At 46.7% G+C, this 71500-nt stretch overlaps 2 protein-coding genes across 6 annotated transcripts; both read right to left on the minus strand.

Annotated features, from left to right (window-relative positions):
• Window positions 1-3019: 3019 nt before the first annotated feature.
• LOC126644791 (potassium voltage-gated channel subfamily A member 5-like) lies at window positions 3020-26697 on the minus strand. The gene is given in 4 exon segments (XM_050324556.1): window positions 3020-3699; window positions 6120-6251; window positions 23302-26394; window positions 26397-26697. Coding segments are annotated over 2 exon segments (1911 nt in total). The 3' UTR covers window positions 3020-3699; window positions 6120-6251; window positions 23302-24784.
• A 1053-nt stretch (window positions 26698-27750) lies between these two features.
• Window positions 27751-55783, minus strand: LOC126644808 (elongation of very long chain fatty acids protein 4-like). 5 transcript variants are annotated; one of them, XM_050324584.1, is made up of 8 exons: window positions 41921-55783; window positions 40641-40706; window positions 39129-39316; window positions 38026-38151; window positions 37260-37319; window positions 36709-36823; window positions 35977-36104; window positions 27751-34669 (listed from the first exon to the last, which is right to left on the minus strand). In XM_050324584.1, exons 2-8 carry the CDS (start codon window positions 40699-40701, stop codon window positions 34499-34501), a joined length of 849 nt encoding a protein of 282 aa, XP_050180541.1. In that variant the 5' UTR covers window positions 40702-40706; window positions 41921-55783; the 3' UTR covers window positions 27751-34498. The 5 variants fall into 5 exon arrangements, with proteins under 5 accessions (XP_050180541.1, XP_050180539.1, XP_050180542.1 ...); XM_050324582.1 differs by having other exon boundaries at window positions 41002-55783; XM_050324585.1 differs by having other exon boundaries at window positions 37260-37316; window positions 40641-55782.
• Window positions 55784-71500: the final 15717 nt, after the last annotated feature.

Below are 71500 nucleotides of genomic sequence, written 5' to 3' on the forward strand. Positions count from 1 at the left end.
AATGCCGGAGCTCTGGGGGCAGAGGATTCCACGTGCCTTATGTAGCGCAGCGTGTGCCTGCAGCTGCCCTCCCCTAGTCCCATCTGTCGGGGACTGATGTTGATTTTGCTCATCTTGCCTCCCAAAAACCCAGCAAAAATAATAATGATGAATGAGCTCAGTGTTCAGGGGAGTGCTGGCAGCCCATTCAGCTGTGGGCACATTGCAGGCACACGCTCTGCAAGGGTTTGGAACTGGATCCTGTGGTGAAGTGTCCTGCAGACAGGTCTTTGCATTTCAGTCTCTCACCTTTCTTATTGTTGGATTTTTCTGTCCTGACTTGGATTTTTTTTTTCCCCCCCATGATTAAAGGCACAAAGCCCAAGCGCAGGGCTAGGAGCTGCTTAGGGACAGAGTCAACTTCTAAGAAAACTCCCCTTTTCAGCTTGAAGACATTTTCATCCAAATTTAATTTTTACTGTAAACTGCAAGCTGGTATGCAGAATCAGTGTGATTTGATTAGCCCAGTCTGAAACTCAGGCTTTTTAAACCATGAGCATGTTTGCTGGTTTAGCTTTTCCATCCCAGCCTGAAGTGCAAATCCTCCTCAGAAGCTCCCAGTTCTCCAAGAATGAGCAAATCCAGTTGAGCTATCTATGTGCTCTGATCCTGGCACACAACTTTGCAGGCTTTCAAATCCACCCTGCCGTGGAAATACTGATCCATCTAGATGTAGAACTCTTACTGGAGCAGCCCACACAGCTAAGACTGTAATTCTTCACATTGTTGTCATTTTTGTTGATATCCTTTGCCCCCGAACCCCCTCACCAGTTTGGTTTTTTTTTCCCTTGAACAAGAGGGTCTGTACTGGAGCACCCCAAAATCTATTCATCCTGTGGCAGGTGCTTCAGAAGGAATGTTAGAAGCAGAATTGTATCCTCCTGGACCAAGTCAGTCAATTTTAGGGGACTTTCTGAAGTGAGGGCTCAGAAGAACGGAGGAAGAAAGGGAATAGAGAGAAAGGCCATTCGCCACACGTAATAAAAGCAATTTGTGAAAACAAACAAGTTTCTCCAGGAGGTAAAAACTTGCTTCCTGCCCTCTAATAACGGCAAGAAGGAGCTAGAAAGAAATTAATGAACATGCCTTTGGCAAAGCAGCAGTAGCAGTTCACCTAAATGAAAGAAGATGTCTATAAATAGAAGCCCTCATTACAAGGCAGCCCCAGCTGTTTGTTTGCAGGACTGTATCTTGTTTGTGATTGGAGATGTCTGTATGTGAGTACTATACCTCCAACACGTAAGAGCAGTCAGAAGCTGTCATTTTAGGGCACATGAGAAAATATAACTGCAGTCAATAGTTGAGTGATGAAGGCAAGCCTTGGTGTAGGTAAGTCAGACTGTCATCATGACCACTGGCCTCTCTCACAACCCTCAGACATCTCCTTGCAGGTCCCACTGCCCTTCCCCCGTGGAAAATATCCCACAGAGAAGCAGACTGAATTGGTTCAGACTTCATTGTATCTAAACTTTGCAATTTATAAGATTTAAAATCCTGAACAGAGGCTTGGCAAGCAGTCCTTAAAGGGAGAAGGACAAGAAATGTCTTCCCCTCTTCGACTGCTTTGTAGCTAACTGTATTTGATGGAGTCTTACTTGCAGCAAGGAAACGTTCCTGAGCGTGACAGAAAATTTCCCACTGACTTCACTAAACTTTTGAGACCCAAAGCAATATTACAGCAGTAAAAAGCTAGCACTGTACAATGGCCTCAAGTTTCTCCTGGCAGTGAACGTCTCCTACCAAACACGCCAAAAAAAGCTGAGTCTCCCCAAAGCAGGAGAGACACTGAGTGGTTTCATGTCCTTGCTCTGAGGGACTGTGATGTCCATGAATGCTCGGAGCACTCAGGATTTTGAGAAGTTCAGTCTGAGATCAAAGCCTGTGCCCAGAGACTCAAAAATCTCCTCATTAAAGCCTCGGTCCCACATCCATCTGTGCATCTGTACACATCATCTAGAACTGTCCTTCAGCATAGAAATGAGCATCTCACTAGGTCTGTCCAGCAAAGGACAAGCACAGGAAACCAAGGGAGTTGTAAAGAACCACATGACAAGGATGAAGATCCTCCAGTTAAGGGCCTAAGACTTGCATCAGTCCACAGGTTCCCCAGGTCGTGATACTCTTTTCCTTAGCAGAGAGGATTTAAAGGAATAAAAAAATCCCTTTAAAAAAGTTGTGCTTGGTATAAGCAAGTTTCATTTAAATGCAGCTAAGCTCTCGGGTTCTCAGTGGGTAAAAATCAGAAGAGCTGAACTAATGTCAAGGAAAATAAGGCAGTTCATGCCAGCTGAGAATCTGCCTTAAAGACTTTAGGAAGGCAGAGCCAGGTCAAAGAGCATTAAGTTCAAAGAGTGGCACAGGACAGTACTGTCCTCACACAAACTTCTCAGAGCCTTTTCTCTGTTGTTCTGACTCCAAATGGTGCAGCAGAACAACCTCCATCCCTTAGACCTGCTGCCTTGGTGCTCACCTGGCTCATCCTGGAGCACCTTCCTTTTGAATCACATAATGACTGAGAGCTCTGAAAGGTCACTCCAGCACTCCTGAGAAATTTGCATGTTCTATGACAAAGGACTTCTTGCAGTCATTTGTTTATCCCTGAGCTGTGGGGACATAAAAGACACGTGCAGCCTGATGGAATGGGTTGACTCATTTCACTGAACCCTCCATTGACTCACGTAGTACCAGCTCTAAACTTAACCACGGTGAGAGCTGAAATAAAGAACATAAACCTTTAGGGAACAGGAAAATCTACTTTTCAAGCCCAAATACCTTGAGAAGAATTATTTCAGAGCTGAGCTTACCACTCCCTGGTAATATTTCACTCATCTCAAATCCCACATCAGAAAAATTTCAGGCTGTGACAGATAGATAGAGATTATATAGAGAGACAAATATAGATAAAAACATATAGATTAACACATTTACAATTATCAGTCATTATTATTCAAAAACTGTTGTCACTGTTACGCACATGTGATACGGTTCTGCAGAATGGGGGCATTATTTTATTGAGTTATAGATGGGGAAAAGGCATAAAGAATACAGGTAATGCACATATTTGAAATAGCAATATAAACAGAAACAGAAAAATGTTCAAGTCAAAGTCACATGAAAACTCAGACTAATCTTCAGATGCATTCTAGACTTGTATGTACAGCATTTTTACGCTAAAAGTAGAAATACAAACTCCAGAGATGAAGCACATCTCAAGAATACAAAATAAATAAACAAAGATGAATGCCAAGAAAAAAAAGAGAACAAACACTTGAATCTTCTTCCAGAATGATGAGAAATTCTGATATGTAAGAAGCATGGTAGAAGATGCCCAACCTATGACAAGAACCCATTTATTTCCAAACAGAATCTCAAATAATAAAGTCTTGTGCCTGGGAGCGAATGCAAAGCATTTTAACTCCTATCACTCCTTTTGTGGAGCTGATACAATTCCTCTACAAGAGAAACCTCCAAGCAGGGCAGTGTTTCAACAGTCCCAGTGAGGAAACCCAACTCACTGAGAGCGTGTGCTTGGTGGGAACATCACAGTTATTCCTCCAGAAGGAAAGCTGTCTGCAACTTGTAACCCAAGGTTTCTTGAGAACAAGGAACAGGTGGGTTTGGTCTCAGACTCTGCAGCAGTGTCTTCCTAATGGTCAGGATCTGCAGGAGGAAAGCAACCAGACTGTCATGCAAAAAGCTGGAGTAAATGCCAAGGGAAAAGCGTTCAGCTCCACACTGGATACAAAATTATGGATTACAGCTGAACAGTGGAATACATAACCTTTAAGGTTCCCTTCCAACCCAGGGCATTCTACAGTTCTATGATTCTATGAAAGATGCACCCTTATTTCCCTTCCTTTTCAACAGCATTGCTATTACTTGAATGACACCAAGGACCATCAGTAGTTTTGTTTTTGTTTTTTTCCCTGCTGGAAATTTCTCCTTCATCAATTTGTTTGCATAACCAAATATCCTAGAGAAAAAAACACAAAAAACGAGCATTGTTTCCACTCCTACAGTCCTTGCAAATTAGATTTTTCTGGTAGATTTTTTTTTTTTCTCTCCAGAAAAAATAGGTCAGTTCCCCCGCAGTAACACACACACAACCCGAGGCCCACGTTTGTGCTCGGAATGAGCACGTGGAAATGCAACTGCCCCTTCCAGCTGGGCATCTGCACAGGGCACCGACCACCTCAACTGGCCAAATGGCTACTTGCAAGGGCACAGATTTCCCCCCTGACCTCAGAGCTGAAGTGAGGCCTAAATACTTAAGCCTTTTTTTTTTTTTTTCTACGTCCAATCTCCCTCTCTGAAAATATGGACCATAAATATCCTCTCCCAGGAGATTAGTCCTGGAACCTTACTGGGCTTAAAGTTACGTTCAAACAATGTCCTAATAAAAACAGTGGCTATTGAATAGTAAATAAAGCGTGTTCCAAGGACAGCAAATCATGATTACAATGACTTCCATTTTTGTAGAACTTCAAAACTAAGTGCTCCTTTCTTTACGTATTGGAAAATAAAAAGGCTTGGTATACAAGAATAAGTTAAATAGATGGAAATATAAATGTAAAAAATAACAGAAGATTGCTTAAGAACAGCAGTTAAAAACAGAAAAGTTATTCCCAGGCAGCCTCCGTAAGACAAAATAGAAAAGAAAGGAGGAGGAAAAAAAGGGATTTTTCAAAGTAGCTTAAACTTATTGGGATCAAAGAAATTGGTTTCAACAGGGTCTGAAAGGGAATAAGGAGTATTCTGAGCCCAACTGCACACCCAAACACCTGCCTTACATCAAGTCACCTTAAACTGATCACGATTGAACAGCGTCTTTTTTTTTCAGAACAAAGTGTGAAAATCCTTCACTCCCTAAGGCAGCTCTGAGAGGGAGACAGAGCCCTGCAAATATTGGGCATTCACAGTCTGAGTCCTGCAGAGTGGGAACCACACAGCCACCTCACTTCTGGTCCCAGGTCGCCCTGTCATTTTCTTTGCACCTGCCCCAACTTTGCAAAGTTTTCCACGGTCTTGACAAAGCCTGAAGGTGACTTAATGAAAAAAGAAAAGGAAAAAAAAGATTTTGAACTGAATCTGTGTGAAATGAAATAAAATAAACATTTCTCCCCAGTCTGAAATTAAAAAAAGGCACAGTCTCCATCAAAAGAGCTCCCTATGTGTTAATCTGCAGCGAAGCCTCAGTGCCAGAGCTGGCACCCTTTGAAGTTAAGGGAAAAGCTCCTGCCGTCTTTATGATGCCCAGATTCCTGACTGAGCTGAAAAATAACACAGTAATAGGCTCTCTAAGCTCCCAGGAGCTCTCTGAAGATCACTGCCTCGCTCCAGTGATCGCAGGAGGTGCCAAGGGGACTGGGTTATGTCCCTCACACTGGCTGAGCTGACAACCAGAGCTCCCTAGAAGGGCTCCTGAGTTTGTTGTGAGTGATCTCAGAATGAACCTCAGTGGCAGATTTGAGTAGAAGAATAGAGATCCACGTCTCAAAATAAAATACTTGGCTTTTCTTTTGATGTCACCAATTCCACTTTTCCTACTTTTTTTTTTTCCCTACTGATCCATGTTAGCTAGAATCAAAATCAAATTTTATGGCAGTTTTCCATGGTATTTTAATACATTTCTTCTTTCTTTTCTCCTCCTGAAGGAAGGAGGAGAGAAAAAAAAATTGGAAAAAGAAGGAGACTTTATTAGAGATATAAATTAAAGTTTGAATCAATAATTTTTTTCACTTGATGTTAAATTAACAGAATTTCGTTGTTTTCATATAAAATATAAAAAACATGAATGTAGCATTTCGATACTCTTTGATCACGTATTTTCTACTGCAGGAACTTCTTGATTAAGAATTTTCAGCCAACTTAAAGGCACAAGTATTAGAAGGCCCTGCAATCTGGCATCCTGAGCCATAATCTTTCGGAGCAGCAGAGAGAGATCTGTTTTGAGCAGCAGAGCATCCACGGTATAACATAGGAGTGTGTGTAATACAAGCTAGGATAACACAGGGTAAGAGATTAATATTCTGCATCATACTGCGCTCTGTTATTTTTATCCTGCTGTTTCTTTCACTCACCATCTCATGACTCACACCCTCCCCACGCTGGAATCTCTGTCTCAGTCTCGTGGCTCACTGGTGTGCTGCGGAAGACGATGCCGTGGAAGAGCCATCTGGAGAACACCGCTACTGCCAGGGCTCCAGGCCGCTCTGAAAAACAGACAGACACAACAGGGCTTACTGATTCACCACAGAACTCCTCTGAATACTGCAGTGCCTTTAGCAAACTGCCTTCAGCAGCTGTGGGGGCTGCAGTTCTCCCTACAGCCTCAGTGATGGTGCTGGATACACGTCCCAGCCACCGCGGCACGGAGAGCTGGCACTGCACAAGCCTTTAGAAAAAATTACAGGACTCATCCTGTGAGGTGATGAAGGGTTCTTGTGAGGCAGGGAAACGTAACTCAACATCTGTGAAGGAGCTGGTCCTTGCACATTTCTCAGTTAACTTTATCACCTCGGGGATACGGTCCCCGATGCCCCACCAGACAGACCTTCCGTGAGTGCTTCCTGAGGCCAAGCCACAGTTCCTTGATGTGTGCTGGGAAGGCCAGTCACAGGAGGAATTAGATGTTCAAATCCTTCCTAATTGCACATACAGCTACTGCCATCCAAAATGTAGAACATCTAAATCCCAGTTCAGTCTGCTGATGTAGAATCCTGCACTCGTGCTTCCTAATGGACTCGGTTTCCCAAGTGCCTAAAGTTTGGCTTCTGCTAAAATCCAGAGATAACATCATTAGTTATGGACCTAAATTCTACCACATCCCAGAAATCAGGGTGATCAGATGAAGCCCCTGCTCAAGAATTGCAATTCCCTCCTTTATGTGTATCTGAGCTTTCATCTCCACCTTCCTGAGGGCTATTTCTAGTCAGCCACGAGCCAAGATCACAGAAGGTTCACTCTTTATATAAACAAGCAAATATTCCCTAGGCTAGAGGGGGAGTACTTCAAATCAGCATTCGGACACCATATCATCCTTCACAAAAAATATTCCTACCAGAAAATAACTAGTCAATCTCAGGCTAGAAAGTCACGTTCTCTCCTTTTTTTGCCCTGACACTTTGAAAAATGAACCTCAAAGAAGCCTTGTCCACAGAATATCTGCACCTTGCCAAAACAAGGCATTTATGTGGGAAAAAGGGATTAAAATCCTAATTCAGGCACGAGAGTTCCACTCAGTAGCAAGATTCCTCTCATGTAGATAGTGAAGCAATGAGCTCTCCAAAGACCTTAGTGTGTATCCAGCCAAAGCAACCTGCCTTTTTGCTGAGATAGCAGATGGGAGCCAGCTTGGTGTTGGAGCAAGTTTAGCAGAAGGATCAGTCATGCTCCACTGTGCCATTCCAGCTTTCACAAGAAAACGTACCAAAGGATGCCAACCAGCCCTTCACCACAAGCTTTCAGATCCACTGGGCTCCCGCTTTGCTGCTCTGTCAAACCTGGCTCTACAGGTGACACTGGAAAACATAAAGCCTGTTTTATTCCCATGAAGGTTTTGTTCTTCAGACTTGCCTTGGGGCAGACTTCCCACCCTGTCACCTCACCTCGAGTCCTTCAGCGTGGATTTCTGATGGTGACTCAGGGCACTCCACGAGTCTTTTGTCGGTGGAAAAGCCCAATCCAGCAGAGACACTTTGTCTCTCTGACACCAGCTCAAGTCACCCGTCACATCCTCTGCCCTCTCCTCCTGTCCCTTCCCAACATAACTGGCTGCCTGCAGGGGGGCAGATGTGCATGACAGGGAAGGAAGGCCCAAGGCTTGTACATCCCTGCCACATTCAAATGTCAGGTCTTCCCTGAATCCAAAGGGCAGAAGCTTCCCTCAGTCCACCCTCGATCCAGAAATGTGCCCTCAGCACAGCAGCTGTGTCCTTCCTCTCAGACAGTCCCCCCAGCTGGAGGATGATCAATGCAAGGGCCCGAGGAGAGCCTGGGCAGGATGTGATTAGTGACCTGAAACGAAGCCTCTGCAAACTAAAGTAGAAGCTTCCACTAAAATCTCTTCCACTGGAGTCAGCACCTCAGGACAACAAACGCTGCTGCAGTTCGAAAGACGATTACCACAGAAAAAAAAAAATTAGGAAAAAAAAAAAAAAGCTATAGGGAATTGGAGCAGCCAGAGAAAATCTTGTTAATGCAGCAGCGTCCTGCTGTGAGCTTTCTGTTCAACACACAGGCTCCTTGGTACTACTGAGTTAAACAAGTTTTTGCTGTCTAACCATCAGCAGTCCCTTGGAGTGATGTTTGCCCTGAGCTGCAGCCTCTTGTCCCGAACCTGTCTGGGTCTGCAGCTGTTCTAAGTGGGCTGTAAAAATTAAGTGGAACTCTTAGAATATTTTACTTTTCAGCTCTGTCTTATCACCTGAGAGGCATAAAAAGTCAGGAAAAGACATACAGTGTCTCTGAGGAAGGTGCCAAGGGGATGGTGCCCTCTGTTCAGTGATGCCCAGGGACAGGATGAGGAGCAGTGACCATGAACTAACACACAAGAATTTCCACCTCAACATAAGAACTTCTTTTCACTGAAGGTGGTAGAGCACTGGAACAGCTGCCCAGGGAGGGCATGGGGTCTCTCTCTCTCTCTGGAGACATTCCAAACCCACCTGCGCACGTTCCTGTGTCACCTGCTCCAGGTGGCCCTGCCTTGGCAGGGAGATTGGACTCAATCATCTCCAGAGGTCCTTTCCAACCCTGAAAATTTAGTGATCCTGTGAAAGCAGTTGCTCAGAACAGTCAGGAAACCACTTGTAAAGAGCAGCTTTCCATTCACAGGAGGTTGGTCCCTGAAGCTCTACAACTGCTGGTGTGTGTCAATCCCATCATTTTAAACAAGATTTTTAATATGGATTCTAAAAAAAAAAAAAAAAAAAAATTCAGTATAATTTTCTATTAGTGATTCAGAAGAATAGGTTGGGACCAAGAAGGTAAACTGAATAATATAATATAATATATATAATCACCACATTTTCCATTGATCAAATCATGTAACATCTCCACACTGCATTGCTTGGAACTGCATCTTCATGGCAAATGAGTGTCTACCGTTGGATATAAATACCATCTGGCACCGAAAACAACAGAGAAGGATGTCAGTTCCTCGCTCAGTGCATCACTGGAAAGCATTTAAAATTACTGATGCAAGATTAAAGCCTTAAAAATAAAACTGCATCATTCGAGAGTAAGAATTGTGCCTTGAACATGAAGTGTCACCAGCTTTAAGACTGGTACTATATTTGGAGCAAGAATTAATAGGAAAGGAATCTTTGCAAATGCAAAACCCAAACAATCACTACTTGAAATTTCTGTGTGTCAGATATTTCTCCACCTTACAAATAATTTCTGTCCTAAGATGAAAGGTTCACAGTTTGCTTTTTCAAGACATAACAAGTTTTGTACTTTCTAGTATTAACTGATTTATGCAACTTTTACACTTCTTCTGCCCATGAATTAATTAGTTGCCAGTCTCACTGTGTTTTAAGTAAGATCAGCACCAGATGGAGACCAGACTTGCTTGTTAAGGGGTTTTATCAAAAAAAGTGATTCAGCAAATATAAGTCTGAAATCCAGTATTGACACTTGAAAAGTCTGACAAACTTTTCTAAGAAACTTTTACCTAATGCTGTGCTACCTGGGTTCATTTTTAAGTTTCTGACAGAGTTCAGTATCCTCCCCTTGAACTGTGCTGGCTAAAATGTCTAAACCGAGCACTGAGCTCAGTTCTGACCCCCGTGAAGTCAGGGACACAACGCCAAGTGTCTTCCACTGCCTCAGGACTCTGACTATTGTTTTTAAGACCAGCACTTGGCAACTACCTAAACTGCACCCTCTGACTGCCAGGGCCTGGATTAGCTCTTTCATCTCCCTGCATTCAGGCTAATCAGATCAGCCCTGACACTTTCAGCGCTATGAGAGCAATCACGAGGCATCTTCTTCCCTCCCTTCCTGCCCTACACAGGCTCTGTGAGCGCAGACTTTTCCCCTGTGAACTGGGAGGGTGGACCAGGAGCACCTTCACATCAGAAAAATACAGGTTTTACTGAAACAATACCAACTCCCTTAACATAGCGTGGTGTCAGGTCAGGGTTGCCTGTCAGCAAAGGCAAATTGAGGCTGGCAAGTCAGTGTTGAGTCTGACAGTGTGTGACTTCCACAGGTGCTGTTAAGAGCCTGTGGGAGGTGTTGCTCTGACTCATGGAGGCTGTCAGAACTAACAGGACAGCTTGATAAGACAGTCTTGCTAAAAACTCTGGTGGTTGTACAGAGAACCAGGCCATTCACAAATTGAAAGGGAGCAAAAGATGTTTCAGTCGAGTCCCACCACCAAGGTGCACGGTTTTACCTTCACTGCAACAGCTGAACATCTCAGAAACAAGATCACTGCACTCAGAATGAGTAATGGGCACAGTCAGTGCCCAGTGGAGTCCTAAAGGAAAGGACCTGAAAGATCATCCAGTTCCAACCCCCTGCCATGGGCAGGGACACCTTCCACCAGCCCAGGTTGCTCAGAGCCCCATCCAACCTGGCCTTGGACACTGCCAGGGATGGGGCAGCCACAGCTTCTCTGGGCAACCTGTGCCAGGGCCTGCCCACCCAACAACACAGAGCAAACTGGCCAGTAAAACTTGCAGCTGCTTAATTTGTGAGAAAAAAATCCTCACGTGTGTTACAGCGACCTAAATGTCTGCCTATGTTTTGAAAAAGGGCTTGAGCACCTATGGGTATTTATAGATATGCTGTTTAGAAAGAAGCTATCCCAAATTTAAATCTGAATCAGCCTGACACTTAGCACAGTGAATATTCAAGAGGCCTGGCTGCCCCCACTTCGGGTCAATGCTCTGCTTCTCGCTGTGAAAAATCACCAGTGTAGTCTCATTACCTGCAAAGTGCAGGCTTTGTGTCCCCCGTGCCAGGTGCAGTCAAAGCTACAAAGGTGACAGGGTGAATGTGGAGAAGAGAGTGAAGCTGAAAATGTCATGTCATCTTTAATCAGTGCATCAGCCCATGCTGGGAACCAGCTTCAGGTCCTCAAGCTCAAAACAGAGAAGGCTTACAGGAGATGTGGGAATGATCAAGGGCCTTGATAAACTGTCATACTGAAAGTTGTTGGAAAGACTGGGTTATTTGCCTTACAAGGGATGCAAATAAGAAGAATCTAGTCAAAATATATGCTATATAGAGCGTGGTAAATCAGATAAACTGGGACTTTTTGTTCTCTGAAAAAAAAAACCACAAAGATAAAAAGGCCAGGGACAGTGACAGTGATATAAAAGGCAGAAAAATTATAAACAGGAAAAGAACAGTATTAAGTTATGGAACTCAGTGAAACAGGTAATCATGCAAAACCTAGCTGGATTCCAAAGGGACAGGATACTTAAGGGAATATCCAAATTATAAACCATAGACACAAAAAAACCCCATGGAATAGATTGCTATTCCAGCTATCTTTGCAAATACTTAGTACTAATCTGGCATGCTGTGATGCTGCACAAGGTCTTTATGCATCAGTTCATCACTTGTAACCCCTCAGGTAAGTTTTCTTAAGGTAAGTCCAAAAGTCCCATTTGCCTTCAATCCCTCCCACCTCCTGCAGCTCCATTTTCCACAGATGAGGCATCATCCACTGACAGTGACACCCCAACCTATGTAATGCCCTCTGTTGCCTTTCTAGAGAGCACAGAAACAAACTGGACCATAATTTAGGCTCCAGGCTGGTAGTTAATAATAATTGCCTCATTCCCATCCCTTCCCAGAGAGATTTTTGTTGCTAGTTCAGAACATGGCTCAGACCAAGAGCTGCTCAATCCAGCCAGCACTGGGAAAGTTTACTGCAAACGGCAGCAGTGCTGTTTGATCCTCTGTCTGCTGAAGCCAGCTGCAAAATTTCCATTTAATTCTAGAGTGGAACAGGTCTTCAGAGTCCAAACAACCTTTGAATTGAGAAAGGGCGGAGTGGGAATCTCTCTAGTCCAAGTTCCAGCAACAGAATCACAGAATGGATTGGGCTGGAAGGGACCTTAAAAATCATCTCGTTCCAGCCACACCTTCCACCAGCCCAGGTTGCTCAGAGCCCCATCCAACCTGGCCTGGGACACTGCCAGGGATGGGGCAGCCACAGCTTTTCTGGGCAACCTGTGCCAGGGCTACACCACTCTCACAGGGAAGGATTTCTTCCTAATTATTTCTTCCTAATCTAATCTAACCCTGCTCTCTGTCAGTTTGAAGCCATTCCCCATGTCCTGTCACTCCAGGCCCTTGGAAATAGTCTCTCTCCATCTTCCTTGTGGGCTCCCTTCAGGTCCTGGAAGGCCACAATGAGGTCACCCCAAAGCTTCTCTTCTCCAGCTGAACAATCCCAGCTCTCCCAGCCTTTCCTCCCAGCAGAGCTGCTCCATCCTCTGATCATCTCGGTGTCTCCTCTGGACTCTCTCCCACAGCTCCCTGTCCTTGCTGTGCTGGGATCCCAGAGCTGGGGCAGCTCTGCAGGAAGGGTCTCCCCAGAGTGGAGCTTAAAGCTTCAGAATCTCCAGTATCTGGTCTTTCCCTCAATTGTTTGGGGATTTGCCTTTCCTTTCTTTCTGTTTTCTTTTTTCTTTTTTTTTTTTTTTCTGGAAAATATGCTTTTGTAAAATATTCCTTGCTTTTAGCCTGTGTGCTTATAGCATTATTTTTAAAAAGCCACTAGGCAGATGGTTCCCAAATGTGAGTTAATAACTTGTAGGTAGCTTTTGGGGAAGCTTTTTGAAATCCCTTCATGCAAAATGATTTCACAAACTGCCTGCATGCCATTCTTTGGCTATTTGGGCAGGCTATTTCAAAATGGCCAGGAGAAAAATGGCAGATTATGTTTTACTTGTTTTGCAGCAGACTGTTATGTTTATTTTGCAGTGGTAAAAGAATATAAAGGGAAAACAAATCATGCATAAGGCTTTCAGTGAAGGTTCTTCTAGACCCTGGAAGTCCTGACTGGCTTCAAGGTGAGGATGTTTGGGCCTCTGCCCCTCTTTTGCAGCCCTTCTACAGCATTTCTTTCAAACTAAGGCTGCTTTTTACAGAGTAGCACAGCCTGAGTTTTCAACAATCATGAGTCAGACTTCACGGCATCACAAGATTAATTTCAAAATCGGATTTCAAATATGGGGCTCTTCCTGTTCACCACTGGTCTGTTAAAAATACTGTATGTTTTGCATGGTTTGAAGTGAAAAGTATTGCTAGTGTTTGGTCAGGTGAGCATCACCAGTTTTTGAACAGATTTCTTCACTGCCTTTTAACAGATTTCACCACCGTTTTTGAACAGATTTCACAAAAATCCATCACCACACCAATGACAAAATTTTGGTGTCTCTCTTAACAATGGCAGCAGATCAAATGCCTTCTAATCCTGTGAACCAATGTGAACCAATCAAGTACATCTGCCCTCTCTCCTGGGTGATTCAGAGCTTTAGAAAATAGAATGGAAATATAGAAAATAGAATATTTTCAGTTGGAAAGGACACACAATGATCATCCAGGCCAACTGCCTGAGCACTTCTGGGCTCACTGCTGAAGCAGGTGATTAAAAGCATATAGTCCACATGCCTCTTAAACACTGACAGGTTTGGGACTCTCTGGAAGCTTGTGCCAGTGTCTGACCAGCCTCTTGGTAAAGAATTGTGCCCTAATGTCCACTCTAAACCTCTCCTGGTGCAGCTTTGAACCATTCAAATAGAATGAGCTATTACTCAGCTTCAGGAGGTGGAGGAGCTGCTGCTGTGCAGGTCTCCCAGGCAGAGACTTAAACCCAACCTACTTAAAGCCCAATAGTAGAGATCCATCCTTCTTGTAAGCTCTACCCTCTACTCCTGCCCCTCCAAGAACAGTGTCTGGAATATGTACTGAAAAGGGAGGAAGGGAGGGAGGAAGGAAGGAAGCACCTCTGCCTCAAGATGCAAGCCAGTGTTTGCCTTATTTTAAAGCACAACTCTGCTTCTTGCTGGTTATTCTGTAAATCCCATCTGATCAGTGTTTGCAGCACTTCAGAAGAGTCTATTATTCATCATGCCTGTCCTTTTTTGATGGAGACAACAGTCTGGGAGAGCTAAGGCCTAAAAGAAGTAGTTTTAATTCCGGTCTTTTCTCCCCTAGGCAGTCAGCTGCCTTTCCAAAAGCTGTGAAAAGAAAAGGTCTTCTTCAAGGCCGGTGTCCCATTGCCAAATTTGGCTGAGAGAGCCGTCCCACCTAGAGGCACCGCTGAGCCTCAGTGTCCCTGCGTGGGGGAGTCATCCACGACACGAGCCAGCCCTGGGAGTGCTGCCAGGGCCAGAGGGTGTGCTCCACAGCACGTGGGCTGGTGTGTGGGGCACGGGGCACAGCCACATCCCCGAACTCAGCCTCGCCAACACCGGAGGGCAAGGCAGAGAGCTGCGGCAGAGAGAGGGACGGGAGGGAGAAGGATGCTGCAAAGCAGAAGAGCACCCTGCCATGCCTCAGGATGGCATCCCACCAGAGCACAAGGAGAGCCACCAGTGACCACAGGGCAGCTCAGCAGCTTCTGCCCGGCCGGAGCTGCGAGGCCCTGCCGCGCTCTGACAACTGCTTTGCCTCAGTGAAAAGCACCAGCTCCTGGCTCTGGGTTCCTACTGAGATCCAAACCCAACGGAGCCAGCCACGCAGCGGGAGCTGGCTGCAAACCTGGATATGATATTGCACCCTCAGAGCACGTCCTGCTCTGCCCTAACCCCCGTGAGCCCCCCAGCTGCTAACGAGATGTGCTCTGACGAGGCACTCAGTGCTGCACAAACCTATACAAATTACTGACATTCACAGCATCGTTAATCAGCTGCACTCATCCCCCAAGCTGCAGCGTCTCACTGGGGAGATGGAAGGCTGCAGGTCTGATTCGCTGCACATCAGCTCAGCTCTGCTCCTGTCCCGCCGTGTCAGCACCGCGCTGCCAGGAATGGCCACAGATCAGCCAGGTTTGCCTCAACCACTCTGTTACCCTCACAGTTAAACCTTGGAAAACCCTTTTTTTTTTGTCCAGGAACCTTTCCCTGTCGCTGCTCCTGGGAAAGATCTTTTTTCCCTTTGGGAAAGATGCTGATGGGCTTTTTGTCCTCTGGTCAGAGAGGGGAGTAGGATGAGTCACAGCCAGCCGAAATTCATTCCTGCCCTTTCCTTAAAAAAGAGAATGCATGCAGGGCACACACCTGGGTAAGGCACTCTATGAGTAAGGCTTCTTTTCAGTGCAGGTACCTGGCTCATGGTTCCTATTCAGCAGAGACTAAAACTTTACAAAATCAGCCACTGGCAGCACTCCCGGGATATTTTTCCATTCGCACATATTTCTAAAAATGTCAGCACCAGCCCAACCATTCTCATCTGGGAAGCCTGACATCAGATGTACATTAGCCCAGGAAAAAAAAAAAAATATCCAAAACACAAGCCCCTTCTAAAAAGGAAAACAAATTCAAAGTATGTTACATTGGGTTCTGCCTCCGGGCTCTACGCAAACAAGAGGAGGAAATTTTACAGAGTGATTTTACACCCATGACAATTCCATTAGAAAATCAGACAAGGGTTTCACAGGGATGAGAAGTGGACAGTATGGGAGGTTCTCATTCCTGTATGTTTGGGTTTGTTACCCAACAGCAGGCAAAAAAAAAAAAAAAAAAAAAAAGTCCCAGGCAGGACCTCAAGAGCCACGTGCAGCCCTGGAATTTAATCCAGACAGCTAAACAGCACTGCATCTGACTGTGGGAGAGCTTCCCCAGGGACAAAGCGTTTTGGCTTGAGCATTTTGTTCCAGTCATCAGCCTCATACCTCATATCATCTTCTCTTCCAAATTCAGACCCTCCACACACCTCCCCAGCATCACCTGCTTTGTCTGAGAGACTTGTGTAGACAGGACATGCCCTGAGGCCATTTTGCAAACTGAGTTCAGGCAACAAGCAATATTGTCTCCACACTGTCCTCACACCACATGCCACCAGCATTCCAGTTAATTTGGTCTGTCAGGAGTCAAGGAAAACAAAGGATGTGACTGCAGACCTTGAGTCTATCTGAGCAGGATTCCTGGAATGGACTAATCTGTAACTACAGAGCGAAAAGAGAGCAGCATGTGCTTCTGAAATATTTTAAATTTATATTCCACTGTCCATGAATGCTGCAAAAATGATTTTATGATTTCTCTCTCTCTGAGAAATTAATAGAAAACCCACCCCCTCCCCCTTACTGGCTTTGATGAGGATTGAATTTTCCTCCCTCCAAGAACCCTAAAAAAGGGAAGACCATTGATAGGTTCACCTGTCCTTAGTGGTTCCTTCAGAGGGTCTTATTTCTCACCCACTTGCTGGTGTGGTAGACAGCATTAACATCTTAAATTAAGTAGTTAGAGCTGTCAAGATCCATGGATTACAGAGCCAGAAAAGATTTTAAGTGGAAGTTTTCTTCTAGACATGTGCTCTTTCTTCTCAGTCTGGCTGAATGTAACTCATGATCCAGTCCCTGGGGACCCCAGCAGAGCAGCTGCTGGGACACAGAGTCACTTTGAAGCCACAGAAGAATTCTAGTGGTGGTCCTGCCCATGCTGGGTGGTCCATGGTTTCCACAGCACTAGAACACAGCTACACATGCCTGTAATATTTTTGCTTCCAGTATTACATCCAAAATCCCAGGATTTTGTAAGGGAAGCTTAGTGATGCTTTCATACCAGTCCTTGCACATCCATTTTTCTGAGGCTCCCTCAAAGCGTTTGGAGAAGTCAAAGCCATGTGGAAGCTATGCTCAAAAGTACATATTTATTTTTTCCTTTTGTTGTTTGCCTATCAGCTTGGAGCCCCTGGTGGTCTAGTGGTAAAGGCACCGCGCTGTCACCGCCGAGACCCGGGTTCGATTCCCGGTCAGGGCCACTCCCGGGCAGGTGGGGCTCGTTAGCCCTTAAAGGCAACCCACCTACGTCCTAAGGACCTCACTGCCACCGTCCAAGCTCGCTTGGCCCCGGCAGATGAACCTTAGGATTAAAGGGTGGGCTCAGTTCCGCGCACACTGTGTCTCACCTAAAAAATCCAATGCGCAGGCTGGAAGGTGGAAAGACCTTCCCCGGATCTTCGCTCGCGAAGACTGGCCATTATCAGCTTGCAATTAGTTTGGGACCAAATTACCCTTTTAGCACACATGCAAAGGTGAGTAAACTTAGTCCACAGTGGAAGCACCCTGGACCAGGACAGAAGGGCCTTGCCCGCGTCAGACAGGCCAGGCAAACATCTGCAGGAGATCCTTTAGGTGAGGCTGACCATGAACTGACACAGGCATGCAGTGTGTGCCTAACCCTTCTTGTTTTGTTTTGCCTTTGTTTGGTTCCTTTTGTTTGTTGTTTTGTTTTGTTTGGTTTTGGGGTTTTTGTTTGTTTGTTTGGGGGTTTTTTTGCCTTTCTTTTTTTATGGTGCTGCCCGATGGATAAGCAAGACCAGCGAATGTGCTCGGCCACCAGGGCCTCAGTTGTGATTCCAAGCAGAATTACAAGATGCCAGTGAGTGAAACACAAGGCACGCCCTACACTAGGGCTGTGCAAACAGGAAAATCAGTCAAAACCCCAAGAAACCAGCATCCCACTCTCACTTGTGCTCCTCTGTGTGCAGTTAGAAAAGTCGGGGGTTTGCATGTAGTGACTTTTAGTCAAAGTTGAATACAGATGAGCACAGGTGGAAGCAGAGTTAGATGAGAACAGATTCCAGCAGAAATAACTGTGCTCAGTGAACAGAGACTGGTTCTTGTTTCAGGTAAGAATGTACCAAAAGGGGGAACGTGCAGAGCTTTCAGGGTACTCCCAAGAGATTGCCTGAGGGGAAGATGCTGCTTGGCCTCAAAGCAGGGCTGTGTCTGCACCTGCCACCTAAACAGTTTGAGGGAATGTTCCCAAGCAATTAATCACAACCAGCTACCCAGCTAAAGGCTCCTGGTCATGCTGTTAAGTCTGTACCCAAGAACTGCTCTCCCAAAATACTTCCTAGGCACGATGTGGGAATCAGCAGAGGCCAGGAAGGGAGCCCACTAGGCTGTGTGCCGAACACCTTGTTTCAGGGGGAGCCTCCAACAGCACGAGCACAGGCTGCTGCTGCCAGCTGGCCTCGGTGCCAGGCAATGGTCCTTGGGCACATTTCGTTTTCTAATATAGATGCAGTCAGGATGTCTATGAGAATTTGTATCTCCTCCTCAGTGGAATATCCAGCTTCCTTATTAAGAACAGAACCTACCCCGTTTTTCCACTAGCAAGAGGCAGTGCAAATTCCATTTGGAAATACACAGTGTTTCCAAGCCTCCCAGAGAGATTTCTCTCTCGTGCTCCAAAGTCCTACACTTCTCAGCCTCTGCTCTGCTGCCAGTGTCAGCTGTCAGCATCACTCAGATGGAGATCAAGTGGGCAGTGGGAATCTGGCAGGAATGTTGCCCTTTGCTGGGACTGACTCCCCCAGCTCTGCAGGAAGATGCCAGTGCCTGCCTTGGATCCACACTTCAGCACACTCTCCCGAGGATGGGATACCTGTGTGTGTCCTTTCCTTCAAACCACTGAGCAGACTTCCAAAACACGGCCCTGAGGGACACCCTGCAGGTATTTTACCCAGTGGCTGAAATCCAGAAACAACTCTTTGAGCCCCCTTTCCTTACTTAGGCAAATGCCCTGATGTCTCAGCTATAGACTCCTGCTCTTGCCTTTGCTTCTTATTTGGCTTCAGGAACATTGTCTCCTTCAATGGCTAAGCTTTAGCTGGAGGGTATTCCTTCCCAGAATGATCCTTGTCACCTTCCAGACTGACTGTTCCTTTGCATCATTCCCTTGCATAATAAAATAACGCGTATTTTCACATTAACCTTCCTTTAAATAAACCTCTTATGCAGCACTGCCTTGAAAATTATAGTGTTTTCTGAGCTACAAAACCCATACCAATTTGCTCTGTGAATTCACGGTAAAGCCTTCCCTCAATTACGCCCCCGCAGATTTTCAAATCAATTTTAAACAAGACGGGGAAAAAAATTATAAGGCTACACTGCTTTCATAATTCATGTAATTTTTCACCTCCTTAATCTGGTTACAAACAGGGAGGAAGGAGAGGAGCTGGAAGAAGAAGAAGAGGTTTTACATGTGTTGAACTTGAGGAAATGAAATATGGTACAATTCAACCAATCCCTACTAACTCTGAAGGGAACAAGGAAAACCCTGGTGTGGATCTGTGAGATTTTCTGGGGGGGAAAGGTGGGACACCACCATTGGAGTGCAACCATTGAAAGGAAGGAATTTTACCTCAAGATTGTAAATGACACTCTCCATGGCACACCGTAGTTGAAACACAGAAATAAGATATATCTTCCTTTTCTGTCTCCTGCCTGTCAGTCAAGCAGTAAAACCTGCGCTGATTTATTTGGAAACATCCCCCTGCTGAAAGTGAATTACGAAGGCATGAGAGAATTTTGCAGATTACTGCATACTACCTGGAAAATTCTGCATACTATCTGGAAAAATTAGTCATTCTGCAGTAATCATATAGATTATGTGTGCTGGGAAGCCCATGCTCTAATGAAAACATTTTGTTGCCAGCTAGGAAGGTTATTAATTTTACTATTAGATCAGGTCATTTCTGGAGACCAGGTGAATTTCCTGAAAATTCAAAGCAACATTGTTCCACTGGAAAGGGTAACCTCATTTTCATGTCACACCAAGTCGGACTAAGGAGAAATTCTCTGAAAACAAAGGAAGCTGGAGTCCAAATAAGGACACTACGTTACTGCATTAAACAAGTAAGAAAGCACTGCAATACATAAACCAACTGTGTCTGAATGCAGTTCTTTGTCTTAAAACAAGCTGATATTTCTCTTTGCAGCTTCTAATTCCAATGAATTTTTTACTCATATCATTACAAGCTTTACTTTTTTTCCTATTCCAATTAACATAGAGCTTTTTATTTCATGTGATTTTAATGGCACAAGACCCACATCTATCTTTCACAATGTTTCATCACACAAAAATGGGGGATGTTCTGGCCAATGGACCCACAGGTAGTTAGTGGAGAATTTCTGTGTTTATTCCTCCATTAAACTACCACAGTTATGTCAGAGAGCATGATACTCACTGAAGAGTATCAGCACCCCAAGGTCCCAAATTTAGGCATGAGTAACAGAACTTTAACAATCAGACAAGGAGACCTGGGGAGCAGTTAATGCACACAACAAGAAACTGAAAAGAAAAACCCCAAAACCAACCAGCTACAAACACACTAAATGGCACATTCTTAAAAAAAAAATATTTAGTGGTGCTGAAGGCATAAGCCTTGTCAGAATGATTTTGGAACAACAACTTTGGTTGTTCACAGGCTCTATTATTGTAAAGCATTGTAAAGCATTGTCAGGGGCTGCCCAGGGAGGTGGTGGTGTCCCCATCCCTGGAGGTGTCCAAGGAATGACTGGACGTGGCACTCGGTGCTCTGGGCTGGGGGACAAGGTGGGGGATCAGTGGCAGGGTGGACTCGATGATTTGGAAGTTCTTTTCCAATCTAAATGATCCTGTGATGCATTTCAGAAGAGTAAGACCTTTTGTGTGCACATGTATCCCCCACGAGACTGGAAGTGCCTTTGCCTGCAGAGCCACTGAGAGCCAGGCAAGAGACCACGGGGTGAATCTCTCTCTTCCCTCAGATCTGCATTTTAGATGTCCCAGTCCAGCCAAGCCCATTCCCATTTGTGCCTCTCTCCCCCTTTGAAAGGCTCTGCCTTCCCTTCCACAGCCTTTTCTTCACCCTGTTTGTATACAGACCACTGTCCTATTGTTCACAAAGCACTAGGAGGTGAATGGTATTACATAACTGTTAGTTACTGCTTTATCTTTTTTTTTTAGAATGATGGAAAAGTGGAAGGGAAATGCAAGCTCCCCTTGGGGCCAGGCTAAGCAAACCAAACCTGCATCACTGCTGACCCAAATGAACATTCACCTCAGCATCCCCAGCATGGAAGAATCCATCTTAGTACCTACTGCCCCACACAAAGTGACAAGCCATTAATAACTATGGCATGTAGGCCCCTCTGGGGTGAGAAATCTTCTGTGTTGTAGCTCCTAGTCAAAGGACTTTACCAAAAAACTGTTTTCAATGATTTGCTATTCATTAAACTCTACCTTGATGCTTTTGATATGGCAAAGAGGTTTTATTCAGCTTGCTATTCATTCCAGGCCAGCTAAGATAAAATCAATAACAGTTAGGACAGATTTCCTTCTTGTAATGGGCCTAGAATTGGCACATGTAGCCAAAACTTTCTTCCTGTTTCGTATTTCCCCAGTTCTCTCTTACTCTCATATTCTTTTCTGGCAGAAATTTGCATCATTTAGTGGCTTCTGCACTGCTCTGTATCCCAAGCAAGGACACAAGCTGCCTGCTGAGCCCAGTGAAGCTTCTTGATCCTGAAATCCACGACAGCAAAAGCAGGTTCTCGCCAATGGAAAGTGGAATTACACTCACAAAACCCACAGAATAATACCCTGGGCTGGAAGGGACCCACAGAGGATCATCCAAGTCCAACTCCTGATCTCAAAACTCACCATCTCAAAGCTCAGTCCACCAAAAACCCCCGCTGAGCACTATGTGCTTAAAGCTGAGCCCATGCTCAGTGCCTTGCTGCTCTGACCGTGTTTCTGGCCATATGACTCCGTGTTTGGCAGCAATCTCTCTCACTAGAAAGCAAAGCCTTTACTGCCTTATAAGCCAATAGAAATTATGCATTATTTGTAAAGAAGGTGTCAAAGCCGAGTTTGCCTAAACTGTGCTTGGCAGCCCTTTAGAAAAACAAGCAAAAATAAAAAATATTTTCAACCATGTTTTGAGAATAATTGGGGTTTTTTTCTATTGGAAGGTTCTGTTGCATTGTTAAGGAAAAACACAGCATATTCAAACTGAAGGTTGAGGAATGATTCGACACCACTGACCTTCCCCATCCCTTCCTCGCACTGGCTCTGGCACTCGCTTTCCAACTCACTAATTTTACAGGAAAAGATCTACTTTGTTGGTGCTGCATTGGATTTTCTGCCTGGTGAGTGAGCTCAAGCAGCTCCTGGAAGAGAAGGCAGCGCTTGCACTTCCACAGGGACAGAACCAGTCCAGGGTGAGCAACAAAAGGGCACACAGTGGGAAGGGGAAAACTGAAAAGGAGGGAGGAAGACAAGGCCTTCCCTTCAGATTACCAATGGGCTTTTGAGATCAGCTCATCCCGCTCCCCACATCCCTGATCTGTTCTCACCTACAGCAGCTTAGTGTTACTCCACTAACTGCAATAACTACAGTGATGCAATCCAGATCACTGATATCCATATGCAGGGGTCCACTGTTAAACAAGGGACTGTACGGACAACTTGCCCCTGCTCTGAGCAGCTGACAGTCCAATTAAACACAATATGCAATTGGAAGACCAAACTCTGGATGGCAGAACTGGTCAGGAAGGTGGGGCGAGTTATTAGAGAAAGACAAACCCAACATTTTATCCTAAAAACCTCACTGAATTGCTTGGTACTTCTTCAGGTGAGTCAGATGGATTCGATCACTGAAAGCAAATCAAACTACCTGTCCGAGCAAAAAGCTTTAAGTCCATCAGTGATCTAGATCTCAGCATGTGCAACAGGGAATTACAGCACTTCTTTGTTTCATCTTAGATTCAGCCTCCCCAAAGGGCTGATTCTGCACTTCCCCTTGCTGCAAAAACTCCCACCAAAGCAAACAGGAGCTCTGCCTGTGGAGTGCAGCTGCACGGGGCACTCTGCCTGTCAGTCTTGTTGCAGCTTCTCAGCATATTATGGCATCGCTTCCCACCTAAATAAACAAACAAACAAGAAACCTACACCTAAAATCAACGTGAAAGATGCTGTTCCCTATTACCAGTTTCAACGACCTTCCCCTCACCCCAGGGGTTAGGGCTGAGCTCTGTGTTCACGAAAAATACGACTTGCTTGGCACTTATTTCACTGAATAGGAAGGGAAAAAACGTGATGCATTTGGGCATTATCATCAGGGGGCACAGTAAGGGGGCAGGGAAGCAGCATTTGTGTCTGGCTGAGAGAATGTCAGAGCGCTGCTCTGCAAAGCTGATTCAAATTTATGGCAGAACATATATCTGAGGTACTTGCATAAATTATAATCCCCACCGAGATTTGCTTACTTATGATGAGAAAAATTTGCCAGAAAACAAACCTGCAGAGTTGACAACCAAGCCTCCTCTGTCTTCTAGTCTTGCTGTGCCACTGTGTGTGGGAGAGGCATGGAACATCCTTCAGCAATAAAACAGGAGTCTGAGGGGGAAACAGAGGTGTCCTTCGCAAGAGAAAAGGTAACACAGCTCTGTGTCAGTCTTCACCAGCAAACTGTACCACGCTGATGGAGACAATGAACGTGTCACTCGCCCTTCAGCATCGTCTGAACTGTAAAATCCACAGCGCTGAGAAGGTTTTGTTTGGAAATAGAGAGCAAAGGAGGATGTGTTCTGATGAAAGATGACGCTTTCCATCCCAGTCTGAGATAAAAGCCACGCAATGGTTATTGAAGCAGCCCGGCACGCCGTGTTAGACTCCTCAGGTGCCATCCATTCCATTCCCAGTCTGTGATAACTAAAACCAGTGAACTGTGTACACAGACGGTGTGTGGGTACATAGAGGTGACCGATACACGTGCCAAGGTGATCTGGAGCGTACAACAAAAACAGTTTTGCAGATATTGCACTGATATTCTACTTTCTTGTCATGTCTGTCCACTCCCTCATGCTTTTGATCTGTTGTGCACTTGGATCGAAACCAGTAACAGCAGACAGAAAAGATACTTTCAGTCTCAAAAATGTAACAAAGGTATAAACCTGTAAAACTACAAAAAAAAAAAAAAAGCTGCACATACTTTTCAGAGTGGGGACAGTAAGCACATGACTGGATTATTTAGAAATTCTGAAACAGGAAGGTAATTAATAAAATTATTTATAAAGAAGTATATCTACAATATTTAATAATTTAAGGCTCACAAGAAACTAACATATCAATGACGACAGAAGTGTTCTGCTCTAGGGTTCAAAGCACCAAATTCACTTCACATACAGGATAACCAGATCTGTACTGATCACAAGTGGAAAACTCTGAAAGTGCTGATCTGCTAATGTTCCTAGTGCTTTAATGATGTCATATTTCACAGGAATAAGAAATCCCCTCTCAACCATAAATACACTCATACAGATATAAAATATATTGGAATTATTTGAATTTGAAACTACAGTACAAAAGCCCTCAACCTCCCTCCCCCCCCAGTCCATTCATTCTCCACACACACATCCCCCCCAACTCTTTAATACTAAACTTGGAGCAACTGAATTGGTTACAAATTACCCATTTAAAACCAACCACCATTTGCTAAAATAAGTTGCTACAAATTAGATTTTTCACTGTCATAATTTACCAGCTCCTGCATCATGGAGCGTAGCTTATTCTTAGTCTATTTTAAAAATAGGTGACCCTTTGTGTCATGGAAAAAGGAACATAAAAACATGTACTCCTGGAGGACTGCTCAGGACAGTGATCAATTTATAAAATACAGCCTGACTTAAAAAACTAACTGGTACTGAAAGAATAATTATAGTAGCAAGTTTCTGACACCAGAAAATCCTTCTGCATCTCTGAACTCTAACCCTCTCCTCTCCTTACAGGTCTGTTTCCCTGTTGGTGTCCAGGCAGAGAGCGTAGAGGGATTTTCTGAGATCTACATTGCTTTTCGCTTTGATGGTGGCTTTTTCTATGGAGCTGGTGCCGTTGTTGAACTCCTCGCTGTTTTCCAAGTGCACAACAGATTTACTCAGAGAGTTTGTACTGGCTCTTCTCTTCGCATCTGCCCCGGCTGTGCTGCCCTGAGCACTGCTGTGTTCGTCCTTGAGGATGGACTGCTCCTCGTGATCGGTCTCCCGGTGGTAGAAGTAGTTGAAGTTGGACACGATGACAGGGACGGGGAGGGCGATGGTGAGCACACCTGCAATGGCACACAAGGAGCCCACAATCTTGCCCCCCACAGTGACAGGTCTCATGTCCCCGTAGCCCACGGTGGTCATGGTCACCACTGCCCACCAGAAAGCATCAGGGATGCTGGAGAAATGAGACTCGGGGTCATCGGCCTCAGCAAAGTAGACAGCGCTGGAGAAGAGGATCACCCCGATGAAGAGGAAGAAGATGAGGAGGCCCAGCTCCCTCATGCTGGCTTTCAAAGTCTGTCCCAGGATCTGCAGCCCCTTGGAGTGCCTGGAGAGCTTGAAGATCCTGAAGACTCTGACCAGGCGGATGACTCTGAGGATGGCCAGGGACATGGCTTGCTGCTGGCCCCCTCCCCCATTGCTGCTGCCAGCCCCGGGCTGCTGCTGCTCGTGGGCCAGCTCGGTGCCCAGGGTGATGAAGTAGGGGATGATGGCCACGATGTCGATGATGTTCATGATGTTGCGGGAGAACTCGGGCTTGCTGGGGCAGGCGAAGAAGCGCACGAGGAGCTCAAAGGTGAACCAGATCACGCAGGTGGTCTCGATGATGAAGAAGGGGTCAGCCAGGCTGCTGGGGGGCTGCATGGCCGGGGAGTCCCCGGCGGTGCCATTCAAACCTCCACCCTGTGGGGGCAGGGGCACAGGCAGCTCCCTCTCGTCCCTGAACTCGGGCAGGGTCTCCAGGCAGAAGGTGATGATGGAGATGAGGATGACCAGCACGGAGACAATGGCGATGGCACGGGCTGAGCTGGAGCTCTCGGGGTATTCAAAGATGAGCCAGACCTGGCGCTGGAACTCATTGCGGGGCAGGGGCTTCTCCTCCTCTTTGATGAAGCCCTCGTCCTCCCGGAAGCGCTCCATGGCCTCCTCGCCCAGCTGGTAGAAGCGGATCTCGTCGGCGAAGACGTCGATGGAGACATTGACGGGCCGGCGGAGCTTTCCCCCGGACTGGTAGAAGTAGAGGATGCCGTCGAAGCTGGGCCGGTTGCGGTCGAAGAAGTACTCGTTGCGGAGCGGGTCGAAGTAGCGGATGCGCTTGTCCGGGTCCCCCAGCAGCGTGTCGGGGAACTGGTTGAGGGTGCCCAGCTGGGTCTCGAAGCGCAGCCCGGAGATGTTGATCAGCACCCGCTGGTGGTGCATGGAGCCCGGGTTCACCGCGGCCGCCGCCGCCGCCTCGTCCTCCTCGTCCCCCGCCGCCGCCATGGCCATGCCCCGGCGGTGTCCCCCTTCCTCCGAGGGTCCCACGTCCGTGCCGGGGCGCGGGGCGCGGGGCGGCGGCCGTGGCGGTGCGGGGGGGCTCGTCTGTCCGCCGGCCGCTCCTCGGGGCCGCCCCCGCGGGGACCCGGCGGGGGCCGCTCGGGCTCCTCGTCCCCCGGCGGGGGCCGCTCGGGCTCCTCGTCCCCCGGCGGCGGAGGCATCGGCGGCGGCGCTGGCGGCGGGGCTCCCTCCTTGCCGTCGCTCAGCTGCGGCGAGCCCGCGATGTGCAGCAAGTTGCCCCGCCAGCGCGCCCGGCCGCCGGCGGCCGCGGCATCCTCGCCGCCCGCGATGGCCGTGGTGCCGCCGTTCTCCAGAGTCACCAGCGCGATCTCCATGGGCAGCAGCGGCAGCGCCAGCAGCGGCAGCGGCGGGAGGCAGGCGCGTCTGAGGCGGCGGGCATGCTGCGCTCGCCGGCCCCGCCGCCGCCGCCGCCGCCGGGCACCTCCGGGCGGCCGCGCTGCCCTGCCCTGCCCTGCCCTGCCCTGCCCTGCCCTGCCCTGCCCTGCCTTGCCCTGCCCTGCCCGACCCGCCTCCCCTCACTGCGCGGCCGAGCGCGGCCGAGCGCGGCCCGGGGGAGCCGCCCGGGGACCCGGATATGAACGAGCGATCATTATATTATGGGCGCTTGACGTCAAAGAGGATCCCTCCTGCTCCGCTCCCCCGCGCAGGCAGCGCCAGCATCCCCCGGGGACGACCGGGATGCCGCGCATCCCATCCCACCCCATCCCATCCCACCACGCCCCGCCCCGCCCCGCCCCGCCAAAAGGGATGCGCGTCGGGGCGCGGATGCGCTCTGGGAGCGGGTCCCGGCCGTGGGATGCCCGCAGGTGCCGAGGGGATGCCCGCAGGTTTGGCGGCGCGGGGAGCGCTCCGGGGATGCGGGGAGGCGGGCGCGGCGGGTACCTGTGCCCGGGGAGGATTTGGTGGGGGGGGGCTGAGCTCGCCCTTCACCCCCCCCGGGTCTCCCTCCCGCTTCCCCAGCCCTCGCCCCCGCCGCGCCTGGGGATTACGGAGCGGCCCCCCACGCGTGGATTTGCTCGGTAAAGGGATTGCGCGCAGCTGCAAACCCCCACTCACCTCTAATGAAAATCAGAACCGACAGCCCGAGGGATTCCTGGCGCCTCTTGGCGTGTATCACCCCCCCCACCACCACCCCCCCGCGCTTTTCCCAGTGGAGTGAGAACAAAGGAAGGCATTGGGTATTTTTATTTAGCTCTGCGGTTGCTCTCCCACTCTCCTCCTCCCCCCGGTTTCTCATGGAATTAGTGCAGCTCCAAAAGGTGCTTCCCAAGCCAGCAGGCAGCATTTCTACCTTCACGTGAGCATTTGCAAAGGGGGGTATTCTTTCCCTCAGATGCATTCTTAAACCAACATCCAAGTCTGAAACATTTCTGTAAATGCACATTTTATTAGAGAAAAGGAATCGAAGCAGCTTTGCACAACGAATTCAGTTACAGCTCAGTATTGCAATACAAGTAAAGAACTCACTTTTTATATTCAAAGCGTGAAATCATCCATTCTACTCAAGGTCTACAGGTGAATATACTAAATATGTATATAAATACTGTAGGATGAGTAGCTATATCCATGTACACCACTCCACTCTTGTGGAGTTTCTGGGTTTCTGACGAAATTGAGTGTAAATACTAAATTAAGTGAAAAACCACTTTGCTTTCCATTTGGCATCGCTGCAGTGGCATTTTTCCTGAATCCTTACGGCAATATTCATAACTCCATCAAGCAGTTTACATAGATTCACCCTGCACAGTGGTTTACCCTTAATTTAAAACATTGCCTCTGTGTATGAAATATGCCCAAAGATATTAAAGGCAGTGCCAAAATAGAAAACCATAATTGCATTAGATGGTTTCTGTAAGTGGTGATTTGCCCATGTTCTGTAATTTCCCTCTGAGAACTGAGCACAGAATCACAGACCTGTTCTGCCACCGTGCCAGTGATGTAAAGGACCGCTTTACTCACACAAATAATTCCTAGAAGCAAACTCACAGGTAAGTTTGATTAAAGAGCAGCCCCTTTGAAAAGAATGGCCCTGTGATTTAAAGCTATTTAATGGACTAAGGCACTGAACCTGCAAAATGTATTACAGCAGCCCCTGGGACTAGCAAAGTCCACACTAAATACAAACACGCCACAGACACACCTGTGCACCCCAACAAGGAGTGGCTGGTCTGTTGTCAAAGCATGTCAGGGATTATAACCAGAGAAGGGCTTCCACACTGGAAAATTAATCTGGTTTTCCAGCTCTGTCAGCTCCTACAATGCAAGGCATTCTCCCTCCAAACATTGCCTCAGGAATAATAATATTTCAAGAGGAAACCTCCCCAGACATCTGTGATGGTGGGCACCACACAGAGCACAACAAGGTGCACAGAGGGCTGGTAAACTTGCTGCCTCTCAGATGGTTCTATCCATTCTGTCACTCCTTCATTAATAATAGGGAATGCCTGGGAGAGACTACGCTGAATTTAAATTCTCCCCTCAAACCAAGTTTCTAGCCTGTCTAAATTGTGAGCACTGTCTTGCAGTGTTCACATCCTGAATTTGCAGGCAGATGGGATTATGCTAAAGTGCCCAAATTCATCAGGATGAAAGCCTCACAGAAAACCCTATGAAGAAAATGTATGTTATTAACTGACATCTCAGGAAATTTCAGCTGCTTGTAGAGCATTTGAGTAATTTGTGACTACTTACTTTGCAGCTTTACCAGTTCTGAGAATCTAGTGTGGCATCTGCAGATGTGGGTACAAAGGAAGTGGGGAGAAAAGAGTGAGGAGAAAGTGGGAGGATGATGCTAAAGGGGAAGAAACATCTGTTCCAAGCAGGGAATTTTAAAGGGCAAGTTTTATTTAATAGCCTTCATTTTTTGAGTTTGGTGTAAACACCCCAAACTCTCTGTTGAAGAGCAGTCCTATCAGCAGAAAAGCCAAGGTACTGGAGAGAAAGGATGACATGCAGAATGGGGAAACATATCAAGTGCTGAGATGTGCTGTTAATGTTTTAACCAGGCACTCCCTGATGAAGACTTTATTTGTCCCCAGTGATTTAGCCAGAAGTACTTCTACCCTAAGCACATGCACACATGAAATCAGTCCCTAACCCTCCAGCACATCCACACCAAATTTCAGCATTCTCTCCACCTCCCACTGCCACTCAGATCTCCTAATCCAGTTCTAACACCTGCTGTCCTGTCCCCTGACTGGGATGTCGCTTTTTTTCGCCCCCATTCTTTTCCACACGGTGCCATCAGTGATTTATCCCACAGCCTCATTTGCAGGTTTTCTCCTGAGGCTGGACAAGTGGGACTCACCTGGCTAGGCAGCAGCAAGGGGTTGCCTAAATCCAATCCTTTTAAGATTCCCGACTTTACCAGCTGACACCTAGGAGAGGTTCATACAAGTTTTGCAGAAGAAACCCTGTCCAAGCTGGAGATTCTCTTTCACCTAAAGGCAGGCTGTATCCACAACCCAACTTACCAACATTTCCATGGGGAGAAAACAAGGATCACATCCTTATGCCCAGCAGAGCCATCATGTCAGGGACGTGAAAAATACGTGCCCAGAGAAGCTGTGGCTGCCCCATCCCTGCAAGTGTCCAAGGCCAGGTTGGATGGGGCTCTGAGCAACCTGGGCTGGTGGAAGGTGTCCCTGCCCATGGCAGGGGGGTTGGAACAAGATGATCTTTAAGGTCCCTTTCCAACCCAGGCCATTCTGTGATTCTACCTACCCACACCCAAACACACCTACACACACGCTGCACACCCTCTGGTGCACCTGGCTGGGGACACCTCAGGGTCAGCCAAGTCTTTTCACAGACCCTCCCTCCAAAGCCAGCCCCATGACTGACAGTGAGTAGCAGCGCCACAAAAATAAACACGAAATGCTGAGATGTGGAGCGATGCACACCGGCCTCGAGGCTCCATCTGCCCACGGCCCCCCTGCTCCTCTGTGGCAGAGGGACTCTGGGTTTCCCCACAAGAGACAGGGACCCCAAAAACGCGCCTCGAGGGGCGACTCCTTTTTTTTTAATTCTCCCTGTGTTGACTGAATAACGGTGCCATTGTGGCAGATGGTGAGGAAATCTTGGGAAGCAGAGAAGACACCGAAGGGGTTAAAGGCAAATCCATGCCCCCGCCACTTGGATAATTCCTCGCAGCCTGATCCCGTGTTGAGACGATTCAGGCCAGAGAGAGAGACTGCCACGGTCCCCAGGAGAGACCCCAGGGAAAAGACTCTGTATTTCCTGTTCAGGAGGATTAAGTACAAGGCCATTGAAAAAAAATCACAGTAAACATCTGGATGTGAGCACTCCATCTATCAAGCCCTAATCCATGAAGTTATTCATTAATGAATTCAGCACATTCACACTGTTCTATATATAGGGTTGCTGGCTTGTAGGTGCTTTACATCTCTATCAACAGACTTTTATTTTTTTGTACGAAGCAATCTGCTGCATTCTGCTTTTGCTTGATTAATTGTTTAGAGTAATTCTTTGGCCTTTTTTAAAAATAAAACAAACAAACACACAGAGCCATATTTTCTGATAACATATAAAAATCCAATAGTTATAACTCAACTATGCTCCTGCCTTTGCTTTGAAATTTTAAGCCCGAAAGTTTCCCTCTGGAAACTTTCCATCACACGGGGATGGAAAAAGCATTAAATAGTAATTGATTTTCTTTTCTGTATTTTGTTTTGATTAAAATGAGAATCCCTCTCATTTATCTTCAGACAGAAAGTAAGCATTGAATAAATGGTCTGGTTAATTCAGAGGTAATTTGATCAGAACATCCATAATTTACATTGACTGGAACAGGAGGAAAGATGCTGAGCGCTAGCAGGTATCAAGCTTGTTCATTTAAACAGACTACTTCCATTAGGCCTCACATCTTGTTCATGTAAACTGCTCTGAGAACTACAATGACCCACATTTTATGAGGGGGTGCCCTTAAATGTCATCTGTTCAGCTTGAGTGGCACCCCAGGCTGCTCACAGCAAACCCGGCCGTGGAGCTGAGCGTGTTGTTTCCCACACAGCTGTGCCAGCTCCTTTCCAGAGAATTCTGCAGGCTTTGTGACTGATACTGGGGGAATCAGCATTTGGCCCAGAGGTTTTTTACAAATCCAGCTGCCACAGGATGTTTTCAATTCATCCTCGAAGCTTTGGGCTCTGCCAGAGAGCACGAGCCGTCCAAACTTGCAGTTTACAACTCCCAGCCCTTTTGACTTCCAGTGCTTTGCTGTGGGGGGTGATCTTCATCTCCAGGGACTCGATCTGAGAGGGGAAATCCCACTCTGTGCCTTTATTTCCTGTCAAATTCCAGGGGCACGTACCTGTACTCTCAAGTTTTTGCTCTTGTTACGACAGGATGGCCCAGGTGGACAGTTCTAACTGTGGTAACCCAGTTTAAAATGGAATGAAGACAAATAAGTGAACTCTGAAGGAATAAAGCATCAAGACCTGCAGCACCAATCCAATTTTATCTGCCCTGCTAGTGCAAATGCTCTCACAAGTGAATTTTGCTTGCATCAATGCTTCTGTGAGGCTTGTACTCCACACCAATGCCTATTCCTCTGTGGTGTTTCTGGGCAAACTTAATCCCTCCTTCTCAGTCAACTGAAAATACTTCATCTTAATCCTATACCGTTAAAGTGGCACTGACAAAAACCTCTTACCAATTCAAAAATGCAAGTTCAGGCCCCCCATTCAGGCTGTGAGGAAGAGGGACAGCAATGGGTAGATCAGAGGTTGCATGTCTAGGACAAATATTGTCAGTGGCGTCTGATTTGGGTGACCAGCCACTTATTTGAAGTTGTCAGGTGACAAATTCACACTTTTGTATTTTTGTGATCAGCTATGTGGCCAGTCACACTCCAGAATCCATTGCAGGAAGCTCTGTCATACACAGATACAAATTAAGCTGCACAGTCTGCTTTAAAAAAACAAACAAGCAAACAAACAAAAAACCACCACCACCAACAACCAAAAACCCAACTAGATGGCATGTTTACAAACATACATATTTTAAGAAGGAATGGATTTGCAAAAGCATTGAGTAATCTCATTCAAATTTTTTTTTCTAATCTTTAAGCAGTTGTGAATTATGAATGAATCAAGGAAAATCGAAACATGTGATGCCTACTCTGGTATAAAATTATTAGTGAAGCCCTTGGAAGTAGCCACTGCAATCTGGAAAAGTTTATGTGAGGGGAAGCCGAGGTTGGGACCTACTCATGATCCCCCCATGTATATGAAAAAGAGCATTTGATTGCCTGGTAAGCACAGATAATTCACCCAGCTGCAGGAAATTATGCTCTACCATGAAATCAGAGGGCAAAATGTACCGATGGTTTAAGCAGCAGAGGGTTGTAAGGGAGTATTTACGTAGACAGGGGTAATGAAACAGCTTTACTTGCACTGCAGAGGCCCCAGGGGAAACCCTCAAAATGAGCACAGTATGGGAGATACACTGCAGGTGTGTTTTTTTTTTTCCTGCCTTTCCAACCGAAGGAAAGAATGAAGGACCCACCCAGAGTTTTGCTACTTAAAATTCTAACAAAAGCAGAGTTCCAGCACGCAAAAGCAGGACCCTTTATTTAGTAATTAGCACGGGGGAAATATTTGACAGGGAGAAAACCAGCTTACACTGATGTAAAAATGAGCCCTGCTCTGCTTTCCATACTCACCAGTGACAATCAGAAAAAAGACTCTTCAAACCAAAGGAATGATGTTTAAGGTGTGTCACTGTGGTTCACAGTGGTTCACAGTCCTCTGGACGTTCCCAGTGGAGCTGGATTTCTTTACATTCCAGGTGGATCTGGCTTGGCAATAGTAATGCACCATCTTACTGATTCTAATCCTCTCCTTCAAGACCTTTGTGTTTCAACTGCGAAAATATCGCTACTCTGTACCCAGTTTCAATCAGCAAAGCAGAGTGCAATAAATAAATGCCACTTCGTGGTTTAACATCTGAATTTAGGCTTTTCAAAGCATTGCCACGTCAACACTTCAATGGCATTTAACTGTCTGAAGATGAATATAAGGGCAAAATTCTAGCTGTAATGGATTTAGGAGCAAAAAAGAAGCCAGTAAAGGGTATGTTGAAGTCAGTGGAGCTCTGCAGCTTTGCACTAGGCAATGAATTGACTTTTATACACTTTGTATTAATACAAATATTAGGTAGTGGAGGTGGTTGCTTATGGTGTTGTTAAGCTCTTTATGCTTGCTGAGAAGCAAAATTAAAAAAAAAAATATTAAAAATAATTAAAAAATTGGAGGAAAAATGTTATGAATAGGAAACCTCAGTCCATTCTTTCTAGTAAAATTATGGCACCTATAAGGAGCAATACCAAGTAGCCTTCATGCATTGAACGTTCTCTGTTGTTATGAGAGCAAACAAAGGCAAATAAGCATTCCAGAAAATGGTACATGGTAGTTCTTACTGCACTTCCTCAGGATGAAAGCGTTAAAAATGCCTTCTTTCACTTCAGGACAGTGAAGGCACTTGTCCAGCCAGACAACACAATGCCCAACTTCCTTCATGCTCGTGCTTACATAAAGTTAAACCACCAGGGTAAGCACCAGCTGTATTTCACCCCAATCCCAGCAGGAGCTTTGGGATGCAGTGGACAGCTGAGTGCATCCTGCATTCCCAGTGAGGTCCTGGCTACTTGGACACTGCTTGGACAAGGCTGGAGGCACGTGGCCCTGCCTGATCTAGAGCAGCAAGCTGAGATAGATTTGTTAATGCAAAGAAACCCTCTACAGCCTAACAAACGGGACAGGGGAGTTGTGGTTGGACGCCAGACCTTGGACACTGATGGAAGGGAAAAAGACATTCCTGTGCTGATTTCATAAATTCTGCTGTGCTGGGGACTACTGGGCTTAGCTTTGCCTCAGCCTTACTAAACGAGCTCCTCAATACCTTCATCCCTGGCTTTGTCATTCCTTTGTCATTCCTTTTCTCTCCCTACCTTGAGGTGTTTGAAGGCAGCACACGAGCCTCACACACGCTCCCCACAACACATTTTTTTCCTGCAACCGCCTCACAAGCAGCAGAGAACGTGCAAGTTCCTCAGCCTGTGCTCAGTGTCCTCCTTGATTTTCTTTCAGATTTTCTTTAAGTGAGCTTGTCCTGCTTCCCCCTAACGTAGGTCCTGTAGTAGAAGTGTAGGAAGAGAGCCATGAGGCTGAGGATGTAGAGGAAGACCGCAGCGTTGAAGCCATCAGGGAACGGGCACTCTGTGAAGAGGTTGTAGGAAGAATGGGCAGCAATGGCCACAAACTGGCACTGGAAGAGGGGGGAAAAAGAAGCAGCCAGATTAGGGAGCCTGCCTGAGATGTAGCTCAGCTGACCACACAACTGCCACAACATCCTAGTAGTGCCCTCAACCCAGAGCATCACCTGCTTGCCTCTCCTGACATCCCTGGAAAGCCTGCCTTTCAAACCCAGCAGCGTTTTCCCAACACGGAAAGGTGTCAAGTGTCCATCAAACACCGAGGTTTGCCCACTGCTGCAGGGGTCAGGTTTGGAATCCAGCCCCTCCTGCAAGGAGCAGATCACTGCCCTTGTGCCACTCCTCTGCCGTGGGCAGAGAGATCCTGGAATATGGAAACTAGAGGTTTCCTCCCCAGTGGTAATCAGATTATTATGCTCATAAAGATTTCAATTTGCATTTTAGCTTACAGAGAGGAATTACAGATACTGCCTTTATTCATTTAAACATTAATCCTCTTTTTTTGGGTTTTTTTTTTTGTATATTACTAAGTGACCTGTCTCAATACCATGAAGCACTGAGTTCTACCTTACAAAAAGGATGTTAAATAAAAATTAATTTCCTGTGCTATAATTCACGTAACAAACACTTTTTCATTTTTAGCAATGCTTTTTTGGTCTGCTTTGCCCTGCAGGATAAGTAAGAACTCTGGACCAGCCTTTACTGCACACTGCTATATATATATATATACCCTATTCCTCTTCTCTGGTACTTGCATACTTGTTGTTTGCATAACTTCTCTTTGTGTGGAAATAACTCTCCCACAATCACTGCTCTTGTCTGGAACATTGCATTTATTGTGTACCTTTGAAAAAAACACAGGGTTTTCAGGATTTATCACCTCTTCATAGATGAGGGAAAGAAAATCCAAGGGGATTCTCTGCAGAAAGAGTTCAACTGTCTCTTCAACCTGCCTGTTGCTTGCAGTCAAACATACCTTTCCTTTCTGAAGGAACTGAATGAAGGCTGCCCATTTTCCTGCCCTACTGAGAATCCAAAGTTTCCCCAAGTTACTGCCCCGCACCTCCCAAAAGCAAGCTGAGTTTTCAGGGCTCCAGAGAGGAAACATAAATGGGAGAAATCTAACTGAAAATCCACAGGGTTAACTTTTTTTTCCCTCTCCTTCCCACTGCAAAGCCAGGGCTCATCATTTGGTCACTGAAGGTCTCCTGTGAGTTTTCTGAAATTCAGAGCCAGGTTCACCATTCACAGTGGTACACGAGGACACCCAAGGACTTTGTGGGCAGCAAACAAAGACTGGGGCAGGGGCCATCACACCCAGCACAGGGAAAGGCAGAGATGGACACAGGGGACTAATTACCAGCTGCATGATGGTCAGGTAGCGCTTCCACCACAGGTGACGGTGCATCCGTGGTCCCAGGCTGGCCAGGGCGTAGTAGCCATACATGAAGATGTGGACAAAGGAGTTCAGCATCCCAATAAAGAAGGCTGAGGAGTGAAGAAATGAGGATGAATGAGACACACAACCCACGCAAGACCAACCCTGTGAAGAGCTCACGGGCACCCTGATGATGCTTTCAAAAAGCATCACATCACCCCTTACGAATGAACCTTCAGTCTAGGCTCTGTCTTGGAAGCACGCCCTCTCCTTCCTTTTCCTTTCAGCATATAAAATCACAGAATCATGGAGTGGTTTGGATTGGAAATGACCTTAAAGACCACCTAGTTCCAGCCCCCTGCCATGAGCAGGGATGCCTTCCACTAGACCAGCTTGTTCAAAGCCCTGTCCAGCTTGGCCTTGAACACTGCCAGGGTTGGGGCATCCGAACATATCCAGCCCATATCCAGACTTTGGAGACAGAGAAGAGCTTCAAAGGCAGAGGAGAGTTTTTTATCTTCTGACCCAAGCATTCCATGACATTCCAGTGTCAACGCCATGTGGCCGAAATGGCTCCCCAAAAAGGAACACCCCAGCCTCTTGTACCTTTGGAACTAGGTGAGCTTCCAACCTGCCAGTCAGCCCATCTGCACAGCTAATGCTACCTCCACAGCCCCCCAAAAAACCCCTGAAATGCTAGGTTTTCTGACATACCTTGTCCTCCAGGCACATATTTGACCCCTGACCACCAGTTGAACAGCATAGAGCCATGATGGTACACGTGCAGGAAAGTCACCTGCTCCTGTTTCTTGCGCAGAATAAAGAAAACCTGGAAGAAGCCAGACAAAGGAAAACCTCGAGTCAGTGTGTTTAGACTAAATATTTCACAGTAAAAGGTCATAAAAATAGCTAATGGTGATTCTCAGTCTCCCAAACCCAAAGACAAGCAAATCAGACAGCAGCAATTCCTTCCTGGAAAGAAGCTCTTGAGGGAGCCTTGGAGCACAATACCCAGCCGTGCTGCTGGGCTCTCACAGGCCAAACACTGTCAAAAAAGCAGCCTGCAGGAGCTGAGCCCTCTCCTTTAACAGCATCAGCCTTCACTCCCACCAACAGGCAGAGCAAAATCAGCTCTCGCTGAAAAGCGCCGAGCAAATCAATGCAGGATCAGCCGGGGACATTAACTTTTGGCACCCTGCCCCTTTCTGACAAGGAAGCGATTTATTTCCAGCACCAATCCCGCCACGGAGCCGAGCCCTCCTTACCGTATCCAGCAGCTCGATGACTTTGGAGAAGAAGAACCACCAACACACTCTTGCCATCTGCTGGGCAGCACAAGGCACTGCGGTTAGACCTTTACCCAAAATCAACATATTTTCAACCGTGCGCGACGTGAACCCTGCCCACGCGGGAACAGGAAAAACTAAGGAGTTCTTTTGGGCTATTTTGGTTTTGTTTTGCTCTGATAGCAAATATCTGAAAAGCTGAAAGGATAATATCCAGGCTTGCATCTATTCAAAGCCTGGTTACATCTGGAAGCGAAGCGTAGGAGCTCCAAATTCTAACTGAAAAAAACCTCATGCAGCATTTTGGAAAGCTGAAGCTGGTGTGGCCCACCTCCCCCCTGTGATGACTGGACAAGGAATAATTTTAGCCAAACCCCTGTGCTAAAAGAAATGTTGAGTAAGTTTTATGTCACGCAAAGTTGAGGATATAAAAATTGGTTCTCTTGTTGAAAGTGATCACCCAGAATCCTTACAATCCATGCAAAGAGTCACACATACTTCAGAGTTAATTTGAAATATCTATAATAAAGATCCATCTTCAGAATGCAAGATCAACCTCTCTGCAGCGATCAAAGAGCAAACTTAGATGGCTCTGTTGACTGATGATGATTAATTTTGGAGAACTACAGCGAAACGCAACAGTTAAAGCAGATGATTTAGTGATAGAGATTTACAAGCAATACATTGGAGTAAAAGCCTTCTTAGGCATGCAAATTGCTCTTCATGAGCAAAATGATCTGCACACCCATGGGAGGGCAGGGCCTGATTCCAGTTTTCTGTAGAACTGTACCCGCATTCCCAGTTCACTCTGGCTGTAATCCACTGGCTGGCACAGGTAGCTGTAGTTGCCCAGGACTGAAGTTACCAAAAACTGAAACAAAGGAAAAGCAATAGGAATCAATTTTCTGTTCAAATCCATCTGTGGCAAAAAGATATGCATATTAATGCTAAGGTAATAAGAGTATTAATCTCATTCTCGCTGACAGAAAATCCATGTAATTTATAGAGCTGAGCAAATAGTAAAAACCTAAAACAAGGTACTTCACATTCTTGTGGGAATCTCAAAAAGAACATTTGGCCTGGGCATGTTTGTAACGCTTTATGTAATCACTGGAGTGCTCAGAATTACTTCATCAGGAATAGTGAATTCTAGTCCTCAGGTGGAGTAGCGTTTGCTCAAAGAAAACAAACAAACAAACAATTTGTGTTAATGTAAAAATTGTGATACAAACTAAAAGGGAATATTTGTCAACATCAAAATGGTTTTGGAACCTATTTGGCTGTGTTCCCTTGAAGAGTTTTTGGTGGCCTAAATAAACAAGGGAAAGGCTTGTGGAAAGAAGCGGCAGAAAACAATGTCCTCAACACTCCCAGCAAGCAGGAAGCTACAGCGTGCTTGGCTTCACTCCTGGAGAGGACTGCCCAAGCCTGGAAAATCACAGAATTGCTTGGAAGGGACCTTAGAGATCATCCAACCTCCCTGTTGTGGCAGGGACACCTCCCACGAGAACAGCGTCTCTCACAGGTGAGTGCCCTCACCAGCCAGTCACGAAACAAAGTGAGGTTCCACGCCCTCCATACACCCTGTGTCCAGTGGGGAGGTCTCAGCTCCCAGCTCATTCATTCAGGAACCTTTCAGTGTTCATTTTATGAATGACAGGAAGACTGAGAAGCGGGAGGGAACGTGGCACAGTGGGGCAAGACTGCTCCTCGTGTGGCAAAACACGGACACGGCCGAGTCAGCTCCTGCTCCCTTCACTGAAGTGCATCAGCAAAAGCCCTTTCAAACGGTTCTGGCCTTCAGACCCTTCCCAGGTGCTCGCCTAGGAGCCAGTCCTGCCTCCTCACCTCGTGGAACATGTAGGTGGACAGTGCCATCATGGCTAGGTTGTAGGCCAGCAGCAGTCCCCTCAGCTCCAGGGGTCTGCGCCGCCGCATCAGGAGGGGCCCCAGAGCCACGACCAGGAGGTAGGAGGAGAAGAGAAGTGTGACTGGAAGGGGAGAGTAGACCAGGGGCCATGGGTCTGTCCTCGGGTCTGGAAAGCAAAGCACACAGCCAGAGCTGGCACCTCCCACACCCTGCAGGGCAGGTATCTCTATTTACCTCCCCTCAGCACCATTCCCTGGCAAACAGAAAGTCGGGATCTCGAGTATATATATCTACAAAGCTGCACCACAGTCCTTCTCCTGCCCTGGAGCTCCACCTGCCAGACTCTGCCAAAAGGCTTTAGCACAGCACTGGGGCTGGGGCTGCAGCACTGGAAGACAGACCTTTTGTGATGAGCTGGAGCCCCTTCCCACAGCATACAAGACTGTCCCACACCTGGGCAAGAGAAGCAGTCCAAGGCACCCTGCAGGGATGCACAGACCCAACCAAACCAAACTCTCCAGGAGTGTCAATCTTTCCTGCTTTTCCCATTATTTTCTTTCTGCCACGCAATCCCCAAGAAATCCGAAATTCCCCACACCTTCATTTTTGTACCTCCATGCACTGGGAAATGACATTCAAACTCTCATCTCTGCTAAAACAGCCCTTCAGTCCTACAGGAAAGGGAAACTCAATGGACTTTCTGTCATGCCACATCCTCCTAATCCTGCCTCATCACCCACAGAAGTGCAAGATACACTTTATTTGCAAAAGCATCCCAGTTCTCATTCAAGCTTTCCTCTCCTGTTCCCACTGTGGCCACTGCTCTGTTAAACTTCCTCAGCACCTCCCTTTGCATCCTGACCTGCCATTCCCAAGCTCCAGACCCCTCACACTGTTTTAGCCCCGGGTTTCTTGTGGAAATCCTCTACTGAATTTTAGTAATTGGCTCACTGGTGATTTCTTGTTTTAAATTCTACATCTGTCCACACGACTCTGTCGATCCCCATCCATTCTAAACCTTCCAGTTCTATGTCTGTAAAGGGCTCTGTGTCAGGAGCTCTTTGACATCCCATTTCTGTATTTAACAGTTTACCAGAAGTCCTGAGTCCCAATTTACACTCTCTCCTGAAATTCAAATCCTGAAACATTTACAGCCTGAGCATCATGCCCCACGTCCTCCTGCTGCCAAAGCCACCATTCAGACCTGCCATTCTACCTTAATGGCATTTTTTGGCTTTTCCTTACGTCCAGGGACCCAACAGAGCCCTTTGGGACCAGACTGGATTGGCAGAACCTCTAGCTATTGAAGATTTGCAGTCTCCTCACTGTAAAATATCAAATTAAAGACTTAAAAGGGAAGTTTGTTATCATAGAGAAATCTGCCAGGTGAGATAAATGTGGGCTCCTGTGAGGACCGTGTTCCCTCTGGGTTTGTTGCTGATCATGCTACTTCTGCAAAAATTCCTGTTTAAAACAGCATTTCTACCCACCTCCACTTTCAAGAACCCAGTTGTAGAATTCCTGAGTTTTCTGCCAGGTAGAAGCCATCATAAGTCCTGGAAAGAAATTATAATTAGCATCCCCAGGATCATATTAACCCCATTTATCCCAGCCTTGACTGACTCTTAACTAAGGAGGCTCCTTAGACAAAGGCTCAGGACCACAGCTAAAGGGAAAGAAAATAGATTGCTTTCTAGGAACTGAAATTTTAGACCAGGATTAAAGTCACATTTTAAAAAGGGAGGAAGAGAACCCTGTGCAGTGATTAACTATTTCACTTCCAGATTTTATTTATTTAATCAAATTAATAATAATTTATTATTTAATTTTGATATTTTGTTGAAGTCTCACCTCTAAAAAAATACTCTGAGTAGCTGCTTGTGAACTATCAGAGCCAGGAGCTTCGTGTACCGTGCTGGGAAATCAGTCCCACGGTATTTTCTGTAAAGCATTACGGTCACAACTTTCTCATGGGGACACACACCAGGTGGGACACACACCAGGTGGCATCACTGCATCCTTCTGCAGGCATCCTTGGATATTCCCAATGCTAGAAGGCAGTTAGGTGTGAATTCAGTACTGCTGCAGCTCCAGAGGTGTTAACAGAGCTACGTTTGTTCTTTGGCTTTCTGAGGTCCAGCTTATGCATTAACTTTGTTTTATCTTGTATATATTATACAATTTATTATATTAAAGTAGAATACTTATGAGGGTCCTCCTCTCCCCTTCTTTCCTTTAGCAGGGAGACATTTTCAGTGTGGAAGTTCACTTAGAAGTTCACCTAGAAAACACTTTACTGCAGTTACTTTCAACAGCTCGTGTTACCTGATCCAGTTCTCTCCATTAGCAAATACACAGGACCAGGTCTCTCCCAGTCCCATCTCCCGCTGGTATTGAGAAAAGCACATTTTCTCCCTTGAATTCTCATAGATTAACACGCCCCTGCACACACGGGTGACAGACTTCTCCGAATTTCTCTTTCCAAATTTCTCTCCTGCAGCCAATCAAAGGTCAAACCCCTTTTTCGATTCCCCTGACACACCCAGCGGGTCCCACCCCCACCCTGACACACAGACATGCCCCTGTAACCCGGGCAGAGCCTGCTAGCGCTGGGATTACCCGGGGACTGTCAGCTGGCACGGAGTCAATCCACCGGGGATTCCACACGGTTAAACGCCCTCAAACAATCCGCACGCATTCCAGCTCACTCCCCTTCCTTTCCCTCCCTCCCAAAGTGCAGGGAAAGCCCAGGAAGAAGGAGCAGACTCACCCCAGCAGCGCGGCTGACTCCGAGCATCCCTCGCTGATCGCCTCGCTCCGGGTGCCCGCAGAGGCAGCAGAACCAGGAGCTGCAGACACCCTGCTCGGCTTTCTTCTCCACAGGTGAGGTGAGTGCATCACCTGCGGGGTCCCGCACGGCTGGGGTGGATCTTCGTGCCTCTTATTGAGGTGTCCCAGCAGCAGCCACCAAAAGCCCACGGCGCGCTGCGGGCGCTGCGCTGTCCGTCTCGTAACTTCGCCGGAGCAGAGGTTACATCACAATCTCCTCCCCCACCCTCTCCTGCCTCTCCCCACATGATCTCTCAGATTAGGGGACTGGTAAAAGGAGGGAATAGAATGCGGAAGAGGACTGGGATTCCACAGGAGGGAACCACTGACCTTCAGTGTCACGCCTGGGAGCCTGGCCAAGTGGGAACCAGGCCAGCATTTCTTCTGCAGGTTCCTTCAGGACATGCCATGGCAGCTTGGCAAACAGGAAAAGACGAGGGGATCGTGCCTGGAAACTGGTCTGTTCGGAGCACTCCTTCAGCCCATCACGAGGGGCTGTCCAGCAAGCCTTTTGTGCGCTCAGAATACGTGCAAACCACCAAAGGAGGGAGCAGAGAACAGCGGGAACACTCACACTCACTCAGGGGAGGCAGAGAAAACTCAGCTGGACTCACCCCTCATATCCAGCCCCTGTCCCTGGGGGGAGTCACATTTTTTGCCTTTAAAGGTACTTGAAAACCCTTATTGTTTTCAAAGACACAGGAAAATATTTTGAGGGATTTGACAGCGATACCAAATGTCCCCCACTGCGATCTCCAGCAGCCACACCAAGGGAAAATGCAGAGAGCCACCGTCAGCAGCAGGTGCAGTCCGTGAGTGCAGTGCCTGTGACTCAATCCCATGTGGAGGTGCCAAGGCAGAACCAGCACCCTGCAACCCAATCCCCACCCACCAGAGCTCAAAGCCGAGTGATGGGGTCACCAAACGTGGTCACCTGGGGTGAACCTGCCCCTGGGCTGTGGAGATGTCCTTTAATTCTCCCAGTGAGCACACTTTATTAGCAGAACTCCCCCAAAAAACGAGGGTAGCCCCATTTCTCGTACCATTGCCATGTGCCTGTCATCAGATGCATCACAAGCGTCTCTGAAGGGCAAGGCACCAAAGATTAGCTTTTGAAAGCAGCTTTGGGAATTAGGCATATCATGTGGTGGTAGTTTTTCCTTGAACCACATCACTTGTTGATGGTGCTGGACAATTACTGTGTTTCCATGATATGTGGAAACTATGAAAGAATTTGAACAGATGCTTTTGGGAAAGGTGATTTAGGGTGAAGGTTTTGAATTCTGGGGAGTCAGAAGGGCAATCCAGTTTAGGAAAAGATTTGACTGACCTTTTAGTACCATATTGTTGATCCAGGGTTTTGTTGATTCTGGTTCAGGGAGACAGTGATGGTGAATTTTACACACCTTTTTTTTTTCTTCTGAACTTCTTAAAAAGTTGAAGTTTTCTGATTGCTCATGAACCAACAGGGATCATTTCTATAGCGTTGGTGCCCCAGTCCTTAAAAAGATTCAGTGATTTATCTGTGTGGATCAGGGGAAGTCATAAATCAGACCAACCCTTTCTATCTCTTACATGTAGATAGGACTGTATTTTTTAAATATGTCTATCTGGTAACCTCAAATAATGTTTGCTGAGCTATTTATATTGATGTAGAAGACTCAGCATTACAGACACAAACTTTTCCATCGAACTTCTTTTTTTACCCTGGTGAAAAAAAATCAGCTGAAGTGAATTTTCACCAATTTCATTTGGGGCAATTTCACCAATTTCATTGTATTGTTCACATAAACTGGATTTTCTTTAAAAAAACCAAATACCATGAAGCATATTTCATGTTTTAAAACATGCCCTGTTGCTGAAGCATTCCCAGTGGTGCTGTTGCAGATGTTCACTAGCCTGGCTGGCAGATGGAGAGATGACATCAGTAACGTGGTACTTTTACACTCCAGGAATGGGTGTCCTTTGATGAATGACAGCACAACTGTGAGGGCAGCTCTGCAGGGACCACACACAAAAGCCTCAGGGCTTTCAGTTTCAGCAAAAACTCAATAGAAAAGAAAAAAAAAAATTTGCTCCTTCACTGGAATAGTATTAGGGAAGCTCTGAATGCCCAAGTGAATTTGGGTTTTCCATTCAGTGACTTGTCAAGAAAAAAGGGAATTGCAGGAACACGGATTCCAGCCATAGTAACAAGCAACTCCTTTGTGCACAGTGTGTGACAGCTCAGAAAAATCCATCAGAGATTTAAAAGCTGGCATATTTTAGCTAATTTAAAACCTGCCTCTGTCCTGCATATATTACAGGTGTTTGCCATGAAATCATTATCAATAACAAATAACAGTAAAACAATTCTGAGGACTTCTAGACAATGCAATTTTTGCATTTTGAAAGGACGAGTAATTTAACCCCTGCATGAAAGCGGCTTCAGTGAGATGTAAATGCCAGAGCTGTGGATGCCACAGGATAGGAAGGAAGGCAAAAAGCACACAAATCTCTTATTCAGCTCACATCTACATCTGCACTCTTGCTAAACAAGGTCTACAGCCACCTGTGGGATAATGCACGAAAAAGTCCAAACTCACATGTATTTAGAGCAAACAGAAGTCCTTAAGATGCACAGTGAAGCTGTTGAAGGAAGAAGCTCCTTCTGGCACAGGGATTCTGTTTCTCGATTGCCTCACTTATGCATCATTGCAACCAATTGCACAGAGCCTTTAGAAGGTTTAGAACAGATTACAGGAAGACAGATTTGGCAGAGGTACTGAGCAGCCTGTCTCTGTGCACAGGACTGGAAGATTACAGCAGCTCTTGTGTAAATTACGGTCCTAAAAACAAGAATGTTAATTTTACCAGCAGAGATTTTTCCTCCGCATGCGATACGTGAAGTTTATTCTGAAGTCTCAAAAAAGTCACTCAGCCTCAGTCCAGAATTCCCAAAAATCTCCTAAGCCTAGAGAACTCAGAAACCTTTGGCTTCCATCTCCAAATCTACTGTTCATTCAGCATGTCTTGAATCAGTGTTGTTTCAAAGTTTGACTGTGCCTGGCAAGGAGAAGTGACTTCATGCTGATCCCAAACATCACTCGAAAACCTCCCAGAAGCGAGCTCAAAAATATGTCTTGACCAGTTGGGTAATAACAGCCTCTTATTAAAAAAAAAACCCTGCAGCCCTTGGGCATCGTGGCAGCAAAGAGGTTTCTGTGCTAAAATCTTGGCCAGACATGAGAAGCCAAAAGGAAGAGAAGGAGAACTGATGACTCCAGGACCCAGGAATGGTTGGAGAGAGAAACAGGATCCTCTAGTAACCTACTTATCTGCCATAACTCAAAATGTCAGTCTTAGAAAAGAGGTGTCCCCTGGACTTGCGCCTCTCTCTCAGTTTGCTAGAGAAGGAGGCACTGATGATGGACTGTGAATCAGGGCAATAAAAGTGGAGGGAGAAGCCCCAATCCAAGGGATTCCAGGAGCACTGTTCTAGTCCTAGAGCTCTACAAAGAACACAGAATGAACCAGATTCTCCAGGGCCTCTGGTATAAGCAGCATATGGAACTCCAAGCCCAGAACCACCTCACAGCATCTCCAATATGCCTGAGCCACGGGCAGAACACACATTTAATTCCTGATATAACCAGTGAAGCATCCACCTAATGAGACTGCAGTGCTGTGGCTGCTTGATCTGAAATGGTGATCCCTGCCTCTTGCTTTCCCATCTGCAATCAAGGGAATATAAAATCTTTATAAAAACTCTCTCTTGGTAATACTTGAATGCTTCAGTCCTTTTGAGAATTTTCTCTCCCATTTCACTCCCACACAAACCCACCAACAGCACTGAACTGAGAAATTAATTCCGACCAGCTGTTCCTGAGGAGGGGAAAGTACATACTGGAACTTGCCACTGAACACCCACTGCCCTTGGAGAAGGGATTCTCTCTTCCTTTGCCTCTCCCCTGCCTTCTGATGTCCCTCCACCCTCTGCACCCCGCTGACCAAACAGGCCAGTCAAACCAGACTTCACTTCAGAAGCTGAGGAGAGGAACAAATGGGGCACAGATGTTGTGCAGGCCACCTGCAAATGGCTGGGGCTCCCACCACAGGAGGGAGGATGCTCCTGGAACCGAAATGCTGCTGTTGAAAGAAAATGATGTGTATTTGGGTCTTACAATCAGATGCTCTGCATTACCACACCAACATCTGTCAGCCTCACGGCGATTCTGAAAATCTAAGGCATCCCTGCCTCTTCTTGTTCACCTGGGAGACACCCATATCATCTCCCCTCTGCAAAGATGTCCCTGCTAAATTAGTCTTACCTACATCTCTCTGTGATGGTACCATGCTGCCATCCCCCTCTGCTCCAGCCCCACTCCTGGAGAAGGCTCCCCACAGAAATTAATAAGGCTGCTGTCTCTCACTCCTCCTCGTCACCAAATCTTTCACTCTTATTGTGCCTGAAAATCCCTGACAGGTGGTGGTGAGCAGGCAACTGCCAAACCAGGGTGTGATGTCTCCCCAGCTCTTCCCACTTCGCTTTTTATTCCCGTTTTGCCTGCTCCTGCCTTTCCCCTGCCCATGTCTGCAAAGCACTCGATCGTGTCTGACATGCAGATTGCAAGCTCTGCATTCCCCATGCAGTGACCACCAAAGTATTTATGGTAGCAACAAAAATTGAGGATGCAAAATCCTCTTTGCTCCCTTAATGATCTGGTACATCTGCTCCCAGTGATCTGGAAGCCAAATAGAGCAGATATTTATAGGAGCCAGAAAATGAGCAGTTCGACTTTCCAACTTCTAATGGTGGATTGTGTAGCCAATAGGTAGTACAGAACGTTCTGATCTCTGTCCTCCTGATGCAATTACTGTTTGGAGAACAGCAAAAACCTCCCTGAAACTGCCTTACACTTACAATGGCAAAAAAAGATTCAGTTTTATCACGGTCCACCCTGAATCTCTGCCTGTGTGAAATAGAAGACTTTGCCTTGGGTGAAGGGGACTCAGAACAAAAGGCACGGTGACAGGGAATCTTTACTGAGGCAATGTGTGCCTTCATTCACACTGAAAGAGTGGTGAGTTGCCCACTGCAGAGAACTTTGGCTGGATTTTATATGTTGTTCTCACAGCAATGACTGTGTTCAAGTGCCCAAGGCCATCCTGGTCCAGTGGAAGGTGTTCCTGACTTGGAACAAGAGGATCTTTAAGGTCCCTTCCAACCCAAACCATCCTGTGATCCTGTGAAAAGAGAGTGGAGAAAAAAAATGCTACTCCCCCTCCATGTATTGCATGAAAAGAATGAGGCTGTGACTCCAGTTCTGGCAGGCTCCTCAGTCAGTGACTAGGAGGGCCATGTGCAGTCAAACAGCTGCAGAGAAGTAAGTGATGTGAACCCTTTGGAGCTCCCTGAGGTGTTAGGAGGCTTAATTAGTGTTTACATATCCTTAGAGAACCTCACATAAAGACAGTATGTTCATGGGAAGCATCATTACTGTCACTGCTGCTGCTGGCCAGTGCAGTCCTGGTAAAGGTGGCAGCAAATGAGCCAGGGTAACATGCAGGAATTCCCCTCCTCCTGCTGCAAGAAGTATCTCTTCTGAAGCCCCCCACATTTTCCTACCTCTCCACTAAAATGCAGTGCCCAGTGACTAACTCACTGTCCAATAAAGAACACCAAAGTGCAAAAGGGAGTGGAATAATTTATCTTTAGAATTTTTGATCACTTCTGACACATCTCACTTTTGTTTTTTTACATATAGTAGTCCTTGGAGACACTGTATAACAACCCCTGACCTTGTAACCATCACTGTTTAGCATATGCAGGTATTCCCAGCTGATGTAATTTCCCCACCACCACCACCTCCAATCCTCTTCAAGTTTCAAGATTACCTTCCTTTTAATACTATCCAAAGCACAGGAATCCCTACCTTCACATCCTCCAGACCATCCCTCTGGAGTTCTCAGCTCCTTTTGAACTCAAGCTCGAGAAGGAAGAAGGCAGTGGGCATGTTATAGAAACACAGCCTTGGGAGGTATAACTTCATATCACATTCTATCTCAGAAATGAAGCTTTGAAAGTTTGAAAATATTATTATTTATATTAGTGAAAAATTGTAATTTAAAAACCAACAAAAACAAACAAATAAACAAACAAAAACCCACCAAACCCATCAACCCTCTGGGAATTGCACAGTCACCGCCTTGTACTTTTGTGCAAGACAAATAAATTTGTGCTGAGCCAATGAAATGTTAAATGCAGTGAGATCAGCCCGGCAGGATGGGATGCTCCTTTACAAGGACTGAAAGGAGAAAGCTGCTGGACAGCTGACACCTGGGAATTCGCCAGGGAGGTGGCACCAACCAGGCTTTGAGATGGACTGACAGGGTCCAGGCACACAGACCTGGCAGAAAAACGGGTGGCAAGGCAGATATGGTGTGTCTTGGTTGAAACCTGCCAGGCTCACAGCATTCTACCTTTTTTGGCAAGAGTAGGACTATACACCAGGTACTTTTCTCCTTTTTTTTTTTTTTTTTTTTTAACCTGGTTTCCTTTCTCATTGTGTTTTTCAAATTCACAGAAAATTGTCACCGGTATCTCTGACCTCTGCAGGATTCCCATTTCCCTCCAGCGAGCAAACTAGCAGGCCAAACCTATGAGCAGGAAGCATTATGCAATTTATTAAGTCTGGAGTTAAGGACCATCGGGAACTGCTACAGTTAGGATGGATCCTAATGTGGATTTTTTTCATTTCTGCCACTAGAGGCCTGTAATGTGCTGCACATTTGGGAAAACACACAACAGTACCACGAGTACAAACCCACAGAATGATTTTAAAGAAGTTTTTACATATTTAATTTCAGCTTCTGAAGACAACTTTCTGCCAATGGCAGAACGAGTTCAAATAAGCAACTGCTTGGCAGTTTAATGAGAGAAAACTCTGAATAGTGAAATCATAAACCATCTATGAAAGTGAACAACTTTCCTCAGCACTCTTTAAAGCTCTGATCCCTTGTATAATATTCTTTAGGGTGGGATCTGCTGAACAAACACCCAGACAGCTGGTTTCAGGTTAGGAATAAAGAGAAATTTAAAAATAAATATTCACATCTAGCATGTTTGTGCATTTGATCTGAAGCTACAGCGCATCTGACATCTTCCCTGCTGTTGGTAATCTGAAAAAAAAAAAGTCTAATGCTATTAGAGAAATAATTTTCTATTCTAAACTAGTCCTAAGAGATGGGTATTTCCAAAACAACAGTGCTGTTTATGATGTTGGGGGGGAGGTTGTTTTGGAGTGGGCTTTTTATCGTGTTGATTTGGCCATCTGATCACTCTGCTCTGCTCTGGTAGGTGAATTTTCTTCGTGTATAAATAAAGCTTTGGTGTGGATGTCAGAGAAACCACCGAGATCTCAGTCTGTGACTGAACCTCTGTGGGTAGAAACAAAGTGGGCACTCAGACTGGTGGTTTTCTTCTCCTGGCACCCCTCAGGCTGCCGCTCCAGCTCTGATAGTTGCTCTCTCACCAGGTGGCCACGGGTACGTGGGCAGAGCCACCCACCTTTCACAGCACCCATTTCAGAGCTGCTGCTTCACACTGCAGGGCACCTTTCCCCACTGCACCTTGCACGGGGGGTGTTTGCAGAGGAAGGTAAGGGATGGCAGCAGGAATTGCTTCCTGGGATGAGATTCATCTCACCTAAGCTCACCCACCTGAAAGTTCCACGTCTTTCAGCAAACCCACAGCCAGTGGAGGCAAAGCGGCATTGTTAGGGGGTGAGTCACTGTGCCTGTCAGATCTGCCATGAATCACCAGTCAGCAGTGCCTGGGATTTGTACTCACAGAAGAAAGAGCCTGGACAATTAACTGAGACTCTGTGCCTAAGTGCCATGGTTCCAGTCAGGCAAGAGAAATGCCCCCAGTCCTGTACATCGATGGCAGTGCTGCCAATACGCGGGTCTGAGGGCTCCTCGAGCTAATTTCTCCCTGTGGATCATAAAATGCAAGCAAGTAAGTGAAGAAATGGAGAGGCTTTGATCCGCTGGTGCTTCCTCCCCCAGCGCCGTGGGTGTAACCATGCATAAAACATGAGGGAGGCAGTGGTACCCAGAGCCCCCGGCCAGCGCTGGGACAGCCGCGGATGGGCAGGGCACGGCGGCACCGTGGGATCCCCCGTTAGGGGCTGTGCTTTCCCACGAGGGTGGCACTGCCACTGTCCCCTCCGAACAGGGAACCCGGGGTCACTGCAGAGCCTGGGCGAGGAGAGGCAGTGACAAAGCAGAAGCAGGAGGCGTTCTGGAGGTGGGAGCGCTTCCCTTGCCACCCAAGCCAAAGCCTGAAGGTGACTCATCCTCCTCTGCACCAGCTCTTGCACAGCTCCTCTAACGGGGAGCTTCAGGCGCTGTTCTTCCCTCCCTTCCCCTTTCTCTCCCTCCCTGCAGAGGTGATCCAAGAAGTCCTTTCTTTCCCCAGAGAGTGATCTCTGTCACTTGGTCACTGGTGTCCTCAAGTCCTGCTGTTATTCATTGCTCCAGGCACGGCACGAGTCTTCAGGCATTCGCTGCAGAACAGGGCAGCCAGTCTGACACACTTGGTGGAACAAGCATCCCAAGTCAGGGGCTCAGCAGATACAAACTGATGTGGCTCCAGAGAAAACATGACCCTCGGGACTCGCTTTGTCACTTGGGACAGCAAATGCAAAATGCCCCCAGTAAAGACTTTGAAAGCAGACTGGTTTAAACTGGGCTCAGCTTTGTTGATTTTAGAGCTGTGCTGCTCCTCATCCACACCAGTAAGGGAGTGCTCGATAGCAGCCCTGTTGTGCACTTCAGTGCACAGCAAAACCCTGCCTTCCCACACACCGAAAGGAGGTGTCTGCTAAAATTAAAGCGTCACTCCCGTCAGCATCGCAACCGCTGAATTTTCCTGTGGAAACACGGCGTGCTGAGGAGCTGATGAACAAAAATCCTCCAGGCTGGAGGCTTCAAACAGGGGAAGGCAGCAAAGCAGAATTATGCTGCCTTTCCCCAGCTGTAGGCTGGGTGCCACAACTCGAGGGAGCAGAGACCATCTGAGTCTCAGTGTCCCTGGCACGCTTGGGTTTCTGCTCGTTCTGACGATGCAGGAGAGTCAGAGGACTCGGTGACTCTGGGAAGATGATCGGATGCTCCCTCCAGGAAATTCCAGCATTCCCTTTCTGGGGCTGTTAAAGAGCACATGCATCCTGGGAGTCACCAGGGAAGGCTTGGCTTTCCCCTTTCTCGAGACTTACACCAGCAAGCTGATGCAAATGTTGCAAAAACTGCATGGGAAGTTCAGAACCATCCACCTCATCCTAAAGCAAGTCCTTCAGCCGAGCTGAGGCTGCCCTTTAGGCAAACAGCTTAGCTTTGCACACATGAGACCAGCTCCCTCAGCTGCTCTAAGCAGGTGTGGTTGGTCTGATGCCAGGGGACACCAGCTGAGGCTCAGGTCAGACCTTTCCCCTGGGCCTATGTGTTTCACAGGACACCTGTGCCACACCGCTGCATTGGAAGCAGTCACTCAACTCCTCTAATTAATAAAAAGCAAAAAACCAAGCTTTCTGGCAGTGGAGGCAGAACACCTCGGTGTGGTTGCACTGCAGATTGGTCTCTTCCCTAAAGAAAACGTGGGGAGCCATCAGATGAAAGGGAGCTGATAACAACCCAGCAACCAGGGCTGGGCATCAGACCTGCCATCCCAGATTTCGTTTTCACCACCAGCTCTTGTTTGCTGTAGCACTTCTGGAAGGCCCTTGCCTTCTCACACAAGATGGATATTCACACCCATATCCTTCAGACAAGTTCAAACCACCCCTGAAGGATGCACAAGTACCACCTTCTCTGATTCTGTTCCACCTTCCTTGGGAGGGAAGATGTTCACACTGTCTCACTGGAGACTGCCCCTCATTCCACAGTCTCTGTATAAGACACCAAGTCTTTAATAGTAATTTCATGAATTACTTCTAAATTAGGATCTTAACACAGCTGCAGAAAATACCTGCAACTGGCCAAAGAGAGTTGCCTTTCGTGAATCTGAGCCCTGATTTGTTGAAATGAATTTTTGCCACCTCTGTAAAGTGTTTAAATTTGCAGTTGGTTCAAACCTGGGGGGTCATCAGAGGGAGGCAGACACCTCTGGTGGAAAACCAGCTCACAGAATCACAGGGTGGGTCAGGCTGGAGGGGACCACAGAGGGTCATCATCAGGTGAAAAATTATATAAGGCAGGAGAATATGCTGCATTTTTTGCTATTGCTGAGATGGAGAACTGGGAAAATAAAGGATAAAGGCTCCAGGTACCTTTCTCCTAAAATACAGACTTGGGTATCTAAACTACAGCTGCTGTTGTGCCATCATTCATGTTGATATTTGCTGTTGTAGTCAACTGTTAAATGCAGGTAAGGAAACTCTGAGTAAAGGCAGAATGAAGACCAGTCATTTCTTATCTTTCCTTTCTGTTTTCTATGGGCATATTTGAGGGGAAAGTGGCATAAAAATGACTACTTTCTTTCCTTTCAAACCTTTTGCCAATCTGGGATTTCTGCCACTTGGCCAAAGTTGACTTGAAACTTTTTTCTATTATAAATAGGATTTACCTGAAGCTACTTTAGTGAGCTAGAAATGAAAGACTGGTTATTACTGTGGCTTTTACTTCAGTCTCTGACCCTGATTGTGATGGCCCTCAATTTCCTGTGGGAAAGGACTGTAAATGACATCCAGTCTTCCTGGTTTTCTGACTATCACTGCCCGGGAAGAGACCTGCAGCCCCTCCAGAAAAAAAAAAAAAAAATCAAAAGACTGGACACAAAAACCTTCTGGCACTTCAATGCATTTGTGGAGGATGAACAGGATACATTCCTTTTGTGAATCCATATGGACCCTTCTGTTGCAATTCTCCATGCACAGGAGGTGACAGGATTTCCTCTAAGGAAAAATGAAAGTCCCTGTATGTCCCCACACTGGTATATCCTTTAGGATTCCCATGAGGACTTGGAGCAGCTTATTTGTCATTTGTTAATCCAACTCAAGGGGTATTTTTGATGTGAAAAGGGTCCTTTGAACATGACAGCCTAGTGCAAACAGTGAGGGTTGCTCTGAGATGCAGGAGGACAGGAATGCTCAGCACAACTGATGTTTGGCTCCAGAACTTTGACCCAAAGACTGACAACTGTTTTCTTAGCATTTCTTTGAATTCTGCCTATGAAAAACCAGGGGAGATGAGGGGGGGAAAACAGCTCCTTTTAAATCTCCTGCATGCTGCCACAGTGCTCAGAGCAGCACACTCACCAATATTTATAACTCCGGGGTCAGAACTGCTAATTGAATTAATTGAGGCTGGGCTGATTTGCGCCGCCAGAGAACACGACCCTGAAACGCCGCCTTTCAATTCAGTTCCCCTCTCCAAGCTTCACGTTTCCAAACAGCAGAGCACTCATAAGAGACCAGGCACCTCCCACCCAGCAGTCCTGGTGGCACAGACCAAGCAGTTTGAGCAGCAGATGAGGGGGGAGCGTGCTGAGGATGAACGGGAGGTGGATGCGGGTCCGCTGGTACCCACAGTGTGTACATGATCTGCTGATCTCCCCCAGAGGCATCAGACCAATCCCACCACTGCCAAGGCACCTCTCCCTCCTGATGGAGCGTTTTAGGTGGCTGATGGTGGTTTCTGTGCCTCAGTGGGAGTCACAGAAGTTCTGCTGTGGGAATCAGTGGTCCCTTTTCCCGTACATCTCTCCAGGACCCAGCCCAGCAACTCAGACTGACAGTTTGCCCCAGAGACTGATAACCTATTGCCCTGCTTTAGACACCAACACACAACCTTCTGACTGCCCCACTTGTACAGGGGCTCTCTGGCTGCCCTATCCACCCAGCTACTCTGCATGAAACCCAGTTGGTGCCACGCACAGTGCCCTGCGATGCAGATGAACTCCGGTTCACCCCGGTGCTGCTATCTGTTTACACCTCAGCTGTGTTCCTCCAAACGATGCCTATTGACTCTGTAATTCAAGCCTGGTCTCCCCTCCACATGATTATATCATTCCTAGAAACTTCAGTTGACCATCTAATGGAGCAGGTCCCCTGTGCAGGCTCAAGGGTGCTTTCCAGGATGCTGTGATGGTCCTCCCAAATTCCCCTGTACTCCTGCTATCACCTGCAGCACCACCAGGCATCGCCCTGCTTGGATGCAGAGTGCTGCCCAAGCCATGGATTTTGCATGGTCACAGAGCACAGAGGAGCAAGTTCCAATATCAATAAACCAGCTGCTCATTCCTCTCACTGCCGTTGTTCATCGGAAGGATGGAAATGAAAATCTTAAGCCAAGATTATAAGCAAAATATCTATGCCATGTCCTCATGTGATTCCCATGAAAGCAGCATGGGAGAACTTCTAGTGGAAGGTGTCCCTGGCCATGGCAGGGGGATGGAACAAGATGATCTTTAAGGTCTCTTCCAACTCAAACCGTTCTGTGATTCTGTGAACTTTGTCATCTTTGGGGCAAAACCTTACAGACACAGGAAAGAGTTATCTCCTCATATGCAGAAATCAAGTTACAGGTCACCTTCCCATTTTCAAGAGGAGATAGAAGTTTGGTGTCAAAAGTAGTTAAAATACAAGGGATTTTCCACCCCTCAGTCCCTGGAATGAGCTCTGCTGAGAGAGGCCAACTTGAACTGCTGCCTGAATCCTGAAGAAATGAACTTGCCAAGCTGTCAGATGCTGAACCACCAGTAGTCATCCTCCCAGAATGGCCTTCAGCTGCCACTTTGACAGGAATCCAGCATTGTTTGGTGGCATTTACCTTGGGGGACAGACATTCCCAGGATAAGCGAAAGCAATTTAAGCTCTCAGAACCGTGTATGTATGTTTATTGCTTTTTCGTGCTGAAGAATTATTCATGCCACTCCTTATGCTCTGACTCAGCCTCATTAGCATTGGAAAGGTCATCTCACAGAAACTTAGGTGGATGAAGGACAGGCAGTCTTACACCATTTCCCTTCCTTGCTCTGGCAGGGCAGGTCTAAGCACAGGGGTGCTCTTTTCCTCTGGTTGTGCAATATGCTCAAAAATCAGCAGAAGCCACTGGATTAGATGGGAGCTCTGTCTCTCAGGCAGTGTGCTCCTGGACATATCAAATTTAGTAATGTGTATTTAATAGGGTGTCATTAAGATGATGTTGAGTTGGCTTTACCCTCATAAATCACACGTCTCATCGCAAGACCTGACTGGATTGTTCCAATTTTGTTGCAATAATGTTTCATAGACTAGGCAAAGCTATCCCTGTGTAGAACAGGCTGATTTTCATGCACTCCATGCCTACAAGTTCATCTTTGCCTGATATTTCTATGGCTCATCCAGTAGCTCCCAGATTCTTCCTGAGATGGTAAATGGGAGGTAACTATAACTGATTGTTATTTGTATTTCTGCTGACAATAAAAACCGTCATGGTTTTGCTGTCTATAGAGTCCTGACCATCCTTCCTGGAACGAAGACCCTGAAGAAGTTGAAAACCAACTTTCAGTCAGGAAAAATGGGGGAAAAAAATACAGAGGATGAACTAAAGGGCTTGATCCTCTGCTGCTGGTATGGCAGGGACCACAGCCTCTTTCAAGACTCGTACAGGGGTGATTGATGGTCCATAGGTGCCCAGCTGACTAAAGATGCAAAGAGCACTTTGAATGGTAGCTATGTCCAACAGAATCCTTCCCTCTCTCAGAGACCTTCATTCATAAGGGACCTTAAAGACCGTCTTGTTCCAACCCCTGCCATGGGCAGGGACACCTTCCACTAGCCCAGATTGCTCCAAACCCCATCAAACCTGGCCTTGGACACTGCCAGGGATGGGGCAGCCACAGCTTCTCTGGGCAACCTGTGCCAGGGCCTCCCTACCCTCCCAGGGAAGAATTTCCCCCTGATATCCAATCTAAATCTGCTTTCTGTCAGTTTGAAGCCATTCCCCCTTGTCCTGTCACTCCAGGACCTGGTAAATAGTCCTTCTCCATCTTCCTCGTGGGCTCTCTTTAGGTGCAGGAAGGCTGCAAGTTGCATGGATGTTGAATGCTAGAAAAGGACAGTGGGAGAGAAACAGACACCTGGTTTTACAGGCACAGCCTCAAGCCACTAATTTCCACCACATGATGGCTGGTGGATGCAAAAGAACTCCAGAGTCCTGACTCTGAAAGGCTGATTCTGACACTCACTGTTTGCTCCAGCAGGCCAAGGCAAGCAGGCTCACACAGCCACCTTTTTCACTTGCCCCCTTCCTTCTCCTAGAAATCAGGGGTTCCTAATGGTCTGAGAAACACATTGCACGCTGTTCCTGCCCTTTGTTCCCCACGGGAACTGTTTTTAATCCAGTGGTTCTCCCGGTCTCTGGGAGTGCTTTCCCTCTGCCTTGAGGCACATTTCAAGAATTGCTTATGCGGTACAAGTTATTCCAGCAGATCATGGCACGACAGAGGAATCACTGATAACAGAGTGCAGCGCTGGGGGGAAGCAGTGGCTGGAAGAATTCCAGGACCAGAACAGCAGACCCAGGAAGGAGAAGGTTGCAGTCAGCCCTGAGAGCAGAGTCAGGGGCAATCTGTGTGCGTGACAGCTCAGCACGGACCACACCGTGGGGTCAAGGAGAGCGGGTCTGAGACACGGCAGAACTGTGCTTAAAACCACAGGGGCTCTCTCCCCTGTGCTGGCTTTCCTTCACTGCATCATCTCACCATCATGGTTACATTCAGAAGTCACCAGCAACATCTTTCCCCAGAAACACCTCTCTCTCATTTATTTCCATGAGCGCTCCCCCCAGATTTCAGCAAGACTGCTCCAGGGAGACAGAAAACCTCTGGAAATTCTTGTCCTCCGAGGTCTTGGGATGCAGCTCATCCCGTGTGTAAGCAGAGCCAACTCTTGCATTCACAGCAATCCACGGTTCACCCGGGGCTAAACCCCCTTTTCACGTCTGCTGAGCTGACACTCACCTGTAGCTCAGGCTCAGATTGAAGTGTGGGGGTGGTGACACATGCTTGGGAGCACTTCCAGTGACACACATACACATACCCAGAAGAAAATTCAGAGAGGACTTAACTGCCACCCACTGGGAGCCACCTGCAGCAGTGCAGTCACTGTGAATGCCACTTCTCTGCCATCATGGGGCATGTTCAAAGCACGGGGGTTGCCACAGGTCAGGAACAAGGCGAAGATAATCTGCTGGGTATTAGTGGAAGGATATGTGTAACAAAGGGTCAGCTAGTTCAGGAGAAGCCCCTTTGATGTTTCAGATCTGCCTGACATCTGAGAAGTCCTCTGCCTGATGGAGCTGGCAGCAGGAGCTACTGTTTTTCTCAAGCTCTTTTCCACCGTGCCTGTGGCGCGCAAAGCAAGGACATAATCAGCACTGCCAACCAGCCAGCCTTGAAAACCCTGCTTGCTGGGACAAGGGCACTCCAAGTCCTCACAGGATTAGTGCTGGGGAGACAGGTTTTAAACAGAAAAGGTCCAGAGTTCAATTCCATTCCTGTTCCCACACTGCCCAACCAGTACGTCCCCTTCCCTAGCTAGGGCTGGCATCCAAGAACACAGATTCAAAACAGCCCTGCTGCTAAGATACTACTGCTCTGCCTCCTTAGCTCTTCTTCCACCCAACAGCAACTACCACATCCCCAGCCTTGCTCAATGGGGTAAATGCCAGAGGGCTTTTGCTGGAGGCTGTATGTGACTTCAGGCTGACAGAGAGCAGGTTTAGATTGGATATTAGGAAGAAATCCTTCCCTGGGAGGGTGGGCAGGCCCTGGCACAGGTTGCCCAGAGAAGCTGTGGCTGCCCCATCCCTGGCAATGTCCAAGGCCAGGTTGGATGGGGCTCTGGAGCAAGCTGGGCTAGTGGAAGGTGTCCCTGCTCATGGCAGAGGGTTGGAACTGGATGATCTTTAAGGTCCCTTCCAACCCAAAGGAAGGGTCTATGAGTCTGTAATGATTCTGTGTGGCTCATGACTGAGAGACAAAGGGTGTCATTTGGCTCAAGAGAGCCATGTCCTTCACATGGGAGGTGGGGAGTGAAACCTCTGCAGTCCTACTTCTTGGACCCATAACATAGCTTTACTGCTTTTAGCCAGGTCAAAGTCTTGCTTTGAGGGATCAGAGGTACAGATAAGCCAGCAGACTGAAACCTGATCTGAATTTATTCAGTGAGCATGTCTTCATATGCTTTGGGTATGATTGTGCTGGAGTGTAAGGAGGGCACAAGGAGCACATACCTGATTGCAGAGTTAATCCTTCATTAGAAAAGCACTTGCTGGCTTCTCAGCTGGTGGGAAGCAGGGAGACAGATGAAGCCCTGACATTTTGTCTGCACAGGACTAGAGACACGGACTCCCACAGAGGGGAAATGGTGCTGGATACTGCCAAGAAAGGGTTTTGCTGTGCTCGGGTTTCTCTGACTTAGATCTGCTTGGGGATACAGAGATACTCAGCTACAAAATGTCTCCTACTCCAAGAGCTCTTGGTAACATCTTCCTCATGGACCCCACGCTCCTCTGTCTCCTTTATTTTTGACAGAGGGCAAAAGGATATTCCCACTGACCTTGAAACACAAATGCATTCTCACTTCATCTGGCCACATCAATCCCAAACCTTTTGCAAAGGAAGTCCTTCTTGAGGAACTCCACTTCCAGCAGGAATGCAGGGCCCTGCTCCTCTGGGTGAATTGCTCCAGCCCTGCCCTGGAGAGCTGCATCAGGGCTCATCTCAGGTCACTCCATGCGCAGCACCAGCATCTGCAAAGTCATCCCGGCTTGGCTGCAGCGAGCTGTGCTGAGCTGGAGCTCCGGCTCCGGGGGCACTGCGCATTCCTGCTGGCACAGGCAGCACGGGCAGCCTCGCCACGACCTTACAGAGTCCTTACAGAGGAGCCAGCCCCTGGCCCTTCCCTCTGCTGCCAGCCAACCTCCTGGGGAGGGGCACAGGGTCCATTTTAAATTCCTCCTGGTGCCTCACTCTCTCTTCCTCCTCGTGCCTGGTGGAGGACAGGAGAGGCTCCTGGATCCCCTGGTCACTCCCAGCTGCCTGGGAATGTCTCTGGCTACTGCCATTTCATTCCAGGCAGTGGACATGGCCCAGCCTCAGAACCAAGGACTCAAGTGACATCAAACCATTTCTCTCTCCTGGTACTCAGGGCACGGGCCAGAGCAAACACCTCTAGGTTGCTCAGATTCCTAGACCAGTTCTTTAGTCTTTCAGACTTGACTTAAAGGGATTTTCAGGTAGAAACTTCTGAGCAGAGCCAGGTCACGATAAAATGGTGACCACACAATCCTGAAAAATGAGCTGCAGTGACATTTGATATAATAAACAAAGCAAACCATAACAAAACAAAACAAAACAAACAAACAAACAAAAACGGAAAAGGAAGGAGAATAAGAAAACACTGATCACATCGGGATTCACCCACCATGTCACTGCACTGGTAATTCTGCCAAGCCTCTACATTTTTTGAAAAACAAAAAGAGGACACGTCCTTTAATCCCACACCTCTTCTAACACAAACAAGGCTGAAAGGGATGTCTATACAGCTGTGTGAAGCTATTTCACATATATCTGTAACCCCCATATCTTGTGTCTATAATACTCTCACGCTTATGTAAGGGAGAGGGATGAAAATCTCTGAAGTGACAGCTGCAATCTAACAGATTACTTTTTCCCCTTATACCAACACAGAACCCCTGTCTGCTAAACTGGGAACAACACTTCCACCTGAGAAGTGCTGCTCTTCCAGGCACAAGTCAAAGGTCAGAGCTGATTTCTTGGTCAGAGAAGGAGGTGGAAGACTCCACATCAGCAAGCTGCACACTCCCCACCACTGGCAAAGGAACAAGGAGCTCAGGGGGTCCACAACAGCATTTGACAAAAAGAGCTGGAGAAAGCCACCCCTGCTGTGAGTGCAGGCACCATTCCCGCTGCAGGAAATGGAACACTAGGGCAGGCTTTCCAGGGACACGAGGATGAGCTGGGACAGATAAAAACGGCAGTAACAGAAAATGGTATACAAGGAATTCATTGCAAATTTAATTCTCCTCTTAGTGATGCACGTCCCTTTCATTTGTGAGGCTGCTGCTGTCACCAAGGTCAACACAAAAGTGCTGGTGGCTGCAGCAAATTGGTGGGAAGCTGAGCATTTCTGAACATCCCCAGGGTTCCTCATGGCTTCTGCAAAATCACACAGGGCTTCACTGGCTTGTCACAAGCCCCACTAAATAAATGTTGTCCATCTAGGGTAGGGAAGACATCTCCATTAATCTGATCTGCCTGTGCCCATCCATCCCCAGCTCCCAACCAGGAGAAGCTCTGCCCATACCGTGCTAACGCAGAGGGTTTGCTGCAATTTTGGAAGGGGTAAGAACATCACTCCACAGGTTCTCCTCTCCTGAGAACACTCCAGTAGCCAAGATTATTTGGCTTTCTTCCCTATAATCAAGTTTTCACACTAAATGGCAGGGCTGGTCGGGCCAGAGCAGCACCCAGTGTCCATCAGTGCCGTGCCAGAAGCTGTGCAGGCAGCTGTGGCACAAAGAGGTGCTGGCAGAGATTACTGGTAAAATGCCCCTTCTGACACCAGCCAGTTCCCTGAAATGTAAGGATGTTACAGCACTGCAGCAACCCTGCTCTCTGCAGGCACCCTCCAGGATGGGTGGGCTTCACCATCTGTCTCCTGTGCGCTGCAGAGAGCACAACAGCTCGCCCTGCACGTGCTCTGGCACGCACCAGCCGACAGCAACGTCCCCAGCCCTGCCTCGGAGCGGGCAGATGCAAACAAATAGGATTTGTCAGCTCATCACTGTGTTGCTTTTAGATTTGCCTTGGATGTAACTCCACTGAGTCCCACAGAGCTGAGCTGGAGTAATACCTTGCTGGATCTGCTGTGCCTTCCCCTACCCACGCCCCCCACTCCCGAGCGCAGCTTTCACCCTGAGGACAGGTGGGTTTAGGAAGCAAACTCTTTTTAAGAATGAAAGCACTGGCAGAGAAGAAAGCTTGGTGAAAGTTTCTTTCTCAGTGAAATCACCTATGAAACGTGCTGGGGAACCAGAGCATCAAAGACCAGTGATAACACTTAGTACCTAGATAGTGATTTTTATTCCCAGAACTCATTTCATCTCACAGCAGAGGGCAGGGAAATGTCACCTGTAGTTATGGAGTGGACCAAGGATGGCAAGCAGCAGGATCCATGCTCTCCACCTCCCAGACAGGCCATTCCATTGCCTTTTAGACGCTTCCTGAAGTAATTATTTCTGAAAAACCAACATTCAGCCGGGTAAGAGGAGATGAGACCGGCCACTAGGGCGTCTTCTCTCCACCAAACCCACCCCAGTGTGATGTGAGCGGAGGGTGTCAAAGATGTCAGACTCATGGATGCTGCCAACTCCTCTCTTAGCAACCCCGGCAGTTGCCAGGAAACGAGGACTCGCTGTTACTACGGTGACACCGGGTACCAAAGCCACAACCACCCAACACCCACCTGCAAGGGAAGGGCAGAAATGCTCACCCTGCCTCTCCCGCCACTCCAGAGCTGAGGGGCTGGGCGAGCAAGGTCTACACTCAAGTCACAGAAATTCCAGCAGCGTCAACCAGGACCAGTGTCCCTGCCACATCTGGCAGGAGGAAAATGGCTTTGACCACCAGGTCAATGGGTTTGGTGTTGAAGTGCTTCCTGCCACTACCCAGAAGGTGTTGGCCCCAAGGCTGCCAGACCTCAGAGAGCATCTGGACAATGCTCTCAGTGACATGGTGGGATTCTTGAGGTGTCCTGTGCAGGGCCAGGAGTTGGACTCGATGAGCCTTGCGGGTCCCTTCCAGCTCAGGGGATTCTGTGGGTTCAGAACTGAAAGACCCGACGCCCTGCACGAGCAGAGGCAGACAGACAGCCTGCTTCAGGATCGTGCAGGGCACTGTCTGCCTACCCCAGCAGCTGCAGTTTTCCTCTAATCTAAAATGGAGAAGGATTCCAGTCCCTTGCAAAGATGGAAAGGAGGTTTCCTGCAGCTCCATGACCCTGACACGGCAGACCTGTGGCCTCATGCAGGACAGGTAGAAGATTCCAGCTCTGACTTTGCAGATGTACTAACTCTGTCTTTTCCTGCCTCAGCAGCAACCAAGTGTCAGTCCAGATGGAGCCTTCTGGAAGAATGAACTACCTGTCCCTGCTAACGGGAGCCTTGACACCAACACAGATTTCTGTCCCCTCTTAATAGAATCTGAGTTCCCTTTCCTATATAGGAAAGGGAATATATATATATATAAGAAGAGAAAAGCTCTCAGATGTTTATCATCTTGTGGCCTAAAATTGGTTGACTGCACCTCACACTCCAAAGACAAAGTAGGTGGAATTGAAGATGGATGGGAAGACAAGCCCACTGACGTGTTCACTCTTCCCCATCAGCAGCCTGTGTGGAGATAAGCCAGGATGAGCACGGTGTTCCAGCTCAGTGGATGGGTGTCCTTCCCTCCTGCAGAGGGAACAGCAGGGGATGCTTTGCTGTCAGTCCAGGCAAAACAGCACAGCTCCTCACCACATCCCACCCACTGGGGGAGGTCAAAAGCTGCAAGAGACTCCAGACCTGCCACTTTGCCACACATCATAGCCAAGAGGATTATTTCAGCAAAGGCAGATACTAAGCTCTGATCATCTTGTTCCAAAAGTACAGATTACTGCAACATGAGCCATGGGGAAAAAAAAAAAAAGAGAGAGAGAACATGAAAACCAGCTGACAACAAATCAAACCAAAATGTTTTTTCTCAGATAGGAAAAAAAATACTTTTTTTTTTTTTTTTATCAGTTCAAAAGCTGATTAGCAATGTTTCACTCAAAACTCTCTACAGAAAACACAGGCACAATATTTTCTGTAAAATCTAAGCACAAAGGGGCCATTTGATCTTTTGGTCTGATATCCTCATGTTCCATGGACCTCAATTTCACCCATTCACTTCTTCACTAAGCACAGTGAGACATATTCTGCTAAAGCTTCTACTTCTCGAAAAGCCATCCAGTTTTGAAAACATCCAGAGGTGGTGATGCTTCCCTGGGTCATTTCCTCCAGGGCATAAGCACCACATTCAGCACAGACCCTGATTTTCTGTTCTCTGACACACAAACGACAAACCATTTGCAGGGCACCCCCAAACATGCACCTATGGCCATCCAGCACATTATATCAAAATTATTAGCACATTTCAGAGACAACCATCACTGGGGCCATTTATTATTTATCCAGCCTTGGAAGGGCATCAGCTCCCAGCTGCAGCTGAGATCACCAGAGACACTCATCCTCCATCCTATCTGACCAAGGAGCAGTGGAAACCCTGCCTGGGCTTTCTGGCTGTGGGAACCGTGCCAGTCGACCTCGCTTGGTGCTTCCAACAGCCCTGCTGATGCAGCCACACAGCCACGCTCTGCCCTGGGGCAGCTGGCCAGAAAGCTGATGGATAGTCTGGAATGACAGTAAATTTGGGTGTGGGGTGTGACTCGTGTTAGGAATTGGGAGGTTCTTCCCATGGCTGAAACAAGCAGACTCGGATGCAAGGGCCAAACCATCGGGTTTTCAAAGCACAGTATTCCAGGTGGTTACCAGAGAAATCAAGGTCTTAGATTTCCAAGAGGAACCAGGAACAAAGGTCTAGCTTAAATTCAACGAAAATGAATTTTCTGCTTCTCCTTGGTAAGCCCCAACCTGACGAGACAAACCCAACATTCAGCTCGAAACTTCAAATACCACCCAGGGAGCAGTGGAACTGGCATTTATATGGTGATTTGAGCTTGCTCTGATATTTAAGGCAGACTCAGTAAGGAATAAATCTCTTAGTGAGAAAAATTCTTGAACAGATTCCCTGTGATTCACTGTGTTCCTTGCTCCATCTGTTTCCTTTAATATCCAACGTAGCTACACATTAACCTCACATTTTAAGAATGAATTATGAAGGCTGTAGCCAGCTTTATACTCTGCAGTGAAAAGGCTCCATAAGGCTAAGCTAAAACAAGTTAACACTTCTAAGTGGTGTCTTTCAGTGTAAACCTGTCAAACCCTCCCAGCAGTACAACCCTGGAACACTAACCTGCTTTAATATGCAATAAGCTGTGGCAACTCTTTGCTTCTGCTGTGTTCCCATGTCTTTATTTTTTTCTTTATTTTTCTTTATTTTTTCTTTATTTTTCTTTATTTTTATTTATCTTTCTTTATTTTTTCTTTATTTTTCTTTATTTTTCCCAACCCTTATTTTCTATTTATGAGCTAAATCTATCTATTTGTGAGCTAAAGCCAGAGTGTCTCAGGCACTGGAAGGGTTTCTGTGATAGCAGTGGTCACCCTTCCCTGGTTTGAGCTGAGCAGTGCAAGTCAGGCCTGACAAACTGTAAGGAAGAAGAGGTGCTCTGCAGCACAGCACAGCTCTCAGGAGATGTTACATCAGAGACTTGCAGGAGGCATTTTTTCAGTGCCCTGTTCTGCTGTGTGAGAGGGAATTGTTTCCAGCACAGCCCCAGAAACCCCCTGCACTCCCAGCTGGCCTGGGAAGTAATTCTGTGACATTTAGGGATTTTGTACACCAAAAAATCTTGTTGTTAGCTGGTTAAACCAAGAATAATTTAACAGTTTAATCCTTAATCTTCAGAGGAAATATCCTGTCCATGGTGCACTGTTCTACCCAACCCTGCAACACAGCACAATGGAAAATCATACAAGGATCTTTATTTTCAGGAAGATGGATGGCAGTGAGAGAGGTAAAAGGTGGCAGGACAAGAGGGAATGGCTTCAAACTGACAGAGAGCAGGTTTAGATTGGATATCAGGGAGAAATTGTTCCCTGGGAGGGTGGGCAGGCCCTGGCACAGGTTGCCCAGAGAAGCTGTGGCTGCCCCATCCCTGGCAGTGTCCAAGGCCAGGTTGGATGGGGCTCTGAGCAACCTGGGCTGGTGGAAGGTGTCCCTGCCCACAGCAGGGGATTGGAAGCCTTTGCTATGGATATCTACAGTTAAACGAAGTAAATCCCGCTCTGGTTGCCTCTGAGATAGTAAAGGAGTAGCTTTGTATCTCTGGAGTTATAATTAAATGTTTAGTGTGACGTGGGCTGATGCCCCTGACTCCTTGGAGATTTTGGAATTTAAGGTTCTAACCAGGGCACTTCATACCTTCCCAGTCTAATGCCCATCTCTGGAAAAAATTCAAATTGCCAGGATCAACGGCTTCATAATGATTTGTGTGGGAGAAAGTGTTTCTATGTACTCAGTTCAGATTAATGTCACTATTAGGCTGCTATTGCTCCATCCTAAATCTTGTCATACAACCTAATTGTTATTGTTTTGGCAGCATCTTCCCTGAAACTTGAACCAGCCAAGCACCCAGCCTTGAGCAGAGCTTGATATCTGCCTGCCATCTCGTCACAGCTGCTGGGTATTGATTATCAGCTCATTAGCCAATCGACATCCCCCCACTTTTATTGTTTTGTTAAGGAGTTTATCATAAGATCTGTCAGACAATCCAGAAAGACTTCATTAGCACAGCACTAATAACTGAAGACTTCAGATGAGTAATAAAATACAAGACATGAATTCCTTATCACTCATTTCTTCCTACTTCCCTCCTGGGGTGACAAAGCACAGTAGATGATGATGCCTCACAGATCTGTTTCCTTTCTTCACCTCAGAGACTCTATCTGATCGTATCTAATTTTGATAAAAGAAAACATAGCTAGAAATAGGGCTAGAAACTAGAGTTGTTCACTGGTACTCTGAAAGTCAATCCAAACCAGTCCTTCTGTAGCCTTGGGAGGTATCAACCAGAAAATCTAACATCCTTGCAGAACTGTTGGGCAAGTGCATCTCCTTTGTCTCCAGTGAGCTACTGACTCATCCTTAAGAGGATTTTCCTGATCAGGATGGCACCAATTGGCTTATAAATTGACTTTGATCTCTCCTTAAAAGAAAAAAAGAAAGAAAGAAAGAATTAAATAGGCATAGGATTTGAGATGTATCTCATTAGTTTTGAGATATTCAAAACACAACTGGACCAGGCACTGACCACCCTGGTCTAACTTTGAAGTTGAACCTGCTTGAAATAGAGGGTTGGCCAGGACGACCTCCACAGGTTCCTTTTAAAGTGAATTTGACTGTGAGTCATTATGGCTGAGAGTCATTTCATAACTTTACACGTGGGCAGATGTGAAATTCTGCCTCTGCTGCAGAGTTAACTCTCCAGATTGACAACAGGCAGCTCCTACAGGAAAGTGTCCTGGTGGACAAAATGCCAGCAGTGCATCCCTGTAGTCACGAAGATTCACTACACAGCAACATAGGAAGAAGAAAGCAGGTCAAGGAATTGCCTCTGTCCCTCTGCTCACCACATCAGAACTGCTGTGTCCTTTTTTGGGGGGGTTCCCTGGTGATAAAAACTAAATAAACTCCAGCACAACTCTGACACTTGCTGGTTCAAACCATAAGGGATGTGCCCTGGCAGCCAGGAGGGCCAGCAGGGTGGTCATGCACATGATATTTATCTCCCTTAATTTCTTCCCATCTAGCCGGCCTGCCATTCAAGGGTGTGATTAGTTCATCAAAAGAACAAAGGGCAGCCCCATCTGTCTGAAGAGAGGTGATGGAAAATGTAATCTCTGCTGACAAGAGCAGCAGGACAAGGGTCACATATTGGTAGGAGTGATGAAAGCTCCTGCAGGTCTATTCAGCCTGGCTCTTGCCACGAGAGGGAAGAGATTTGCTGGACCAGAAGCAGGGAGAGGACACAAATGCTGTTTTGTTCCATATCACTTACAGATTCTGGCCACTTGTGTAAGCTGATACTGCCCCAAGTTCTTTTAGGCTCATTACAACCCTTCTTCTGTTACAGCCTGGCAGCTCAGTTCTGCCTCTCTTTCAGCGTGGAGAGCACGCTGCCTTCTGCCCCTGACAGGCTCCTGGTTGGGAAGGACAGACTTGTGGATAATATATAATAATATATACTATATAATATAATATAATATATACAACTAAATTGGGGTTTACTTTCTTTTTCATATGCATATACTTAACCATACCACATCAAGAAGCAAAATGAGCCACATTTCCACACGCACTCTTTTCAAAAGGTAAGGGTAGGGTGAAATGTTTGTTTGTTCTCTAACCTCAAACTGATTTTTTTCCCCCCAGACAAAATCTCAAATATTCAGTTTTGGCAAATTTCCCCCCAAAGATTTTCCTTTCCCTCACATGGCAGTTCCTGAGGCACCTCTCAACAAGTTTAGGTGCTTAAACACGAAATGTTTCAAGTTGTAAGGACCATATTTAAGGATAAAATAGATGGCATTTTGGTTTAAACCCTAGGAAGTGGGTAGGTGATGTTTCCTATAAGAACTCTCCACTCAGATGGAATGTACACATATTTATTATAGAGATATAAGTATACACAGTGTTAAAGCATTAAAAAAAAAAAAAAAGATTGTACTTTAGTACTTGTCGGTGCATCCAGAAGCATCTGGATATTTTAAAAAGCACCAAAAGAGCAGGGAAGGGACTTCAGGAAGGATCTAACCTTAACCACAGCCTTGTTTGGGTGTTTGTTTATTGTTTTTTTTTCATGAAACAAAATGAGGCCAACCCCTTTGCTTATCTAAAAGGTTTTTTGCCACGAATTTCTGCTCAGAGGTCCCATGGAGATAAGAAAATTCCACAGGCAATCATATGAAATATCAGCATCAATCAGCAAATCACATTAGAGGACAAAACCTCTTCCAATATGTCAATACAATCAACAGTGATCAAATTCCACTCAGTGCAGGCCACAAAGACGTGCTTGTACTTCCTCATGATTTTTACATGACAACTGATTGAATTTATAGGAACTGCCCTGCCCTATTCCCGAAGGAAAGAATCAAAGAACTGCAGGTACTCGACTGAATAACCAGGAAAGACAATTCCCTCTCTTCCCAGGGATAAATGCACGGTCACATAACCTACAAACCAGATGAATGTCATTTCTGGGTTGCCTGAATTTTAACAGTAGGGACTCAAATGCAGCAGCAAGCAGGCTCAGGCAAGGAGTGCTGCTCTGTGATGGGACAATGTCTGTGCTTTGCTGCAAGCAAAGCTGGATCAAGGTCCCTCAGATTCGTTTCAGGCATGGCTCTTTTGGAGAAAAAGAAGTTGCTTGTCAGTAAAAAAGCATATTCCAGAAACTGCACACCCAATGCTCCCTGCAAGCACAGCAGTGCCACTATATATATATATGTTTATATATTTATATATTTATATATTTATATATTTATATATTTATATATTTATATATTTATATATTTATATATTTATATATTTATATATTTTTATTAACCTTTTCCCAGCCTATTTTTTTCCCCAGCCTACGTTGGTTTTGTGGGTTTTTTTACTTGTTTACCAGCATATTCCATGGCTCTACTGCCAGTTTCCTCCAGTCAAATGAGGAACTTTCTCCACCATGCCATCAGCATTCTCTATCTAGGGAGCCTAAGAATTGCACTAGTAGCATATTTCTTGCTTTAAAGAAAAATGAGAGACCAGAAGGCTGAATTCCCTAGAACTACCTCCACAGACTCAGCACAACACTTTTTATTTCAGAAGTAAATACTCTAAAATCTAATTTCATCCTCTACCAGGATTTCTATGCAATATTAATATGCATAACAGATTTGCCTGGTATTGCTTCCAGTCCTTATCTTTTCTTCCACTGCACTTTTTCTTCATGCAGTTATTGTTTAGAGTGGAGAGGCTTCTTCCATATAGTGCCCCAAAAAAAAAAGAAAATGTTTTGATTCCCAGAGGCCTTCTGGTAATATGGTAATACAAACAATAAAGACAAAATTTTCCTGTGGAGCTTCTCAATACGGTATTACCCACACACCCCAAGAATTTACAGCATAACCCTCTTTTTCCTAATGCTCATATTCAGGAGCCAGCACAGGAATGACAGAATTTAAAACACAAAGGCAGATGATGCAGACATTTGTCACACAGTCCTTCTAGAGGACTGTTACACGTTCTCATCCTACTTCCCTCCTTCCCAGCATAGCTCATTCGGTCTGAAATGCTTTCATCCTGCTGGGAACCTGTAGCATCAGTTCCTGACTGTTTCTAGAACAAAACCGTGCCCTGTGCATTTTAAAATAGGGGGTTTCTGTCCCACAAGACCTCAAAACCCACTTCCACTGCCTGCAACCTGCAGTAAAACTGAATTTCTTCCCTCCACAGCGTTTTTCCTGGCATCTCTCAGAAATTCCCTCCCCACCACCACACAGGTACCCCTGCTGTGCTTCCACATCCACATCGGATTTCACGGCATCTCCCGGTCACACCAGCTCTCCCCAGCATTCCCTCAGCCCACCCTCTCTGGAGACAGCACAGTGCTCACCACCAGAGCCTGAGCTCCTTCATCTCCTTGCCAGAGGATGTGGAAAGGTGGACAGAGAGTCTGTGTAAGAACTAAGAGGGAACTGAGCACTGAGAGAGCCAATTTCCACAACTGACTGTTGCTCTAAACACACATTTTGCTGGGACAACGTCTGCAAAATGTATTAAGTACATAAAAGAGCTTGATCTTCCTTTCCATCAAGGAGCAAGAGCTATACTGAACTTTCTGCACTGAGCAATTTCCTCTCAGCTCCTTCTTCAAGGGATGATGTCAGTGCTCTTGGACAGGTTGACTACAAGCAAAGGCTGGAGGCCAAGGTTTGCTCATCCTTTGATTTTGTCAACTGGCTCAGGTCTTGCAGGTGCCACAGGGGGAGGGCAGGCTAGTCCAAGTCACCTTAACTCACCTTCACTCACCTACCCTCCTCCCAGCATTCTGAACGTTATGAAAAACTGAAAACAAAATCAAGTCCCAAAATCACAGCCTGGGTCAGACTGCAGGGGACCACAGTGGGTCATTGGTGCCACCTCCCTGCTCCAGCAGGGTCATCCCAGAGCACAGGGCACAGGGTTGTGTCCAGACAGCTCTGGAATATCCCCAGTCAGGAGACTCCACACCCTCTCTGGGCAATCTGTTCAGGGCTGGGTCACTGCCCAGCAAAGAAGTTCTTCCTCATGCCCAGCTGGAACTTTTAGCAGTCCTTTTGGATTTTCTTGTTTAAGAAGGATTGTACTGCTCTGTGTAGGAAATCTAGGAGTCCACAACCTTTAAAGAAGGATACATGAAGTATAGCAGGACTTCCCAAAGTTCAGTGTCCAGGTGCTGAGGGACTCAAAAATGTGGAGGAAGGGAATGTGGGTAGAGCACCTACACACTTTTAAAGCCTCAGAGAGAACACAATATATTTTCCCTGTTACTGGCAAGCACTTATTCATGGTATTTGGAGCATAAATAGAATCCAAAGTGTAGCCCATAAGCTGGTTCTTAACCACAGCTAAAATCAGTTGTATTGATGGTGTACAACAGACCAGAAGAAGGCCATGAACCAGTCTATGAGCAAAATTAACATGTTAGGATGCCTGGATTAAACCCTGCTAGAGTACCTGTGTGCAGAGACCTGGCATTTCAGTAGTTAGCACTACTGTGATTTTTAGGATCAGGATGCAAGAGGGACACCACCAGGGTTCAAGGCACTGAGAATTACACAGAGTCCTCTCTCCTGCCACTTTCCAGCCCGTGCTCTCACTTCAGAGGGGAGCTTTGATCAAACAAGGATCACGGGCAAAAGGCTGGTGAAATCCCAGATGGAAGAAGGCCAGTGCAATTAGACACAATCCTGCTTTGTAACTTATGATGTTTTCCCTAAGTAAATTATTGCTAATTTGATATAGTAGGAAACACAGCTGATGCTTTTGAAAAAAAAAAAAAAACCAACCAAACAACCTCTGCTAATAAAGACACAGTGCTACAGACCACAAAAAGACTAAGCCATGCTTAAGAAGCAGCAGTATTAGTGGATTATTTGAGTAGCTGAATTTGCCCCATGACCACAGATTTCTTGAAAGGTGCACAAGCCAGCTAGGGAAGGTGAATGGATTGATAGAAAAATCTGCATGGAAGGAAACCTGTATTTAAGGAATAAGATAAATGAGTGTTGTGACTGCTAACAGTATATTTTCTTAAGGTTACCCATCAAAAAAATGATGCAGAAATAGAATTCATGTCACCAGCACATAGAAATATCACAGAATCACAGGATGGGCCAGGTTGGAAGGGACCACAGTGGGTAATCTGGTCCCACGTCCCTGCTCAAGCAGGGTCAGCACATACAGCCTAGATGGCAAGAACAGTGGGAGCTTGAGCAAAGACCAAATCTCAGACAGTGTTTCAAACTTTTCTCAGTGTTGTTTTTAAGACTGTGAACTTCTGGGAGTGAACCTCACAGCTCTGAAATGAAAGAAGTGCACACACCCCCCCCTTCCAGCTGTGGGATCAGCAAACTGCAGCACATCCCTTAACTGAGATCATTTCTGAAGAGGCAGCTCGTGCCCCCTCACTGCAGACCAAATGTTCTGCTCTTCCCTCATCCAAATCTGAGATCCAGA

The sequence above is a fragment of the Myiozetetes cayanensis genome, unplaced genomic scaffold (assembly GCF_022539395.1).
Source record: "Myiozetetes cayanensis isolate MyiCay16 unplaced genomic scaffold, myiCay2020 scf3, whole genome shotgun sequence".
NCBI lineage: Eukaryota > Metazoa > Chordata > Aves > Passeriformes > Tyrannidae > Myiozetetes > Myiozetetes cayanensis.

Coding starts and splice junctions, on each gene's coding strand:
- LOC126644808 (XM_050324584.1), bottom strand. CDS start 40,701: ATGATGGCTTCTACCTGGCAGAAAACTCAGGAATTCTACAACTGGGTT. Junction 39,317..40,640: donor CTGGGTTCTTGAAAGTGGAG/GTGGGTAGAAAT, acceptor TTTGCTTTCCAG/ACCCGAGGACAGACCCATGG. Junction 36,105..36,708: donor ATATGTGCCTGGAGGACAAG/GTATGTCAGAAA, acceptor TTCACTCCTCAG/CCTTCTTTATTGGGATGCTG.